Source organism: Malaclemys terrapin, chromosome 12 (assembly GCF_027887155.1).
Source record: "Malaclemys terrapin pileata isolate rMalTer1 chromosome 12, rMalTer1.hap1, whole genome shotgun sequence".
NCBI classification, from domain to species: Eukaryota; Metazoa; Chordata; order Testudines; family Emydidae; genus Malaclemys; species Malaclemys terrapin.
Genome location: NC_071516.1, coordinates 42,218,063 through 42,290,151, shown reverse-complemented (window position 1 = coordinate 42,290,151; position 72,089 = coordinate 42,218,063). Strand labels below are relative to the sequence as shown.

Here is a 72,089-nt window from a genome sequence, read left to right as displayed (position 1 = left end):
TCCCACATTTTTATCAATCTAAATAGACAAGATAGACAAACATTGAGAGGGGAAACAGGTGCAGAGAGAGGAAGTGACTGGCCCAAGCAGATCTGTGACAGAACCAGAACCCAGGAGTAGAACCTAGGTCTTCTGGATTCTACTTACTAGACTAGACTCTGCTTCAAGCCTGTCATACAACAGGCAATTCATAGCTCAAAGGAAATAATTTCATTAGCTTTTCTGAGAGTTGGATTAGGCCCTATCTGGATAAAGCATAAGAATGTATCTAAGGATGCTGCTGGAAAACTGTGTCCATTGCTGGTGTTCACAATTCAAGAAGGATGTTGATAAATTGGATAAGGCCCTGAAAATGATTAAAGGGTCGGAAAATATGCCTTATAGAGATAGACTCGAGGAGCTCAGACTATTCAGTTTAAGCAAGAGAAAGTTAAGGGATGAGTTGGTTACAGTCTATAAGTATCTACACGGACAACACATATTTAATAATGGGCTATTCCATCTAGTAGAGAAAGGTCTAACATGATCCAGTGGCTGGAAGTTGAAGCTAGACAAATTCAGCCTGGAAATAAGGTGTAAGATTTAATAAAGTAATTAACCACTGTAGCAATTGTAAAAGGTCATGGTGGATTCTCCATCAAGGGCAATTTTTAAATCAAGATGGGATTTTTTTCTAAAAGATCTGTCCCCTAGGAATTATTGTGGGGAAGTTCTATGGCCTGTGCTCTACAGGATGACTAGGTGATCACAATAGCCCCTTCTGACCTCGGAATCTCTGACTCCATTAATGTATATGGAACCTCTTTTGTATCCCATGCGGGGTTAGGGAGTGAGGTTGTGCTTCAGTCAGGAACAGGCATTTCTTTGGCTTTTAGTGTTTCTTATACCTTCCCCTACCCTATCCCCTTCACCCCTTCTGACTGGTTGCTTGATCTTATCTAGGAAGAGGAGTTGAGGCAGGACTGTCCTTCAAGTGTAAGCTCATATATTGAACTCCCACTCTACCCAACAACACTTCAACTCTATCTCTTATCTCTTTTCAACTCATCTTCTTGTGGGCAGATGTAACACACAGTGTCTTTATTCTTTGTTCACCAGGATATAAGTGCTTTAAGGATATAAAAATATCAAAAGTCAAATGGGCAAAAAGACCCAAAATATAGGCAGATATACAGGCCTGAATATTACATTATCATCACTAATACTCCTAACACCTGCTTTCTTCACTGTAACCTCCAGGGTCACATTTCAGTACCTAACTCCCTTAGGCCCTTTAGGAAGGATGTCTTAAGGTTAAGGCCCTGGAGTAACACATAATCGTTATAACCGATCTAACTTTGACACTTTTTTCCTAATGTAGATACAGGGTAAAATCATATCACTTGATTTATCTTGTGGAGTTGTGGCAGGGCTAAAAATCAAGTGAAAATTTTGGTTTACCTAGCATGCCTTAGCTCAAACTATACTCAATGCCAGTTCAAGTTCAGTCTAAATCCCTAGTGTTTGGACTCTTTGCACGTTGATTTTCAAATGTAATGCTACTCAACCCCAAAGCTTACATTGCTTTAAGTAAAAATAAATCAAGGTTGGATATCAACATAATGAGCCAGGTCCTCAGCGGGTGTAAATTGAAATAGTTCAGTTGAAGCCAACTGAGATACATCTGTTTATCGCACCTAACATTTTGGCCTTATAAACTGTGTTTGCATGAGTGCTTTTATCTAGACCAGGGATAAGCAACCTTTGGCACGCGGCCCATCAGGGACATCCGCTCGCAGGCCGGGACGGTTTGTTTACCCGCAGCGTAGCTTCCTAGCCATTCGGTCCCTAGTCTGTAACAATGCATGGGATTCTTCCGACCTAAGTGGAGGACTCTGCACTTGTCCTTGTTGAACCTCATCAGGTTTCTTTTAGCCCAATCCTCTAATTTGTTGAGGTCCCTCTGTATCCTATCCCTACCCTCCAGCATATCTACCACTCCTCCCAGTTTAGTGGCATCTGTTGGGGGGATTTAGAAACTACAGACTTTCCCCCTTCCCCTCTCTTCTGGATGGATATACAGGCCCCTGGGCCAATTGTGTCTCTCATTAAGTTGTTGGGTTGGTATTGACCACTGCATTTAGGGCTATGGGTATAAGAGTCTGAGCATTCAGGGCCGTAGAGGGGAGACCCCAGTGAATGAGTCAAGCAAAGTTGAGCAATACACCTGAAACCATGTAGACAAACTGGACACATGGTGCAATAGGCAAGAGCTAGCCCAGGGATGATGGCATTTCAAATACACAATTCAATTACTGATTCATTGCAGCATGATAGTCTCATAGCAATTTTCAATTTAAATAATAGAGAAATAAATAAAATCTTTCTTTCCTCAAGCCATGACAATAAAATCAACACTTTAGCACAACTCAATTGGTGATGCTTTCGCATATCATCTAGATATTCCTCTCCTTAGTGCGTGGACAATGGACAGTCTTTGAAGAAATGGTGTATTGTCCTTGGTTTAGTGATGGAGTTTCTGTTGTGGAGAGTTGTTGAAAACAAGAAAAGAGTTTGCCCTCTGACCGAATCTCTCTAACTAGAGTCAATGCTTGGGGAAGAGTTGTTCTCCGAAAACCAGACATTGGTATCTGGACTGCTATTTCTGAAAGAGGGGTTCCCTTCATACCATTTATGACCACCTCTGTTCCAGGACTGGCATAAATAAACTTCAGTAAGACTTCACCCAGACTCCACATCACTGATTTTTCCTCCAACAGGAAATGAAATTGCAACTACCCAATATTTGATACTGCTCAGCAGATGGACAGACAATAAAGTCAGTCTCACTTAGTTCTTTACGCCACTTTTCTTTCTATCCATGGAATAGTCTACTCCTAACTCCCTAGAGAGGGCTTTGAGTTCTGGCATAGAAGTGATTCATGCTAGCCGTCTCCTTGTCTCTTGAACATGCCTCTGATTTCTGGCCTAGTCCCCGGCTCTTCTTTCTTTCCCTCACAACCAGCTTTTAACACTGTCAGGAAAGGCTGTTTAGAACATGGCCTGACTCACCATTGTGCTGCTCTAGGTTTACACTGGACATATCCACTGGGCATCAGTCCATTTTCAAACAGTGTCAGAGCTCCCTTGCATGGCCTGTTACTCCCTTGCACCACCAGATTTCAGTGGGTGATCTGAACTGGGAACTGGCTTGCCTCATCTTGACATTATTTAGTAAGAAATAATCAAGGATAGGATTTTCAAAAGACGGGGATTATGGTGCCTAAATCTATTGTGCCCAAAGCCCATTGAACATCAATGGCAGTAGGCACCTAACCCCCCTGGGATCCTTTGAAAACCCCAGCATAATATTAATAATAATAATTAATAAATCCTGGAGGGATTCGAACAAGGATCTGTTATATCTGTGGTGACTGCCCTGACCAGTGTTGGGATGTCTTTCAGACCATCCCATTGAGGCAGGTCCATTTTGTATTAAATAAATAATTCAATATGCATCGGGCTAGAGAAAGCATGTGACCCACTTTACAGTCCACTGCTTGGGGCACTCACCTGAGGGGCTCTACCCTGGCTGCCTAGTGATGTCAGTGTGGAATTCCAGGTGCTGGGCTTGACCTATTAGGCTTTGTTTCTGAACAATACTGCCAGAGCTTAACCAGCCAAGGAATTCAATCTGGGCCGTTTTTGCAACGAAGGAAATGGGGCTGCTTGTAGCGCATTCTTCATAAGCAGCCCTTCATTTTAGGTAAGATTTTCAGAAGTCCCTACAGGACATTTTAAAGGTATTTTTTGGATTTTAGCATCTAAGCACCTCAAACTCATTGATTTCAGTGGGTGTTGGGTGCCCAGGTGTTTCTGAAAATCCCACTAGATGCATATAATACCTTTAAAAATCTGGGCCTGAATAATTTAGGAGCAAGCCCCATGTCCTAAAAGTGACTTCAGGCCAGATTTCCCAAGGTATTTAGGGACCTAAAGATGCAGATAGGGGCATGCTGGGATTCACTAAAATGCCTAAGTGAGCTACACTCCTAAAATTTAGGCAGGTTTGAAAATGTAACTGCTGTATACAAGCATCTAAACTGCAGCTTGGTGTCTAATGGGATTTTCAAAAGCATTAACCTGCCAAACTCTGATTGATTTAAATGGGACTTAGGCACCTGTGTCACACTTAAGCTCCGAGAATGTTACCAGAACTATGCATATCTTTAGGCGCCCAAATACCTTGGGATATCTGGCTCTGAGTCACCTTTGAAAATGGGGCAGAGGCACTTTTGAAATTTTTGTGCTAGGAAACTTTCCCAGAATCACATGTGGAGCCTGGCATAGAGACAGGAACTGATGCCCTGTGTCCTGAAACCCAGGGCAAGGTCCTGGCTCCTGGATAACCCTTACTAATCACAAAACCTTCGACCACCTGAGCCAAAGAACAATTTCAATGGTAATGAATAAAAGGGGGAAATCCTCACAGAGGATGCTGGATACAAAGAGACCTATTGGCCTATCCAGTAGTCCATCCCTCCAACCATAAACATTAAAGATGTGGAAAGGCTGTGACAGCGCTGTCTAGTAGTCAGAGCACTGGATGGGGACTGAGGAGGCCTGGGTCCTATCCTGGATCTGCTTCTTGCCTGATAAGGGATCTTGAGCAAGTTACTCTGTGCCTCAGTTTCCCTACCTGTGAAATGGGGATAATGATACTGCCTCAGGGACCTGTTGAAGGATTGGCCTTTTTGGAGCCTACAACGTCCCTGCACATCTCATACATCACATAAACATGCACTGAATAAGTGAATGGAAAAGAGCTTGTTTGCACATCAAAACCCATTGTAGAGGGGCCTCCCTCTATGGCCATCTATCAGCTAGGATATATTGAAGGCACCTATCAAAATGTATGCAACTAGTGGTTGAACATGACCTTGGGCGACATTCTCATTTATACTGAGGTCAAGGGACACTAAAGTAGGAGCAAATCCTATTTATGGCATAAAGAGACCTTTGTGTAAATGACAGTCAGGCCCCCCCTTATACATTGACTTCACCTCTCAGCTTCGTGTCTTGGTGTCTTGCATATTTCATTTCTAAAATATCTGTCTGTTTGTCTCGTTTCCCTTCATATCACCTAACAAGAAAAGTTAACATGCTGCATTGACCAGTGGATCTCCCACATGCCTTGAGACCAGGAGACCTGTCTTCTGTTGCTGTCTCCGCCACTGATCTGCTGGCTGACCTTGGACAAGTCACTTCCCCTTCCCAGGCCTCAGTTTCCCCATCTGTGAAATTGGCACTCACAGACATGTAATGAGTACTTTGAAAATGTATGGAATAGAATTGCTCACTGTGTAAGTACACCTAGTAAAGCAATGGATGTGTATTTCTCATTCACTCAGGCTCCTGACACACTCAGGGCATGACAAAGAAGGAGGTTTCCCATGGGGATTGCCCTCCGCATTCACACTGTTTTAACAACCACATGGGGTTAATTCCCCCAGGAGGTCAATTAAAAAGTGATCACAATCTGCAGTTTGGGAGGACACCAGTCTAGCAGCAGGAGACTGTATGAGTCTGAGTTCCCCTATCAACCCTGTAAGAATCCACACCAGGAAGCGTTGGGGTTCTGTGTAATCCACATAAGCAAGAGCAGCCCAGGCTAACAGCAAAAATGAGGTGTCTTTGCTGAGCAAAGGAGAGTGCGTGAGACAGTGAGGACAGCGGGTGCCCTTGAGGGAGATGTCGCCACTGAATGCGGAGGATTAAAGGTAAATCAGATCATTCCGATTGACCTCCTGAGGTCTCCTCCAACCCTAATCTTCTATGATTCTACAATTCTATGATTCCTGGGACAAGTGCTGCGGGGTTCAGTTAGAAAGGAAAAGTCGGAATGTTGGGAAGCAGAGCGGCCGGAGAGGTCTCTCAGGCCCGCCCTGTAACCGTGCACTTACTGCTCTGTGTCACTGCCTGTTCCCTCCTTGACACGTCTCATCACAGCTCCTAATGCCACTGATCTGAGACACTGCAGAGTGTGGCTGGGGGGGACAGCGTCATGGCACCAATGTCCCTTCAGTCCCCCCCGTCCCTGACAGACACAGACACATCAACTGGGCTGCAGGGATAAGCTGGGGGCAGAATTGTCCTGATTTTTGCTTTCCCTTCCCCTCCCCTAAGACAGGCCTTGTGTCTCCTTCTGACATCTCCTCTGCCTTCATCTCTCCTGCCCCAGCCCTTTCACACACTCCTCCCCAGACTTTTCCAAATGGAGGAGTGGAGATTTTCCAACCTCTCCTAGGCCCAGTCCTGTAAGGTCTGGGTGGTCTCCTGCGCCAAACTCTGGGAGAGCTCAGGGCTCTTCCCACCCTGTACTGGGGTGATGATGAGTGGAAAACCTTTCAGATCAGGGAACAGGGCAGCCCCCCCCTCCCCCCGTGTGCCTGACTTTCTGCTCCATCCCACTTCTCATTCTGCTCCTGAGACATCTCCTCATGGCTCCTAACATGGCTAAGCCAAGACACTGGCTGGGAGGACCGAGTTACAGCTGCTCTATATTGCTCAGGTTTCACCTGCAGTTCCATGCCAACAGGCAGCCACACGTCTGCAGGGTACGAATGGGGGCAGAATGTGTCTGAGGGTTTCTACGTGAGTCACGGGGTTCATAAGAGTGTGAGGAATCTGTGTGTGCATGTCTGCCTGGGGTGTCCCTTGTGCAATGGGGCAGGGTGAGTTTCCCGGTTGTGCAGGTGACCACTATCAGCCCCCCATCACAGCTGCTAGCATGAGGTGACGGCACACACACACCACTCTGCCATTCAGGCTCCTGTGCAGCTCCTATTCTATTCTGTTCTGTGCTCATCACCATAGCATCTGCGTGCTTTGCAGTCGTGCATTACCTGACTACACATTGTCATTGGCTGTTTGTTCTCTCTCCCTCTCCCCAATGAGAGAAGCATGTGCAGGGCAGTGTCTCAGGGTTTGTTTGTTTTTTATTGGGTTGGCTTTGGTTTTATTAGTGAAGGCCACTCCTGCTGTGTGTTTATGCTGGAGAAGGCAGGCCAAAGATGTGCACCTTGCACTTAGAGAGACAGTGGTGAGGTTTGTGATGGGCCTTCGTTCCTGGGTGAGTTCATTCCACACACCTGGAGAAGCTTCTGTCTCATAAGAATGACTAGGCTGGGTCCATCTAGCCCAGTATCCTGTCTTCTGACAGTGGCCAATGCCAGGTGCTTCCAAGGGAATGAACAGAACAGGGCAATTATAATTATCAAATGATCCATCGCCTGTTGTCCGGCCCCAGCTTCTGGCAAACTGATGCTTTGGGACACCAAGAGCACAGGTTGCATCCCTGACCATCTTGGTTAATGGACGGACCTAGCCTTCATGAACTTATCTCTTTCTTTTTTAAACCCCATTATAATTTTGGTCTTTGCAACATCCTCTGGCAATGAGTTTCACAGTTTGATTGAGCATTGTGTGAAGAAGCACTTGCACACAGATCGACCGCAGTCTTTGTCCCAGAGCGTTAGACAGTTTTTTAAGTGTCTAGGGCCCAGTCCACAGAGTGCTTTGTAGCTAAGGACCAAGCCCTTGAACTCGAGTTGCAGTTCTTTGGGAAGCCAGTGTAGAGAGTGGAGGAGGTGTGAGGTGCTCCTGTTAGCCTGTGTTGCTGAGGAAACACACAGCAGTGTTTTGTGCTAGTTGGAGCTTTCTAAGTGCAGAAGGTTTCATGCCCAAGGGTGTCACATTGTTGTAGTCCAGCTGAGAGGTGCCAATGGTGCAATGAGTGAGGCCAGGTGATGGTCAGCCAGGATAGGAGGGAGCCTTCTAGGCAACCAGAGATGGTAGAAAGCATTATTCTCGAATGGCTTCTCACCACCAGGGCTGAGGGTGGTTCTTCTTTCCCAATCTGTTGAATGGATCAGACGATAAGAAAACAATTAGCTGCATGGAATGACTCCATGGAACTGAGCTCTGAGGCTGGGATTTTCAAAGGAGCCAAAGAGAGTTATGTGCCCAAATACCCCTTGATTTTTCAATACTGCCTGGTTCCTTCAGATGTGTCTGAAAATTCCAGTTTAGCCAGATAGGAGTCAAATGAGAGGATCGTAACAGACGTTAATCAATAATGAATGAGGCAGAGAAACATACTAGAATGCTCCTGTCCAGACCTGTTCATACAACAATCAAGAATGACACAATGAATTTACCAGGCATTATGTTTAAAATTAATACATGAAATACATTTTTCTCACCGCAATGTATATTTTACTCATTGAACTCATTATCTCAGGATATGAATGAAGAATTTAGAAGAATAAATTAGATAGATAGATAGATAGATTTGTCCAGGGTACTAAGAACTTCAATTCATAAATGCCAAGGCCAGAAGGGACCACTGTGATCAGCTAGTCTGATCATCTAGGCCAGTGGTTTTTAACCTGTGGTCTGCATATTCCCGGGGGTCCGCAGACTATGTCTAAGGTTTCCAAAGGGGTCCACACCTCCATTTGAAATTATTTAGGGGTCTGCAAATGAAAACCACTGCTCTAGGCCATAGAACTCCCCCAAAGTAATTCCTGTGTGATCTTGGCGGACCGGGGATAATTTTCCTGCTCCATTACAAACGCCTGTGTGACCTTGCCAACTCACTTATGGCCAGTTTCAAAGGTATTTAGCCACCTAACATGGCAGATACGCAACTAATATGAATTTCAAAATCATCTAAGCTGTTTAGGCATCTAATTCCCATTGACCTCTGTCATAAACATACAGCTAAGGTTAGCATAAAATCCCTCTTTACCTGTAAAGGGTTAAGAAGCTAAGGTAACCTACCTGACACCTGACCAAAAGGACCAATAAGGGGACAAGAATCTTTCAAATCTGGGGGGAGAGGCTTTGTCTGTCTATTCTGTGTGGCTTTTGCCAGAGACAGATCAAAGAAACAAGCAATCTTACTCCTATAGAGTTAGTAAGTATTTAGCAAAGAAATGCTTTAGATTATCTTTTGCTTTGGCTTGTGAATTTATCTGTGCTGGGGGGAATGTGTATCCCTGTTTTTTTTTTCTTTTTGTAACTTTAAGGTTTTGCCTAGAGGGAAACCCTCTGTGTTTTGAATCTGATTGCCTGTGAGATTATCTTCCATTCTAATCTTACAGAGGTACTCCTTTCACCTTTTTTTCTTTCTAATAAAGTTCTGTTTTTTTAAAAAATCTGTTTGGGTTTTTTAGTATCCTAAAAACGCAAGGCTGGTCTGTGCTCATCTTGTTTATTCTCAAGCCTGCCCAGGAAAGTGGGTGAAGGGCTTGGGGGGATATTTTGGGGAAATAGGACTCCAAGTGGTCCTTTCCCTGATTCTTTGTTTGAATCACTCGATGGTGGCAGTGTTTACCTAATCCAAGGTACAAGGGAGAATTTGTGCCTTGGGGAAGTTTTAACCTAAGCTGGTAAAAATAAGCTTAGGGGGTCTTTCATGCAGGTCCCCACATCTGTACCCTAAAGTTCAGAGTGGGGAGGGAACCCTGACATGGTGGCAGTGGTGGATCATTTTGAACCAGAGATCATTTTGAATCAGAAGCACAAACCTTAGGATTTTTTTTTCTTCTTTTAGCTGCTTGGGGAAAGCAGGAGCTGAGGGCAGACAGAGATCTTATCTCTCTTTGCCTGGAGACAAAGGTATCATGTTCTTCTAACAAACTGATTTTTTTTAAGCTGTGAGCAGCTGGAGATTTTTGTCTCTGCCTGAGGGCAGGGTAGTTAACTTCCTACAATGGATTTTACAAGCAGTTTTTTTTTCTTCTTTCTTACTCTCAGGTAAGCTAGGCAAGCAGGAGCTAGGATGGCGAAACGCAATGTCCAACAGAAACTAGAATTAGCTAAATTTGAAGCTGAAGAGAGACAAAAAGAATATGACAAACAGATAGCTTTAAATCACTTGAAGATGGAGATGGAGGCGAAACGCTTAGAAGCGGAGGCAGAGAAGTACTGCTTGGAGGCAGAGGCAAAATGCTTGGAGATGTAGTTAGAGCTGAAGCACTTAGATCTGGAAAGAGCTAAGCTGAGTCCACTGGATAATCCTAACAATCCTTCCCCAAAAATCCACAAATGGGAGAGACTATATCCGCAGTATGATGAATACAGTGATATTGCTGAATATTTCATCACCTTTGAGAGACTGCACACTCCATGCAATTCCTGACAATCACAAGATGACCACATTGGTAGCAAAATTGACTGGAAGAGCTCTGGACAAATTCAACAAGATGCCTATTGAGGAGGCATCTGACTATGGTAAATTTAAGGATTTGGTTTTGAAACAATTTCAAGTTACACCCGAAACTTCCAGAGTAAAATTTAGAGCCCTTAAGAGAGGGCCTGGACTAAATAATGTGTCTTATTGAAACCAGATGAAGGATCTGTTAGATAAACGATTAACGGCAGGGGTGTAACTAGCTTTAAAGAAATGTGTGATTTGATTACTCAGGAACAATTCCTGAATATGACCAATGATCCAATGATAATATAAAACGGTGTTTATGGGATAAGAAAATGGACTCACCAAAAAGTCTTGCTTGTTATGCTGATCAATACAAGCAGTCCCAGACCACCAGAGAGGTGGGACAAATTGGAACAAAACGGGTGGAGGGAGCAGAGAGGAACAACCCTGGTTGCAGTTTGAGTGGAGACCAGAAGGGACACCCTCAGACCACACCCTACCACCGGGGGCAGCCCAAGGCCCCAACTCCACCCCAAGGAAAACCCCAGACACCTTAGCATTCCACCACACCATTCTCCAGCAACCCACCTCGCCCCAGTGACCAGTCAGCTGGGCGATGTTTTAAATGTAAAGAGCTGGGGCATGTAAAAGCCAACTGCTCCAAGAACCCCAACAGATTACAGTTCATAGCACCAGGGTCACACCAAAGATCCTCAGGCCCAGATGCCTCCCAGATACCCTCACAGTGAAGGTTACAGTGTGGAGGGACACTGGAGCACAAGTGTCGGCTATCCACCAATTCTTAGTGGACCCCAACTTAATCTACCAAGAGGCCCCGGCGATGATTCAACCCTTCATGTCAAACTCCTTTGACTTGCCTACAGCCAAGTTGCCTGTCCAGTACAAGGGCTGGTCAGGATTGTGGACTTTTGCAGTCTATGATGACTATCCCATTCCCATGCTGCTGGGAGAAGACATGGCCAGTCATGTGAAGCTAGCCAAGAGGGTGGGAATGGTCACCCGCAGCCAGGCTAAGCAAGCAGTCACACCTAGCTCTGTCCCTGAGCCTTCTACAAGGGCCCAGTCTGTGTTACCAGAGACCCAGACTGAGGTGGTGGATCCGGACTCCATGTCAATGTCTGCGGCAGCAGTAGTGGATCCAGTCGCAGAGACCCAGACAGAGCCAGTCCCAGAACCGGAAAAGGCGGAGCAACCAGCACCAGAACCATTGCCTGCACTGAATCCAGCACTTGCAACCCTGTCTACAGCTCCAACGCCAGAGGGCACCTCCAAACCCACACTGGCAGCAGCAGATAAACCTATGCAAGAGGCTCAGCGGGAGTCTGAAATACAACATAGAGCACCAGCGGAGAGCGGTTCACAGTCCTCGGAAACAGCCCCATCACCTGCATCGCTTCCAGAGGGACCAAACTGAAGTCCACAATCCAATGAGGAACTCATGTCTCCAGCATCAAGGGAACAGTTCCAGGCCGAGCAGGAAGCAGATGACAGCCTCCAGGAAGCTTGGGCAGCGGCACGGAGCAACCCACCACCTCTCAGCTCTTCTAACCAATCCCAGTTGGTTGTAGAAAAACGACTTTTATACAAGGAGACTTTTTCTGGTGGACACCAGTAAGGCTGGCATCCTCAAGGACAGTTGGTAGTTCCAACTAAGTACCAGGTAAAGCTCTTGAGCTTAGCCCATGATCATCCTAGTGGCCATGCTGGGGTGAACAGGACCAAAGACCATTGGGGGAAGTCATTCCACTGGGAGGAAATGGGAAAGGATGTTTCTACCTTATTCTCTTGTGAGGTGTGCCAAAGAGTGGGAAAACCCCAAGACCAGGTCAAAGCCCCTCTCCAGCCACTCCCCATAATTGAGGTTCCATTTCAGCAAATGGCTGTGGATATTCTGGGTCCTTTTCCGAAAAAGAAACCCAGAGGAAAGCAGTACATATTGACTTTCATGGATTTTGCCACCCGATGGCTGGAAGCAGTAGCTCTAAGCAACACCAGGACTAAAAGTGTGTGCCAGGAGTTAACAGACATTTTCGCCAGGGTAGGTTGGCCCTCTGACATCCTTACAGATTCGGGAACTAATTTCCTGGCAGAAACCATGGAAAGCCTTTGAGAAGCTCATGGGATGAACCACTTGGTTGCCACCCCTTACCACCATCAAACAAATGGGCTGGTGGAGAAGTTTAAAGGAACTTTGGGGGCCATGATACGTAAATTTTTAAATGAGCACTCCAGTGATTGGGACCTAGTGTTGCAGCAGTTGCTCTTTGCCTACAGAGCTGTACCACATCCCAGTTTAGGGTTTTCACCATTTGAGCTTGTGTATGGCCATGAGGTTAAGGGGCCATTACAGTTGGTGAAGCAGCAATGGGAGGGGTTTACGCCTTCTCCAGGAACTAACATTCTGGGCTTTGTAAACAACCTACAAAACAACCTCCGAACCTCTTTAGCCCTTGCTAGAGAAAACCTAAAAGATGCTCAGGAAGAGCAAAAAGCCTGGTATGATAAACATGCCAGAGAGCGTTCCTTCAAAGTAGGGGACCAGGTCATGGTCTTGAAGGCATTCCAGGCCGATAAGATGGAAGCGTTGTAGGAAGGGCCATTCACGGTCCAAGAGCGCCTGGGAGCTATTAATTATCTCATAGCATCCCCCACCTCAAACCTAAAGCCTAAGGTGTACCATATTAATTCTCTAAATCCCTTTTATTCCAGGGAATTAAAGGTTTGTCAGTTTACAGCCCAGGGAGGCAATTACACTGAGTGGCCTGAAGGTGTCTACTATGAAGGAAAAAGTGATGGTGGTGTGGAAGAGGTGAACTTCTCCATGACCCTTGGGCGTATGCAGTGACAGCAGATGAAGGAGCTGTGCACTAGCTATGCGCCGATGTTCTCAGCCACCCCAGGATGGACCGAATGGGCACACCATTCCATTGACACAGGTAATGCTCACCCAATTAGAGCCCAACCTTACCATGTGTCTCCTCAAGCTAAAACTGCTATAGAAGGGGAGATCCAGGACATGCTACAGATGGGTGTAATCCACCCCTCTAACAGTGCATGGGCATCTCCAGTGGTTCTAGTTCCCAAACCAGATGGGGAGATAAATTTTTGCATGGATTACCATAAGCTAAATGCTGTAACTCACCCAGACAATTATCCAGTGCCACGCACAGATGAACTATTGGAGAAACTGGGACATGCCCAGTTCATCTCTACCTTAGACTTAACCAAGGGGTACTGGCAAGTACTGCTAGATGAATTCACCAAGGAAAGGTCAGCCTTCATCACCCATGCAGGGATGTATGAATAATGTGCTCCCTTTTGGGCTGCGAAATGCACCGCAACCTTCCAAAAACTTGTAGATGCTCTCCTAGCGGGATTGGGAGAATATGCAGTCACCTACCTTGACAATGTGGCCATTTTTTCTGATTCATGGGCAGAACACCTGGAGCATCTATAAAAAGTCTTCAAGTGCATAAGGGAGGCAGGCCTAACCGTTAGTCCTGTGGTTTAGCAAGCATGAGAGGTAGCATTGAGGTTGCCCCTAGATCATGTTAATCGCATGATCCGTGAGAAATGTGGAGATAATACTAACAGCTACATGTTTCCTCTGCTTCTGTGTTCTGACTCTCCACATTTTACAAGGCACTGTTCTTGATGTTCTGGATTGCTAGATCCTACATATCTTTATATATGGGAAGTTCAAGATGGTCTTCATGCATATATATATATATGGGGGCGGTGAGTGAGTGTTATCTTGTAAAGACGACAAGAAGTCTAGAATTCATGGCTAGAGCTGGATGATTTCTTTTCAACAAATAGAACATTTTTCAAAAATGCATTTTTCAGAGCACAGAAAGTATTCATGAAATCAGATCCAATTCAGTTAATAGTTTTGTCTGAAAAAATGGCATTTTCTTCACACACAAAAATTAAAACCATTTCTTTCCACCATTTCAGAAAGAAACATTTCAACTGTTTGGAATGTTTCCTGTGGAAATTTAGCTATTTTTTTAAAAAGGTGACACCAGTGGGCACAGAGACCAAGGTGTGTGTAGGTTGCTTGAGCTCTGAAGTGGTCCCTGGGGAATCCCCAAACATTGTTCCCTAAAACCCACCATCCACAAAACCCACCATCCAACCCCAAGAAATATTGTTCCCATCTACTGAAACCCCCAAGATGTCCTCTAGCACTGCACTTTCCTCTTTGAATCTGAAAGCACTGAAAAAACAGAGGAGATCTGCCTACCCCACATTTACAATCAAAATGGCACCTGAGCCGGATGGAATGTAGCTGATGGCAGTACTGCAACTGGTGGCTGTAGATTCTGTTGAAATTAAATGTACAGACCCTACAGACCACCATGAGTGAGATTCTGAGTGTGCTACAAGCTCTATTTAGACAGATGAGTGAAGCAGAACACAGAATTTCTGAAGTGGAAGAGGATTTCAAGAGAAAAAACATTACATGGTATGAAGAACTTTAATGATAGCAAGACTATTAAGACCAAGCAAATTGATCTAGAAAGCCTCTTGCAATGATGTACAATCAGGACTGTGGGTGTAAACAGAGAAAGGTAAACATTCTGAATTTGTCCCTAATCTTCTAAGTTGTTGGATCTGCCGGTAGAGTTTGCTTTGACATGGAAAGGGCACACTGGGTCCTTGCCCCCCAGCCAGATCCAGGATGTTGGCCTAGAGCACTGACTGTGAAGTTCCTGAAGTGTATCACTCAGGAGCTTATACTGGAGAAATCTGAGGTGGTGGTAGTAGTGGGGGAGGAAGAAGCTGTTATGGGGAGAACCAGCAATTAAAATACAGCTCTTTCCAGATTATTCCTGTGATGTGGTTGCCATGAACAGGTAACCAACCAAAACAATTGGCCAGGAAGGGGTCAGTCCTGGGGCCAGTTTTTTTTAACATCTTTATTAATGTTCTGGATGATGGGATGGATTGCACCCTCATCAAGTTTGCAGATGACACTAAACTGGGGGGAGAAGTAGATACTCTGGAGGCAAGGGTAGGGTTCAGAGTGACCTAGACAAATTAGAGGATTGGGCCAAAAGAAATCTGATGAGGTTCAACAAGGACAAGTGCAGAGTTCTGCACTTAGGATGGAAGAATCCCATGCACCACTACAGGCTGGGAACCGACTGGCTAAGCAGCAGTTCTGCAGAAAAGGACCCGGGGATTACAGTGGATGAGAAGCTGGATATGAGTCAGCAGTGTGCCCTCTTTGCCAAGAAGGCTAACGGCATATTGGGCTGCATTAGTAGGAGCATTGCCAGCAGATTGAGGGAAGTGATTGTTCCCCACTATTCGGCACTGGTGAGGCCACATATGGAGTATTGCATCCAGTTTTGGGCCCCCCACTACATAATGGATGTGGAAAAATTGGAGAGAGTCCACCAGACGGCAACAAAAATAATTAGGCGACTGGGGCACATGACTTACGAGGAGAGGCTGAGGGAATTGGGCTTGTTTAGTCTGCAGAAGAGAAGAGTGAGGGGGGATTTGATAGCAGCCTGCAACTACCTGAAGCGGGGTTCCAAAGAGGATGGATCTAGACTGTCCGCAGTGGTGGCAGATGACAGAACAAGGAGCAATGGTCTCAAGTTGCAGTGGGGAAGGTCTAGATTGGAAATTAGGAAGCACTATTTCACTAGGAGGGTGGTGAAGCACTGGAATGGGTTACGTAGGGAGGTGGTGGAATCTCCATCCTTAGAGGTTTTTAAGGCCTGGCTTGACAACACCCTGTCTGGGATGATTTAGTTGGTGTTGGTCCTGCTTTGAGCATGGGGTTGGATTAGATGACCTCCTGAGGTCTCTTCCAACCCTAATCTTCTATGATTCTATGAAGCATTTTATTAAATCCCAGCAATGCTCCATATTAAGAATGGCAAGAAGACAGTATCATTCAGTTCCCTTCAGGAAGCAGAAAAATACTTCACAAATCTGCAAACTCCTCCCTGCAAGAGAGAATGAGCCAACCATGTGAAATTTATGTAGCTCTCACTGAGAACTCTGGAAAGCTCTCACCCAAAGGTTCAGCCATTACCTGGAAATCCAGAAGATACCGTCCAGCTGGAAAGAGTCCAATACCATCTTGCTGCATAATAAAGGCAATCGAGAAAATCTAAAGAATTATCGCCTGATCTGCCTGCTTTCGCATGTCTATAAGTTGTTCACCAAAATAATAACAAATTGATTGTCACGAAACCTGGATGAACAGCAACCTAGAGAGCAGGCTGGTTTTCAAAGAAATTACAGCATGATAGACCACATTTTCACTCTAAACCAACTACTAGAGCGTTGAAGGGAATACAAGTTGCCTTTGTGCATTGCCTTCATGGACTACGAGTTGGCGTTTGATAGCATGGAGACTAATGATGTTCTTGAAGCTCTTTCAGAACAGGGCATCAGCGCAAAATATATCACATTATTAAAGGAAGCAAACTCTTGATGCGGCATGGATATATCACTGTTCGATACTCCCCTCCGAATCCCCATCGAGAAAGGTGTGAAACGAGGAGACAGAGTTTCACCAAAATTATTCACAGCCTGTCTTGAATTGGTCTTTCGACAAGCAGACCTGAAAGGCGGGATTAATATCAACAGCGAGTGGCTAAACCATCTCAGGTTCGCAGATGATATAATGCTGATAGCTGAAAATACAGTCCAGCTTGAGAGAATACTTAAAGAACTGAACTTGAAAAGTAGTCAAGTAGGATTAAAAATGAACCAGTTGGAAACTAAATATATGAGATTGGATGTTCTGCCAAGAACGCAAATAACTCTTGTAGGAGCGCAGATCCAAGAGGCCGACAAATACGTTTATTTGGGCCAGGAAGTCAACATGCGCCACGATCAGAAAAGCGAACTGTCGTGAAAAAAAAAGCTGGATGGTGCACATTCAACGACATCAGGGACATCCTCCAAGAAAAGATCAGCAAAACTACTCATGCGAATCTTTTTAACTCGACCGTGTTTCCACCGATGCTATATGGCAGCAAAACATGGTCGCTGACAAAGACTGAAGAACATCAACTGTCTGTCACACAGAGGGTAATGCAAGGAGCATTTTTGGGCATTTCGCTCCGCGATCGCATCCCCAATAAAATAATTAGGCAGCAGTCTGGAGTCTGAGATGTTGTTGTCGAAAGCAGGCTCAGCAAAATGCGGTGGGCAGGACATGTGGCCCGACTCAGTGACAACAGATGGACTGCAGCTATATCTGAGTGGTATCCGTGAGAAGTGAAACAGCCACGTGGTTGGCCTCCAAAGAGGTGAGATGATTTATTAACAAGAAGATATGGACAAGCATGGCGAAGGATGGCCAGAGCGAGAGAAGATTGGAAGACGTGTTGTGATCGTCTCACTCTTAACTGATGAAGGACCGACAGTCTATGCAGTCTACGCTCACTGAGATCCGATACTGGTGCTCTAAACAAGTTGATGGGTGCTAGTTGATATTGATGTTAGTTTCTTTTCTTTTTTCTCTCTCTCATTGGGGTGGGAGGGTTAAAGGGTTATTATCACATTACTTCTCATTGCCTTAACTCATGGGATAAGCACATCAATGTAAAATCTGTCATTTGATTAATAATTACACATATATTTTATCTTTGCTTTGTTAGATGGTGTTTCTTTATGAACTAATGTATTAAGTTACTATTGGTAATAGGTAATCATTATAGTTGTAATGTTTGGGGGCCAGTGGGCTGTGAGATTCACCAAGTTTCGCCTGATCTGGCTGCCCCCTCTGGGTGTCAAGTGTGTATTTTTGTACAGTTTAAACAGATTCTCCTTTTATATTGTATGGTACTAATATGCATTTCTCACTCCACTATCTTTTCTGTTTTGTTTTTCTCACTTATTTAATTCTTTTTTCTGTCCCTCTCCTTCCCACTCTTGTAGAATATACCCCACCCCTATATAATATAACTTTTCCTGCTTAGGTATGTAAGAACTGTATGCTGCCCAGGAAAAAATGAAATTTCTCATTTATTCACAAAGCAACTTTATATTTTGTCTGGTACATTTTAACAACGATGGCTCCGATAATTAAATGTGTCTCCTGGAACATAAAGAGTTTCAGTAACCTTATACACATACTCAGTGCTTAAAGAAGAGAATGTTGTCTTTCCCATGGTCCATGAGGGACATCTCACAGAACTTGAAGCTTGTAAATTGAACAGAGATTGGGAAGGCCTCTCCATTTTTAGCTGTTTTAGTTCTAAAGCGAGAGGCGTTGCTATACTAACGGATTAAAAAAATGTGAATGTTAATATTCCGAGCACGGTGTCTGACAGTAAGGGCAGATTGACTATTCTCAAGGCTGAAATTGACAATTCTATAGTCATCTTTGCCAACCTCTGTGTGCCAAACCAGAATGATCCCAATTTTTTCATAATTGTTTTATGAGTATAAATGACCATGGGACACCATCCGAATATTATAGTGGGAGACTTTAACAAAACTGTTGACCCAGTCTTTGATAAATCTTCTCCATCTCCATATAAAAATGTGAATGCTCGCCAGGCACGTCTTATGTAAGGGGACTGTTGCCCCCTTACTAACATTCAGTGGGGGTGTTTTGGTTGCTAGCTCCCAGCACTAAAAGGGGAAGGGTAGATGGGAAATCAGGAGCCTGAGACTGACAGTCCCCAGGCACAATGGGGAGAGGCCAATGCTCCAGGTCAGCCTGATTGACAGGGCGGGCAGGCTAATCAGAGAGTCAGGAGGCCGGGGGGGTCCCGTTCTCCCTGTGAACTGGAATGGCCTGAGTCAGACAGAGTGAGGCCGAGCTAAGTAGAGAGCAGGGGCCCGAGCTAAGCTGCTGGGAGCAGAGCTGCAGCCCCAAAGCCAGAGCACAGCCCAGAGAGAGCAGAGCTGCCCTGGGAGCAGAGCTGCAGCAACCAGATCCAGAGGGGCCAGACAAGCAGCCAGGAAGCAGATCAGAGCTGGGAGCAGAGTCACAGAAGCAGCCTGCAGAGCAGACCTGTCCTGGGAGCAGAGGAACAGATTGTGACCTGCCCTGACGTTCCAGAGACACTGGTTGTGATGTTCCCTGCCACAGAGCGATGATGTGTTTTCCTTTAACCTTTCCCATTTTTCCTTATTCTTTTTTTTTAATTAATTGTTAATTAAACAACTTGTATTTGCTTTAAATTGTATGGAATAATCAGTGGGTCAGAGAGGTGCCCAGTGCAAAGAGAGTACCCCGGAGTGGGGACACCCTAGCCCCTGTCCTAGGTGACCACAGCAGGGTTGCGGGTCGAGACCCCCAGGAATCCTGGGCCTAGCCTTGTCGGGATTTACGAGGACTCTGCTAGACAGGAGAGTGGAAGGGGAGTCCTCAAGGGCAGGGAGGCCTCTAGGTAAAGGAAGTGGGAGTGAGGACTCAGATCCTTTCGCTAGCCCACTTCACCGGGGTAGTGCAGAAGCCAGGAAAGTTCCCCACAATAGTGGGACCATTCCCCCGCTTACACTTACATACCTGGCTGATTTAGGTAATCCAACAGCCAGATACTATAGGGTTATTTCTGCAGATCATTCAACATAGTCAAGATTTGACTATTTCTTAGTGTCACAAGACTTGATCAGTTCTGTCACCGATAGTGGCATTATTATTGTTATTATATCTAACCATGCTTATATGCGTATGTCTTGTATGTACCTGCAAGTAAAACGTGGAACTTAAATACCTCTCTGCTGTTTGACACATCATTGGTTAACTCTATCCAGCAGGAGATAGAACTTTTTAAAAAAGCAAATGCCGCCTCCCCAGAGTTCATCAGTGTCCCACTTTGAGGAGTCATTAAAGCCTTCATCAGAGGCCTCATAAATGCTGACCGCTGTTGGAAATGTAAACGCTTTTGGTGTTTCATGAGCTCATATGTTTTAAGAATTTCTTGTCTGAGGTGGGTGAAATGGCCAATTTTATACCGGATGCAAAACTGAAGCCCTCCCCCCAAAATTCCATGTTTGGACATATTCCCGATACATGGAGATTACCTGGTAACAAGGCAGCATGGTTCCAATGAGCAGCTTTGGTAGCTAAAAATTAATCCAGCAAAAATGAAAAATATTCTCCCCACCAAGTACTGATGCCTGGCTCAGTGAGATGGCTGCCCTCACAGCTGGCAAACGAGTGGTATTCCGCACTAGGGAATGGCCGGAAAAGTCAGCAATTTGCACTGACTTCTTAAAGGTCTATGATTAAAGTAGACCCTCAAGATAGATACGTTGCTTCCCCTCCCTTTATCCTAACCCTCTTCTTTTACATTATGTGTTATGAGAAATCTGAGATATTGGAATATTTCTTATATTGGGAAAAAATAATAACAATTATAAATAAAAAAAGGAAATTTTAAAATGAACAACTGATACTTGTGTGATGGGTTGGATCACAGAAACCCCCTTGGGGCTGCCAACTGATGTGGCAAGACTACTTCTGTCCCTGCTTTTTTGTCCTTGCAGCTTGGGACTTCAGTGCCCTGCCTGGTTTGAGCCAGACCTCTAGCCTGCTGCAAACCCAGATCCAGGTCTGAACCACATCCCCTAACAGCTGTAGGCTTACCTGAAAGCAGCGTAAGAAGTGTTCCTGTCTCCAACACTCAGATGCCCAACTCCCAATGGGGTCCAAACCCCAAATAAATCTGTTTTACCCTGTATAAAGCTTATGCAGGGTAAACTCATAAGTTGTTCACCCTCTATAACACTGATAGAGGGATATGCACAGCTGTCCCCCCCACCCCCCAGTATTAATACATACTCTGGGTTAAATAATAAGTCAAAAGTGATTTTATTAAATACAGAAAGTAGGATTTAAGTGGTTCCAAGTAGTAACAGACAGAACAAAGTGAATTACCAAGTAAAATAAAATAAAACCGGCAAATATATGCCTAATACAATGAGAAAGCTGAATACAGATAAAACCTCACCCTCAGAGGAGTTCCAGTAAGCTTCCTTTTACAGACTAGTCTCCTTCTAGTCTAGGTCCAGCAATCACTCACATCCCCTGTAGTTAATGTCCTTTGATCCAGTTTCTTTAAGGTATCCTTGGGGGTGGAGAGGCTATCTTTTGAGCCAGCTGAAGACAAAATAGAGGGGTCTCCCAAGGGTTTAAATAGACTTTCTCTTGTGGGTGGATACCCCTCCCTCCCCCTGTGTAGAATTCCAGCTACAAGATGGAGTTTTGGAGTCACATAGAATGGGCAAGTCACATGTCTATGCATGACTCAGAATTTACAGGTAGCAGCCATGGTTCACATGCTACCTTGAACGCCCTCATGTAGACTTCTTATGTGGATTGGAGCCTTCCAAGGTCCATTGTCCATTAAGTGCTTCTTGATTGGGCACTTAACTTGCAAATTATGCAGTCAATATTCATAACTTTGAATACAACAATGACACATGCATACAAATATGATGAATATATTCAGTAGACCATAACCTTTACATAGATATGTTACATAGCATATGTCGAATAAACCATATTCCAGTTATGTCATATGTACATTCATAAGCATTATGGGATGCAACATCACAACTTGTTGTTATGAAAATGTCAAACAGCCCAGTTCTGACGTTCTCAAACTTTTTTTGTTCCAGTTTTTTTTTTCCTGCATGAAATTGACCTGACTTTTTAAAAACTGGTTTAATTAAAGGGGCATTTTCAGATGGACAACAGTTTCAACAAAGTTTTCCCACCCATCTCCACTGCTGGGCCATGTTGACAAGACAATCCCTGACCGTACTGACAGTCTAAGACAAGAGACAACAGTTGGCTACAACAGACAAACAGACAGAGGAAGGACAAGGTAAAATGAGATAGGACTGGCCAGCATGAAAAGCAGTGACCACAGCACATCATCTGCCTAATTAGTGATCTCAGGGCCTGATTTTGCCACGTGCTGAGTAGTGATAACCCTGAGGACATCAAAACTTTACCACATAAGATGTTTAGAAGGCCCTCCTGAAGTCCTTACTTAGAGTCCCAGGTCTGCAAACCTTTCCTTGGCATCTAAATCCCTTAGGCTCCTTTGAATATTTCAGATGCAGCCCTTAGTTGTCCCATTGAAGCCAATGAGGTCTAGTATTAGCTCATTAAACACTGATGAGATGTTGAAGGATTGGCCTTTTTGGAGCCTACAACATGCCAGCACATCTGATAACATCACATAAACATGCACTGAACTAATAAGTGAATGGAAAAAAGAGCTTGTTTGCACATCAAAACCCATTGTAGAGGGGCCTGTCTCCACAGCCATCTATCAGCTAATATATTTTGAAGGCACCAATCAACAGAACACCAAAATGTCACCTAGATACTACAACTCCATGTATGCAACTAGTGGTCAAACATATCATTCTGATTTATACTGAGGTCACTTTAAATGACTCAGGGAGTGTCAAGGGATACTAAAGTGGGAGCGAATCCTATTTATGGCATAAAAGAGGCCTTTGTGTAAATGAGAATCAGGCCCCTTATGCATTGACTTCACTTCTCATCTTGATGTTTAGTGTATTTCATATCTGAAATGCCTATCCGTTTGTCTCTTGTTTCACCTAACAAGAAAAGTTAACTTGCTGCATTGACCAGTGGCTCTGCCATGTGTCTTGATCAAGGAGACATGGCTTCTCTGCCACTGATCTGCTGGCTGACCTTGGGCAATTCACCTCCCCTTCCCAAGCCTCAGTTTCCCCATCTGTGAATTTGCATTCATGGACATATAATGAGTACTTTGAAAATGTATGGAATAAAATTATTGTACACTGTGTAATTACAAGTAGTAAGGTGATGGATATGTATTTTTCAGTCACCCGGGCTCCTGACACACACAGGGCATGACAAAGAGGGAGGTTTCCCAGGGGGATTGCCCTCCGCATTCACACTGTTTTAGCAAGCGACGTGGGGTTAATTCCCCCAGGAGGTCAATTAAAAAGTGATCACAATCAGCAGTCTAGGAGGAGACCCGTCTAGCAGCAGGAGACCGTGTGAGGCTGCATTCCCCTATAAACCCTGTAAGAATCCACCCCAGGAAGTGCTGAGGTTCTGTGTAATCTGCACAGGAGCCTGCATCAAGCAAGAGCAGCCCAGGCCAGCAGCAAAAATGAGGTGTCTTTGCTGAGCAAAGGAGAGTGAGTCAGACAGTGAGGACAGCGGGTGCCCTTGAGGAGAAGTTGCCACTGGATGCTGAGGATTAAAGGTAAATCGGATCATTCCAATTTACTTCCTGAGGTCTCCTCCAACCCTAATCTTCTGTGATTCTATGATTCCTGGGACAAGTGCTGGGGGGTTCAGTTAGGAAGGAAAAGTCGGCATGTTGGGAAGCAGAGCGGCCGGAGAGATCTCTCAGGCCCGCCCTGTAACCGTGCACTTACTGCTCTGTGGCACTGCCTGTTCCCTCCTTGACATGTCTCATCACAGCTCCTAATGCCACTGAGCTGAGACGCTGCAGAGTGTGGCTGGGGGGGACAGCGTCACGGCTGCGGTACTGCAGCAGGGACACAGCACCGACGTCCCCTTCAGTCCCTGAGAGACACAGACACATCAGCTGGGCTGCTGGGTGGAACTGGGGGCAGAATTGTCCTGATTTTTTGGTTTCCCTTCCCCTCCCCTCATATAGGCCCAGTTTCCCCCTCTGACATTTCCTCTGCCTTCATCCCTCCTGGCCCAGCCCTTTCACACAAGCCTCCCCAGATGTTTTCAAATGGAGGAGTGGAGATTTTCCATCCTCTTTTGGGCCCAGTCCTTAAGGTCTAGGTGGCCTCCTATGACAAGTCCTGGGAGAGCTCCGGGCTCTTCCCACCCTATACAGGAGTGGAGCACTGGGGTGATGATAAGTGGAAAGCTTTTCAGATCAGAGTACAAGGCAGGCCCCCCATATGCCTGACACTCACTGTGGCTATTCCCCCCCCCATTTCACATTCTCCCCCTGATATATCTCCTCATGGCTCCTAACATGGCTGAGGTGAGACAGTGTTTGGGTGGACTGAGTTACATCTGCTCTATTGCTGCCCAGAATTCACCTGTAATTCTATGCCAACAGGCGCACTCACGTTAGCTGGGCTGCAGGGTGCAACTGGGGACAGAATGTGTGTGAGGGTTTCTAGCTGACTCGTGGGGTTCATAAGATTGTGAGTGTTCTGTGTGTGTTTCTTTTTGGGGTGTCCCTTGTGCATGAGGCACAGTGTGTAGGGGATAGATAGATAGATAGATAGATAGATAGATAGATTTACCCAAGGCATTAACTTAGAACTTCATCAATTCATAGATTCATAGATTCATAGATTCTAGGACTGGAAGGGACCTCGAGAGGTCATCGAGTCCAGTCCCCTGCCCGCATGGCAGGACCAAATACTGCCTAGACCATCCCTAATAGACATTTATCTAACCTACTCTTAAATATCTCCAGAGACGGAGATTCCACAACCTCCCTAGGCAATTTGTTCCAGTGTTTAACCACCCTGACAGTTAGGAACTTTTTCCTAATGTCCAATCTAGACCTCCCTTGCTGCAGTTTAAACCCATTGTTTCTGGTTCTATCCTTAGAGGCTAAGGTGAACAAGTTCTCTCCCTCCTCCTTATGACACCCTTTTAGATACCTGAAAACTGCTATCATGTCCCCTCTCAGTCTTCTCTTTTCCAAACTAAACAAACCCAGTTCTTTCAGCCTTCCTTCATAGGTCATGTTCTCAAGACCTTTAATCATTCTTGTTGCTCTTCTTTGGACCCTTTCCAGTTTCTCCACATCTTTTTTAAAATGCGGCGCCCAGAACTGGACACAATACTCCAGCTGAGGCCTAACCAGAGCAGAGTAGAGCGGAAGAATGACTTCTCGTGTCTTGCTCACAACACACCTGTTAATGCATCCCAGAATCATGTTTGCTTTTTTTGCAACAGCATCACACTGTTGACTCATATTTAGCTTGTGGTCCACTATAACCCCTAGATCCCTTTCTGCCGTACTCCTTCCTAGACAGTCTTTTCCCATTCTGTATGTGTGAAATTGATTTTTCCTTCCTAAGTGGAGCACTTTGCATTTGTCTTTGTTAAACTTCATCCTGTTTAACTCAGACCATTTCTCCAATTTGTCCAGATCATTTTGAATTATGACCCTGTCCTCCAAAGTAGTTGCAATCCCTCCCAGTTTGGTATCATCCGCAAACTTAATAAGCGTACTTTCTATGCCAATATCTAAGTCGTTGATGAAGATATTGAACAGAGCCGGTCCCAAAACAGACCCCTGCGGTACCCCACTTGTTACGCCTTTCCAGCAGGATTGGGAACCATTAATAACAACTCTCTGAGTACGATTATCCAGCCAGTTATGCACCCACCTTATAGTAGCCCCATCTAATTTGTATTTGCCTAGTTTATCGATAAGAATATCATGCGAGACCGTATCAAATGCCTTACTAAAGTCTAGGTATACCACATCCACCGCTTCACCCTTATCCACAAGGCTCGTTATCCTATCAAAGAAAGCTATCAGATTGGTTTGACATGATTTGTTCTTCACAAATCCATGCTGGCTATTCCCTATCACCTTACCACCTTCCAAGTGTTGGCAGACGATTTCCTTAATTACTTGCTCCATTATCTTCCCTGGCACAGAAGTTAAACTAACTGGTCTGTAGTTACCTGGGTTGTTTTTATTTCCCTTTTTATAGATGGGCACTATATTTGCCCTTTTCCAGTCTTCTGGAATCTCTCCCGTCTCCCATGACTTTCCAAATATAATAGCTAGAGGCTCAGATACCTCCTCTATTAGCTCCTTGAGTATTCTAGGATGCATTTCATCAGGCCCGGGTGACTTGCAGGCATCTAACTTTTCTAAGTGATGTTTAACTTGTTCTTTTTTTATTTTATCCGCTAAACCTACCCCCTTCCCATTAGCATTCACTATGTTAGGCATTCCTTCAGACTTCTCGGTGAAGACCGAAACAAAGAAGTCATTAAGCATCTCTGCCATTTCCAAGTTTCCTGTTACTGTTTCTCCCTCTTCACTAAGCAGTGGGCCTACCCTGTCTTTGGTCTTCCTCTTGCTTCTAATGTATTGATAAAAAGTCTTCTTGTTTCCTTTTATTCCCGTAGCTAGTTTGAGCTCATTTTGTGCCTTTGCCTTTCTAATCTTGCCCCTGCATTCCTGTGTTGTTTGCCTATATTCATCCTTTGTAATCTGTCCTAGTTTCCATTTTTTATATGACTCCTTTTTATTTTTTAGATCGTGCAAGATCTCGTGGTTAAGCCAAGGTGGTCTTTTGCCACATTTTCTATCTTTCCTAACCAGCGGAATAGCTTGCTTTTGGGCCCTTAATAGTGTCCCTTTGAAAAACTGCCAACTCTCCTCAGTTGTTTTTCCCCTCAGTCTTGATTCCCATGGGACCTTACCTATCAGCTCTCTGAGCTTCCCAAAATCTGCCTTCCTGAAATCCATTGTCTCTATTTTGCTGTTCTCCCTTCTACCCTTCCTTAGAATTGCAAAGTCTATGATTTCATGATCACTTTCACCCAGGCTGCCTTCTACTTTCACATTCTCAACGAGTTCCTCCCTATTTGTTAAAATCAAGTCTAGAACAGCTTCCCCCCTAGTAGCTTTTTCAACCTTCTGAAATAAAAAGTTGTCTCCAATGCAGTCCAAGAATTTGTTGGATAGTCTGTTCCCCGCTGTGTTATTTTCCCAACATATATCCGGATAGTTGAAGTCCCCCATCACCACCAAATCTTGGGCTTTGGATGATTTTGTTAGTTGCTTGAAAAAAGCCTCATCCACCTCTTCCACCTGGTTAGGTGGCCTGTAGTAGACGCCTAGCATGACATCTCCCTTGTTTTTTGCCCCTTTAAGCCTAACCCAGAGACTCTCAACACTTCCGTCTCCTATGTCCATCTCTACCTCAGTCCAAGTGTGTACATTTTTAATATATAAGGCAACACCTCCTCCCTTTTTCCCCTGTCTATCCTTCCTGAGCAAGCTGTACCCATCCACACCAACATTCCAATCATGTGTATTATCCCACCAAGTTTCAGTGATGCCAACAATGTCATAGTTGTATTTATTTATTAGCACTTCCAGTTCTTCCTGCTTATTCCCCATACTTCTCGCATTTGTATATAGGCATCTAAGATACTGGTTTGATCTTTCCTCCAGGCCAAGGCCAGAAGGGACCATTGTGATCAGTTACTCTGAACATCTAGGCCAGTGGTTTTCAATCTGAGGTTCATGGACCCCAAGGGGTCACCAGACTATGTCTAAGGGGTCTGTGAAAGGTTGTTGTTACCACAGAAAGTGGTTTTTAACCTGTGTTCTGCAGATCCCTGGGGGATCCACAGATTATGGGTATGTCTACACTTCGAAATTAGGTTGATTTTATAGAAGTCAATTTTTTAGAATTCGATTTTATACAGTCTATTGTGTATGTCCACACTAAGCACATTAAGTCAGCGGAGTGCATCCTCACTACCGCGGCTAGCATCAACTTACAGAGCGGTGCACTGTGGTTGGCGATCCCACAGTTCCCACAGTCTCCACTGCCCATTGGTATGCTGGGTTAAGCTCCCAATGCTTGATGGGGCAAAAACTTTGTTGTGGGTGGTCTTGTGTACATGTTGTTAGCCCCCCCCCGCCCGCTCCTTCCCTCCTTCCATGAAAGCAATGGCAGACAATTGTTTTGCGCCTTTTTTCCAGGGTCCCAACCGCCGGACCCACTCAGCCCACTGCCTGCCTGGATGATCAGAACCCCAGGCAGGCAGTGGGCTGAGTGGGGCCGGCTCAGCCCACTGCCGGTCTAGGGCTCCGTCCGCCAGCTCCTGCCAGCCGGGTTCCCGCTCAGCCATGCTCAGCTGGCAGACCTTGGTGAGGTCGATCAGGGGTGCCTGGACAGACATGGCTATCCTCTTCTTAGAGCACTGAATGGGAGTGACTCCAGGTCATTCTCTTCTTTAAGTTTCATCTCATGGAGATTCAGTCCTGCCTGGAATATCATGCGAGCTGGAGGCTTCTGCCTTAGGCTACTCTCCCAGCCGGCAGCACCGAGTGGTCGCACCTATCTCAGCCTACCACTTGCTCCCATGGCTCATGAAGCCTGGACAGTAGTAAGGAGCAGTTCAACTTGTGGAATGACAAATCCAGAACGAAGGATTGCACTCTGTGGCCCACATTAAGATTATTTCAGAGTCCTAGATAGCATTTAATCCCTATAAAAGGCTTCATGAAAATTTCCCCCGCCCCTAACAAAATGTTAATTTATCAGAGCAGCTGAAAGGGTAAGGAACTCGGGACTACAACTTAGAGAGAGCTTCCACATCATTTAATTCATAATTGATATAATTCAAAGTAAAAATTCACAGTGCGGTCTGTTCTAAGACTAAAAATGCAGGAAGGAGTCAGAAAAAGGAACAGTGACCTGTTTCCGCTTGGTTTTGAACTAGGGACATTTTGCACGTTATGTGAACATGAACATCACTATGCTACAGGGCTTTTCTTTTCATGCCACAGACTTTGCTGAAAGCAGAGAATGTTTTCTCTTGCTACAGAAACTACCTAATGCAATGTCTATATCTATGGCCTTCCTGCTCACAAAGCGCTCATGCCCCCACCCAAGGCTGGCACAGCACGGAGTGCATGTGACACAGTGACCTGTCTTGGGCAGGATCGCTAGCTAGGCATGAAAATTTTGCCGTTAAGCAAACACAGCAATGCTTTCCTGGCCTCTGTCACTGAATCAGGGCCGGCTCCAGCATTTCTGCCACCCCAAGCAAAAAAAAAAAAAAAAAAAAAGTCGCGATTGGCAGCGGCAATTGGGGAAAAAAAAAGCCGCGATCGGCGGCGGCAGGTCCTTTGCTCCTAGAGGGAGTGAGGGATCTGCCGCCCTCGAATTGCCGCAAGTGCCGCCCCTCTCCCTTGGCCGCCCCAAGCACCTGCTTGTTAATTTTCTATGGGACCCTGATCATTGTCTATATACTCCCAGACGTTGCTGCACTGAGAGACTTGAACAAAGTGCTCTCTGTCTTTTACACCGTCCTGACTCCCCTGGCCAACCCCCTCATCTACAGCCTGAGAAACAGAGAGGTCAAGGAAGCCATGAGGAAAGTCATCCAAACTATGCAGCACTCACAAAAATTCGGTTGATTTGACTGATAGAGGAGTCAGCCTGTGTGGTTTAGCCAGCAAGTGAGGTAGCATCAAGGTTTCCCCTAGATCATATTAATCGCATGATCTGTTAGTCATGTGGGGATAACAGCTACATGTTTCCTCTGCTTCCGTGGTCTGACTCTCCACATTTTACAAGGAACTGACCTGGAATTCCTGTGGATGGGTTCAGCTCCTTAATATACTTTGGCTTTTCTTGACAATCTGGATTGTTAGATCTGGGAACGTATCTGGGAAGATAATGATGGTCTTCAGGTATATATATATATATATATATATATTTATATATGTGTGCGTGTGTGTGTGTGTGTGTGTGTGACCTTGCAAAGATCCGAAGGAGTCTAGAATTCATGGCTAGAGCGGGGTGATTTCATTTCAACACAGAATTTTTTTCAAAAATACATTTTTCAGATCACAGAAGGTATTCATGAATTCAGACTGAATTCATTTAATAGTTTTCTCTCAAAAAATGGCATTTTCTTTAAAAAAAATAAAACCGTTTCTGTCTATCATTTCAGACAGAAACATTTCAACTATTCGTTTAGAATGTTTCCTTTGGAAATCTATCTTAGTTTTAAAAAAGGTTGAAAAGGAGACACCAGTGGGCACTGAGACTGAGGTGAATGTAGGTTGCTTGAGCCCTGACATGGCCTTGGGGAATCCCCAAACTTTGTCCCCTAAAACCCACCATCCAATCCCAAGAAATATTGTTCCTATCTACTGAAACCCCCAAGATGCTCTGCACCTTCCTCTCCAAATCCAAAAGCAATGAAAAAACAGAGGAGATCTGCCTACCTCACTTCTACAAACAAAATGGCACCTGAGCCTAGTGGAATGTAGCTGATGGCTGTTCTGCAACTGGTGGCCACAGATTCTGTTGAAATTAAATCTACAGACCCTACAGACCACCATGACTGAGATTCAGAGTGTGCTACAAGCTCTATCCAGATGGATAGGTGAAGCAGAACCCAGAATTTCTGAAGTGGAAGAGGATTTCAAAGAGCTGTAATATAACATTTGGGGGCCCGGGTGCAGTGAGGATCGTAAAGTTTCACCTGATCTGGCTGCCCCATCTGGGTATCAAGTGTGTATTTTTGGACTAAAAGAACAGGAGTACTTGTGGCACCTTAGAGACTAACAAATTTATTAGAGCATAAGCTTTTGTGGACTACAGCCCACTTCTTCGGATGCATATAGAGTGAAACATATATTGAGGAGATATATACACACACATACAGAGAGCATAAACAGGTGGGAGTTGTCTTACCAACTCTGAGAGGCCAATTAAATAGGAGAAAAAAAACTTTTGAAGTGATAATCAAGATAGCCCAGTACAGACAGTTTGATAAGAAGTGTGAGAATACTTACAAGGGGAGATAGATTCAATGTTTGTAATGGCTCAGCCATTCCCAGTCCTTATCCAATCCTGAGTTGATTGTGTCTAGTTTGCATATCAATTCCAGCTCAGCAGTCTCTCGTTGGAGTCTGTAGGAATCATAATACTCAAAAACCAGTGGGAGAACACTTTAACCTGTCTGGTCATTCAATGACAGACCTGCGGGTGACTATCTTACAACAGAAAAACTTCAAAAACAGACTCCAACCAGAGACTGCTGAGCTGGAATTGATATGCAAACTAGACACAATCAACTCAGGATTGGATAAGGACTGGGAATGGCTGAGCCATTACAAACATTGAATCTATCTCCCCTTGTAAGTATTCTCACACTTCTTATCAAACTGTCTGTACTGGGCTAGCTTGATTATCACTTCAAAAAATTTTTTCTCTTACTTAATTGGCCTCTCAGAGTTGGTAAGACAACTCCCACCTGTTTATGCTCTCTGTAGGTGTGTATATATATATATCTCCTCAATATATGTTTCACTCTATATGCATCCGAAGAAGTGGGCTGTAGTCCACGAAAGCTTATGCTCTAATAAATTTGTTAGTCTCTAAGCTGCCACAAGTACTCTTGTTCTTTTTGCGGATACAGACTAACACGGCTGTTACTCTGAAACCTATTTTTGGACTATTTCAACAGAGTCTCCTTTTTGACTGTATGGTACTGATGTGTATTTCTCGCTCCACTATCTTTTCTGATTTTTTTATAACCATATGAAAAGAAAAAATACATACTCAATGCTTACAAGAGAATATTGGCATTGCCTTGCTCCAGGACAGACAGCTGATAGTACTTGAAGCTTGTAAATTGAACAGAGATTGGGAAGGCCTCTCTGTTTTTAGCTCTTTTAATTCTAAAGCAAGGGGAGTTTCTATACTAATGGATTAAAAAATAGAATGTTAATATTCTGAGCATAGTGTCCTCAAGGCTGAAATTGGCAATTCTATATCATCTTTGCCAACCTCTGTGTGACAAACCAGGATGATTCCAATTTTTTTCATAATTGTTTTGCGTATAAATGACCATAGGCCACCATCCAAATATTCTAGCTGGAGAATTTAATGAAACTCTTGACCTGGGCCTTGAGAAATCTTCTCCATCTCTATATAAAAATGTGAATGCTCGCCAGGCACTTCATACATACCTGGTTGATTTGGGTTTACAGATGTTTGAAGACTGGGTAATCCAACATAGTAATCCACTAGGGGTTTTTTTTCCCCTGCAGCTCACTCAATTCAGTCAAGATTGGACTATTTCTTATAATCAAAAGACTTGATCAATTCTGGCACTGATTGTATCATTATTAATTAATTATTAATTATTATTAATATCTTAATTATTATTAATAATTATTATTCTATCTGACCATTCTTCTATATGTATGTCTTGTACATGCCCCCAACTAAAATGTGGAGGTTAAATACCTCTCTGCTGTTTGACATATCATTTATTAACTCTCTCCAGCAGGAGTTAGAATGTCTTCCCGCCTCAACTTCATCAGCCGCCCCACTTCGGGGAATCTTTCAAACCCTCATTAGAGGCCTCGTAACTGCTGACCACTGTTGGAAATATAAGTCCTTTGGTGCTACATTAGCTCGTATGGTTTGAAAATGCCGCTACTTCAAGAATTCCTGGTCGGAGGTGGGACAAGGGACCAATTTGATATTGGATGCTAAGCCTTCCCCCTTAAGTTTCATTCTTGGACATGTTCCCGATACATGGAGATTACCTGGTAACAAGGCAGTGTGGTTCCACAGTGAAGCTTTGGTTGCTAAAAAATTAATCCTGCAAAACTGGAAAAGTTTCTCCCCACCAAGTACTGCTGCCTGGCTCAGTGAGTTGGCTGCCCTCGCAGCTAGCGAACGAGTGGTCTTCTGCAGAAAAGGAATGGCTGGAAAATTCAAAGCAGTTTGGGCTGATTTTTTAAAGGTCTGTGATTAACATACACCCTGAAGATAAATATGTTCCTTCCCCTCCCTTTATCCTAACCCTCTTGATTTACATTATGTGTTATGATGAATCTGATATTTTTGAATATTTCTTATATTGGGAAAAGTTAGTAAAAATGATAAATAAAAAGAAGGAAATTTTGAAATGAACAATTGATAGTTTTTGTTCTGAAAATGTCAGACTAGCTCATTCTGACATTCTTGAAATGTTTTTCTAGTTTTCTTACATGAAATGGATATGATGTTTTAAAAACGGTTTAATGAAAATGGCATTTTCTGATGGAAAGCATTAGTTTTCCACCCAGCTGTAGTGTTAGGCCATGTAGAGACAAATGATGAAAAGACAGTCTGTGCCGTGAAATGCTCACTAAGTAAGACAAGAGAACAGGTGGATACAACAGACAGACTGAGGGAGGACAAGGTAAAATGAGACAGGACTGTTCAGCATGAAAAGAAGTGACGACAGCACATCATCTGTCTCATTAGTGACCTCAGGGTGGGATCTTGCCATGGGCTGAGCAGTGATAACTCTGAGGACATCAGCATTGTGCCAGATGAGACATTTAGAAAGCCCTCCTAAAGTCCTTTCTTACATCCTGCAAACACCTCCTTGTGCAGGTAGCCTGGGATTGCCAAAAAAAAGCTTAAAGGAGTTAGGCACCCATCTTCCTCTGAAAGTCAATAGTACTTGGCCTCTAAATCCCTTAGGCTCTTTTGAATATCTTAGATGCAGCTGTTAGTTGTCCCACTGAAGCCAGTGAGCATGCTCACATGAATCAAGGATAGTAGGACTCGAAGATTCATAGGGTATGTCTACACTACGGGATTAATCCGAATTTATATAATTCGAATTTTGGAAATAGATTGTATAAAGTCGAATGTATGCGGCCACACTAAGCACATTAATTCGGCGGTGTGCGTCCATGTACCGGGGCTAGCGTCGATTTCCGTAGCGTTGCACTGTGGGTAGTTATCCCTTAGCTATCCCATAGTTCCCACAGTCTCCCCTGCCCATTGGAATTCAGGGTTGAGATTCCAGTGCCTGATGGGGCAAAAAAACATTGTCGCAGGTGGTTCTGGGTACAGCCTCACCCCTCCCTCCATGAAAGCAACGGCAGACAACCATTTCGCGCCTTTTTTCCTGGGTGAACACTGCAGACTCCATACCATGGCAAGCATGGAGCCCGCTCAGCTCAAGACAGCAGTAATGAACATTGTAAAAACCTCGCGCATTATCGTGCAGTTTATGCTGAACCAGATCCTGCAAAACCAGGCGGCGAAGAGTAGGATACGGCAGCGCGGCGACGAGAGTGATGAGGACATGGACATGGACACAGAATTCTCTCAAACCACGTGCCCCGGTGCTTTGGAGATCATGTTGTTAATGGGGCAGGTTCTATCCGTGGAACGCAGATTCTGGGCCTGGGAAACAAGCACAGACTGGTGGGACCGCATAGTGTTGCAGGTGTGGGACGATTCTCAGTGGCTGCGAAACTTTCGCATGCGTAAGGGCACTTTCATGGAACTTTGTCACTTGCTTTCCCTTGCCCTGAAGCACCAGAATACCAGGATGAGAGCAGCCCTCACAGTTGAGAAGTGAGTGGTGATAGCCCTGTGGAAGCTTGCAATGCCAGACAGCTACCGTCAGTCGGGAATCAATTTGGAGTGAGCAAATCTACTGTGGGTGCTGCTGTGATGCAAGTAGCCAAAGCAATCACTGAGCTGCTGCTACGAAAGGTAGTGACTCTGGGAAATGTGCAGGTCATAGTGGATGGCTTTGCTGCAATGGGATTCCCTAACGGTGGTGGGGCGATAGATAGAACCCATATCCCTATCTTGGCACTGGAACACCAGGGTACCCAGTACATAAACTGCAAGGGGTACTTTTCAGTGGTGCTGCAAGCACTTGTGGATCACAAGGAACATTTCACCAGCATCAATGTGGGCTGGCCGGGAAGGGTTCATGACGCTCGTGTCTTCAGGAACACTAATCTGTTTAAACGGCTGCAGCAAGGGACTTACTTCCCGGACCAGAAAATAACCGTTGGGGATGTTGAAATGCCAATAGTTATTCTTGGGGACCCAGCCTACCCCTTAATGCCATGGCTCATGAAGCCATACACAGGCAGCCTGGACAGGAGTCGGGAGCTGTTCAACTTCAGGCTGAGCAAGTGCAGAATGGTGGTAGAATGTGCATTTGACCGTTTAAAAGGTCGCTGGAGATCATTACTGACTCGCTCAGACCTCAGCCAAACCAATATCCCCATTGTTATTGCTGCTTGCTGTGTGCTCCACAATCTCTGTGAAAGTAAGGGGAAGACCTTTATGGCGGGGTGGGAGGCTGAGGCAAATCGCCTGGCTGCTGATTACGCACAGCCAGACACCAGGGCGATTAGATGAGCACACCAGGAAGCGCTGCGCATCAGAGAAACTTTGAAAACCAGTTTCATGACTGGCCAGGCTACAGTGTGAAATTTCTGTTTGTTTCTCCTTCATGAAAACCCGCCCCCTTTATTGACTCATTCTCTGTAAGGAACCCACCCTCCCCCTTCCCCCAGCTTGCTTTCAAAGGAAATAAAGTCACTATAATTTAAAAATCATTTATTCTTTATTAATTGATTATAAAAAGAGGGAGAGAACCTGGGTGGGGTTTGGGAGAAGGATCGGCGGGAAGGAAAAGGCCACTAAAAAAAGGTTAAAAAAATTACAGCCTTTTGCTTGGGCTGTCCACTGGGGTGGAATGGGAGGGTGTATGGAGCCTTCCCCCGCCGCGTTCTTACATGTCTGGGTGAGGAGGCTATGGAACATGGTGAGGGGGGAAGGGAGTTATACAGGGCTGTAGCGGCACTCTGTTATCCTGCTGCCGTTCCTGAAGCTCCACCAGACGCTGGAGCATATCTGTTTGCTCACGCAGCAGCCCCAGCGTTGCATCCTGCCTCCTCTGATTTTCCTGCCACCACCTCTCATCTCGAGCGTCTGTCCTCTCCTCACGTTGGTCCCTCATGTCCTCACATTGGTCCCTCCTGTCCTCACGTTCACTGGCTTCTTTCCTATACTTTGAAACCGTGTCCTTCCACTCATTCAGATGAGCTCTTTCACTGCGGGTGGATTCCATGATTTCCGTGAACATCTCATCTCGTGTCTTCTTTTTCCGACGCCTTATCTGAGATAGCCTTCGGGACGGAGGAGGGAGGCTTGAAAAATTTGCAGCTGCTGGAGGGAGGGAAAAAAGGAGAGAATTTTTTAAAAAGATACATTTTGCAGAACAATGCTTATACTCTTTCACGGTGACCAACACTATTCACATTACATAGCACATGTGATTTCTGTGCAAGGTCGCATTTTGCTTCTTAATATTGAGTGCCTGTGGCTTTGCTGCTAGAGATCACAGACGCAGGTCTGGGCAACAGAATTCGGCTTGCATGCGGCCATGGTAAGCCATTGTCTTTCGGCTTCTGCGCTCTCCTTTCCCACATACCAAGCAAAGCCCGTTGAGTGCTGCAGTTTTCCTGTTAACCTTCAGCAGCAGAAAACAAACTAACCCCTCCCCCCATCCAATTCTCTGGTTGATCGCTTTATCCCTCCCCCCACCGCGTGGCTGGTATCAGGGAAGATCCCTGCAGGAACCAAACTAACACCCCCAACCCCACCATGAATTCTCTGGGATGATCGCTTTACCCCTCCCCCCACCGCGTGGCTGGTATCAGGGAAGATCCCTGCTAGCCAAACGCGGAAAGCTCAGGGCCAATTCCCCGCCCCCTGCGCTTGGCTAACTGCAGGGAAGGATTTCTTTTCAGCCACAGGCAAACAGCCCAGTAGGAAGGGCCATCTCTGTCCCCTTAATTAAGTTCCTGTATTTCAACCAGGTTACCATGAGCGATATCACTCTCCTGAGGTTTACACAGCGAGATAAAGAATGGATGTTGCTTGAATGCCAGCAAACACCGGGACCATACGCTGCCAGACTTTGTCATGCAATGATAACAGATTACTTGCTGCAAGCATGGCGTGGTCAAGTGTCCTACCGTGAAGGACGGAATAAAGCTGCACTGCCCAGAAACCTTGTGGCAAGGCTTTTGGAGTACCTCCAGGAGAGCTTCATGGAGATGTCCCTGGAGGATTTCTGCTCCATCCCCAGACACGTTAACAGACTTTTCCAGTAGCTGTACTGGCCACGAATGCATCCCAAGTCCTCAGGGCAAAGTAATCATTAAAAAACGCTTGCTTTTAAAACAAGTTTTATATTTTAAAAGGTAAACTCACCTGAGGTCCCTTCCATGGGGTCATGGTCTTGGATACTGGCTTGGGAGGGTTGGGAGGGTACTTCAGTCAGGCTGAGAAAAAGATCCTGGCTGTTGGGGAGAATGGAGTGCTGTGTGCTCTCCGCAAGCTCATCCTCCTCCTCCTCTTCCCCATCCACAGAATCCTCAGGTGTAGCTGATGAGATTACCCCCGCCTCGGAATCCACGGCCAGAGGTGGGGTAGTGGTTGTGGCCCCCCCTAGAACTGCATTCAGCTCAGCGTAGAAGCGGCATGTCCGCAGCGCTGACCCTGAGTGACCGTTTGCCTCCTTTGTTTTTTGATAGGTTTGTCTGAGCTCCTTGACTTTCACACGGCACTGATCTGAGTCCCTATTGTGGCCTCTCTCCATCATGCCCTTGGAGATTTTTTCAAAAGTTTTGGCATTTCGTCTTTTCAAACGAAGTTCTGCTAGCACTGAATCCTCTCCCCATATAGTGATCAGATCCAGTACCTCCCGTACGGTCCACGCTGGTGCTCTTTTTTGATTATTGGCCTGCATGTTTACCTATGCTGATGAGCTATCTGCAGTCACCTGTGCTCTCCACGCTGGGCAAACAGGAAATAAAATTCAAATGTTCGCGGGGCTTTTCCTGTCTACCTGTCCAGTCCATCCGAGTTCAGACTGCTGTCCAGAGCGGTCACAATGGTGCACTGTGGGATTGCTACCAGAGGCCAATACCATTGAATTGTGGCCACACAAACCCTAATTCGAAATGACAATATTGATTTTGGCGCTACTCCGCTCGTCAGGGTGGAGTACAGAAATCAATTTTAAGAGCCCTTTATTTCGAAATAAATGGCTTCATTGTGTGGACGGGTGCAGGGTTAATTCGATTTAACGCTGCTAAATCCAAATTAGTCATAGTGTAGACCAGGCCATAGATTTCAAGGCCAGGAGGGACCATCAGACCATTTAGTCTGATCTGCAGAACACTATCCAGAGAGCTCCACCCACTGACTTCTGCAGCCAGTCCTATCATTTGGGTTTCACCTATAGCGTATCATTTAGCAAGTCACTATACAAGATGTCAAGGAATGGAGAATCTACCACATTGCTCGGGGAATCTGTGGGTGAGGCCCTTAGTCCTTTAAAAGCCCACTGAGGTTGCTGTGTAACCAAAGTTGGGTTAACAGAAGCTCCATGGATGTGGGGCCTGGGTTCAGAGGGGTTTCATTGACCCAGCTATCTGGGATCCAATGATCTATGGAGGGTGCCTACGGGGTCTGCTAAGGGTTTGGGGGGAACCACACACAGGGAATAGAAGCAGAAAGTGATGTGAAGAATGGGATTTAGTTTGAATTAGCCCATATCTGTCTTTCTCCACCAGCATCACCATTATTCTTTTTTTCTCCATGTGCTGCACCTTTACGTTTCAAGGAATCCGTCATTTTGTGAGTGGCAGCTGCAATTTTCTCTCCGGTTCTGAGACATATACCCTGTGCTTGCCTCTCCTAGACATTCTGGGTGGCACTTTCCAAACCTGGTAAAGGATTTTGGCATCGTCTCCTAGGCAGTATTAACATTTCTTCCCAAGAGCACATCAGAGACTGGGATTTTCAAAAGGTGCAAGGGATTTAGGTGCCCAACTCCCATAGAAATTCAATTAACCCTCCTTAGTGGTTGGGGCACTAGCCTAGGGGAAAGCTAGGTTCAAGACCCTGCTCCACCAAAGACTTCCTATGTATTGGGCAAGTCACTTAGGCCCAGACCCACAAAAGGATTTAGACACCTACCTGCCATGTCAGGCCCCTAAGCCTGACCTTTAGAAGCCACTGAGATCTCAGAACCCCTGATCAGCTGCCAACTAACTCTGGAGGCACCTAAAAGCCACTAGACACCAAAATTTTCCCCACTAATGTCCCCAAAGCGCCTAAGTTTCAGCCACGGGGCTTGTGACTTGCTACCTGAGTCCCAGTGACTGGCGCCCATCTCACAGCAAAGCCACAGCAGGATACCCTAGCTCGGCATTGTCCTGTCTTCCTTGCCTGGGTGGCATAATCAGAGCATGCCCAAGGCCACACAAAACAGCTGGGGAGGGAAAGGGAATTAAACTGGGGTCTCCCATGTCACACGTCACAGGGAAGCACCCTAGCCATTGGGATAGGGGTGCGCTTCCCTCTTCATTCCGCCCCACCTCCCAGAATTCCTTGCAAAATGGCTTTGGTGCCTAACTCCAGGAGAGGGGTCACAGCTGAGAACAACAAGCAGAGGGAAGTGCCTCCCTCTGGCCCAGCCCCTGAGAGGGGAGGGACTTAGGCCCCACCTTCCTTCTCGGCATCTCCCATTGGCTCGCTTAGGTGGCTCCCTGCTTAGTGTGCTTCCTTTGTGGATCCCATTCTTAGGTGTCGAAACTCTCACTATACTCTTACTGGGGCTGCAGATGCCACTGGGTGATGAGGTATCTAAAACACTCACCATTGCCCAAGTCCCTTGGTGGATCTGTGCCTGAGTCTCTCTGTGCCTCAGTTTCCCATTGGTGCAATGGGAATAATACCTCTCTGTGGCATTATGAGCATAAACACTGCACACTGGGAGACGTTCCGATGCTACAGTAATGTGGCCCATAAAAGTACTTTAGAGTGCTACATTAGTAACATTGAAAATTTTATCCTTAATGCACGGTTTTGAATGGCATTTCCAAGGGATTTCTAAAAAGAATACACATATATCAATTGTTACATGTAACAGAAAGAATTCTCCACAGCACCACCAGCAGATTTTGAACCCACAACTGCCTAATCCACTTCAGAGCCCTCTACCACTTGAACTAGTAGAGGAAGTTAGCATTTTACTGGTAGCTGTTAAACTCCAGTACTTCACTTGCTACCTATAGTAGTAGCTTATTATACCCATTGGCCCAGTGCCTACAGAGAAATGGGTTTGATATGCAGGAATTGCCTAATTTTACAGACAGCATATGCACACACATAGATTTGGCAGGGTCCATCTGAGAGGCAGGACTGTTGAACAAGACTGGAGGCTCCCTTACTAAAGATCTGTTTTCTTTCCCAGCTCTGTCCAACGTGACTTTGTGAAACCTCTCAGCTGTGCAAGGTCTATGAAAGGGCTTACTATTGACAGAAGTCAGCGGAGACTTGGCTGCATGCGAAGTGCAACTGGGAATGTTGAGTGACAAGTTTTGGACATGTTCTTCTGGTGTGCAAATGGTGATGCTCTGTGGCTGATAACTCACCCAAACCTGGATGGATTTTGACTGGGACCATGGGCAGCGGGTATAAGAGGCCAGGAGAGGCTAAGCCTCCCCAAACAGCCGGCCCACCACCTTTGAAGTGTCCCACTGCTGAAAGGGTGCCCTGACTGTGGCCCCGCCCACGCACCGCCCCAAGGCCCTGCTCCTGTTCATTCTCCTTCCCCATGAGATACCACCTTCCCTCTGCCTCTTCCCATCCCCGCTCCACCCAGAGGGAGCCTGGGGGTGGGGGAGAAGAGGCACGCATGAGCAGTCTGCAGCTGGCAGGTGGGTGGGCGGGTGTTGCCGGGGAGGGAGCAAAGAGGTGTGCATGCGGTAGGTGTGGGGGACTTCGGGGGAATAGGTGGGTGGGGGGACTGAGCGGGGCTGGGGGTGGAGCATGGGTGGGGCTTCAGGGGGAGGAGGCCGAGCAGAGTTGGGAATCAGGGTGGGGCCATGTACCGGGTGTGCCCAGCCTCCCAAAATGGAGGACTCATGCGCCGCCTATGACTGGGACCATTACAGACCTCACACTGACTCCAAGCCTGCCCATCTGCCAAGCTTCAACTTCCCAGATGTAAGTGGGGGAATGGTCCCACTATTGTGGGGAACTTTAATGGCTTCTGCATTACCCCAGTGAAATGGACTAGCGGAAGGATCTGAGTCCTCGCTCCCACTTCCTTTACCCAGAGGCCTCCCTGCCCTTGAGGACTCCCCTTCCACTCTCCTGTCTGGCTGAGTCCTGGTAACCCCAACAAGGCTGGGCCCAGGATTCCTGGGGGGCTCGACCCCCAACCCTGCTGTGGTCACCTAGGACAGGGGCAAGGGTACTCTCTCTGCACTGGACACTTCCCTGACCCACTGATCATTACATACAATTTAAAGCAAATACAAGTTATTTAATCAACTTTTTAAAGATGGAGGCGATCAGGTAAGTGGAAAGAAAAGTGAAGGCAGAGGGGACATTCCAGGGAGAGGGGGCCATATGAGGAGAGATTAATAAGACTGGGACTTTTCAGCTTGGAAAAGAGACAACTAAAAGTGATATGATAGAGGTCTATAAAATCATTTGTAGTCTGGAGAAAGTAAATAAGGAAGTGTTATTTACTCCTTCTCATAACACAAGAACTAGGCATCACCCAATGAAATTAATAAGCAGCAGGTTTAAAACGAACACGCAACAAACAGTCAACATATGGAACTCTTTGACAGAGGACGTTGTGAAGGCCAAGACTATAGCAGGGTTAAAAAAAGAACTAGATAAGTTCATGGCCATTCTTACATTCTTATGTTGGAGCCAACAAACCATCAGCAGAGAGTGGGGAAAGTCCAGTCAAAACTGTGGAAAGTTCTCCAAATGCCCAGAGGTCCTGGCTTTTGAGGGCTTTGAGAACCCCACCCTACTTGTCCCTGAAGATGACTGAGATGACCTCACAACCTAACCCCAATTGGTTACGAATACATAGGTTTAAAGTCTCACCGCACTATACACTAGTAGAGAACCTGAGCAGTCAGCTATCGACACTTCTCTGCTTCTTTATTACACATTCAACATCATGGTGTTTGGGTTACTTGAGAGCCAGGTGGTTCTTTCCCCTCAGTAGTCTCCTCAGAGCTGCCTTCACCTCCTTGTTTTTCAGGCTGTAGATGAGGGGGTTAAACATGGGGGTTAAGATACTGTAGTGGATGGACACCAGGCCATCTAGCACCACCAAGGAGGCCGAATTGGGTCTGAAATACCTAAACAAGCCTGTCCCGTAGCATAAACCCACCACAATGAGGTGGGAGCTGCAGATAGAGAAGCCTATACACTTGCCTTCCACAGAGCGTATCCTCAGGATGATGGTGAGGGTATAAATGTAGGAGCCCAGGGTAAGAGAGAACAAGACCAGACCTATCATCAGAGCAAAGCGTCTTAGAGCAGGACAGGGCCACCAGGGAGGGGAGCTCACAACTGAAATGGTTGATTGCATTAGGCCCACAGAAATGTAAGTCCAACAGAGGGAGCGTGTTGATGAGGGCATACAAAGATCCAATCAGCCATGCACTGGCCACCAGCTGACTGCAGATGTGTTTGCTCATTGTCCTGCTATAACGCAACGGGTTGCAGATGGCAGCGTATCGGTCATAAGCCATCGCTGAGAGAATGAAAACCTCACTACACCCTGACAGGAGGAGGAAGAACATCTGGGCAAAGCAGCAGCTGACAGAAATGGTTTTCGGCTCTGATAAGAGGGTCTCCAGCATCTTAGGCACCGTTACTGAGGAGAAGCAGATATCTGAGAAGGATAAATGGGAAATGAGGAAATACATGGGGGTATCCAGGTGGGGATCAGCCCTTCTCACCAACATGATGGCCACATTGCACCCTAGGGTGGTCAGGTAAATAACTAGGAACACCAGGAAGAGGAAAGTCTGGAGCTGCAGGTCACTGGAAAGTCCCAGGAGAACAAACTCGATCACCGTTGTCTGGTTTGCCATGGACATTTATTCAGACAAAACTGTGACCTGTAAGAACAGAAAGAAATCATAGAATCATAGGACTGGAAGGGACCTCGAGAGGTCGTCTAGTCCATTCCCCTGCACTCATGACTGGACTAATTATTGTCTAGACCAGTGTTTCCCAAATTTGGGACGCTGCTTGTTTAGGGAAAGCCCCTGGCGGGCCAGGCCGGTTTGTTTACCTGCTGCGTCCGCAGGTTCAGCTGAGCACGGCTCCCACTGTAGGGAGGCTGCCTGGAGCAGTGAACCATGGCCAGTGGGAGCCATGCTCGGCTGAACCTGCAGACGCAGAGGGTAAACAAACCAGCCTGGCCCGCCAGGGGCTTTCCCTAAACAAGTGGTGTCCCAAGTTTGAGAAACACTGGTCTAGACCATCCCTGACAGGTGTTTGTCTAACCTGCTCTTAAACATCTTCCATGATGGAGATTCCACAACCTCCCTAGGCAATTTATTCCAGTGCTTAACCACCCTGACAGTTTTTCCTAATGTCCACCCTAAACCTCACTTGCTGCAATTTAAGCCTATTGCTTCTTGTCCTATCCTCAGAGGTTAAGAAGAACAATTCTTCTCCCTCCTCCTTGTAGAAACTTTTTATGTACTTGAAAACCGTTATCATGTCCCCTCTCAGTCTCCTCTTCTCCAGACTAAACAAACCTGATTTTTTCAATCTTCCCTCTTAGGTCATGTTTTTTAGACCTTTAATCATTTTTGTTGCTTTTCTCTGGACTTTCTCCAATTTGTCCACATCTTTCCTGAAATGTGGCACCCAGAACTGGACACAATACTCCCATTAAGGCCTAATCAGCATAGAGTAGAGCAGGAGAATTACTTCTCATGTCTGCTTACAACACTCCTGCTAATACATTCCAGAATGATATTTGCTTTTTTTGCAACAGTGTTATACTGTAGACTCATATTTAGCTTGTGAATCATTGGGAAGCACTTTTTAATACCAACACCCTCTTCTCCAAACTTCTACCTCCCCAAGCCTGCAGCATTTCCCTGTGGCAATATTGCCAAAGGGATTTAGACACCTAAAGATGCAGATGGGTACCTTGGGCCACATTTTGAAAGCTCCTAGTTGGAGTTCAGTGGGAAGTAGGCAACTAGACACTTTTGAAAATCCAATTAAGTGGCTGGACACCTCTAAAAATGAGGCCCCCAGCTCCCATTGAAATCAAAGGCTCCTGTCCTGCAGGGTGATGCCCTGGGCGTTGCTACCTGATGCTCAGGGTCACAGCACTGCTCGCTAAACATTTGGCCTGCCCACTGCTGGGCCGTGAAGATGGAGGGGCAGGCTAAACCTGAACGGTGCTGTGAAAAAATGATAAAAGGTGGAAAGAATTTCATGCAGCTCTACCTATCTGTGTCTTTAGACACATCTCTGTCTATATACCTTTGAAAATCTGGTGCTTGGTGTACGAAAGTCCCTGCATGGGGCATGACTAGGAATGGAACCCATGACCTCTGGATATAAAACCATGGGCTGCTAACTCTTTAGCTCTAGAAGCAGATGTATGGGACATAGGCTAAAGTGGACAACCTCTGTCCAGTCATACAATCATAGATGATTAGGGTTGGAAGAGACCTCAGGAAGTCATCTAGTCCAACGCACTGCTCAAAGCAGGACCAACACCAACTAAATCATCCCAGCCAGGGCTTTGGAAAGCTGAGCCTTAAAAATGTCCAAGGATGGAGATTCCACCACCTTCCTAGATAACCCATTCCAGTGCTTCACCACCCTCCTAGTGAAATAGTGTTTCCTAATATCCAATCTAGTCCTCCCCCACTTCAACTTGAGACCATTGCTTCTTGTTGTGTCATTTGCCACTACTGAGAACAGCCGAGCTCCATCTTCTTTGGAACACCCCTTCAGGTAGTTGCAGGCTGCTATCAAATCCTTCCCCTTCACTCTTCTCTTCTGCAGACTAAATAATCCCAGTTCCCTCAGCCTCTTCTCATAAATCATGTGCCCCAGGCCCCTAATAATTTTTGTTGCCCTCCACTGGACTCTCTCCAATTTGTCCACATCCCTTCTGTAGCAGGGGGCCCAAAACTGGACGCAATACTACAGATGTGGCCTCACCAATGTGAAATAGAGGGGAATAATCACTTCCCTCCATCTGCTGGCAATGCCCCTACTTATACAGCCCAAAAAGCCGTTAGCCTTCTTGGCAACAAGGGCACACTGCTGACTCATATCCAGCTTCTCGCCTACTGTAATCCCCAGGTCCTTTTCTGCAGAACTGCTGCTTAGCCATTTGGTCCCCAGCCTGTAGCAGTGCATGGGATTCTTCCATCCTAAGTGCAGGTCTCTGCACTTGTCCTTGTTGAACCTCATCAGATTTCTTTTATACCAATCCTCCAATTTGTCTAGGTCACTCTAGACCCTGTCCTTACCCTCCAGTGAATCTACCTCTCCGCATAGCTTAGTATCATCCTTGAACTTGCTAAGGATGCAATCCATCCCATCATCCAGATAATTAATGAAGATGTTGAACAAAACTGGCCACTAGAAAGTGCCAGTCACCTTATTATACTGTGCCTTACGGCAAGATGGAGATATGCTATTATGAAAGAGTCAAGGTAACAAGAAGATTCTTTTCATGGCAAGGGTGTTTCAGCTCTGAGAAATGACTGAAAAATTCCATCATGGGCTATGAAAGCCAAGTTAGTTTCCTTCCGGCTCATACATCATCACCCGTGATACTATTTCTGTGTTTGGAAATTCATAGCCATTCTGCTGCTGATGCGATCCCCCTCCACGTCTGGCCTGCAAGGCTTCTTCGCTGGGGGTGTCTTTCTGTGCTGGGCCTGCTGCCCAGGGTCCCCCTCACTCTCCCCAGCTGCTCACTGCAGCTGGCTCTGGATGGCTCCAGCCCCAGCTCCAGCCCAAGCTCCACCCTGTCTCAGCTCCAGCTCCACTCTGCCTCAGTACGGCTGCTGTTGCTGCTCTGCCTCCAGCTCCCTGGGCTCCTTCTCTGGCCCCTCTGGCTCTGGTTGCTGCAGCTCTGCTCCCAGCACAGGGTCTGCTCTGTGGGCTCCTTCTGTAACTCTGCTCCCAGTTCTGACCTACTCCCTGGGCTGCTTTTCTGGCCCCTCTGGCTGACATGGCTCTGTTCCCCCGCACAGCTCGGGCCCCCTGCTCTCTCCTTAGCTTGACCTCACTCTGTCTGAGACAAGCATTTCCAGCTCACACAGAGGACAGGACCCCTTGGCCTCCTGAGTCCCTGATTAGCCTGCCCGCCCTGTCATTCAGGCTGACCTGGAGCTTTGGCCTCTCCCCATTGCCCATGGGGACTGTCAGTCTCAGGGTCCTGATTTCTCATCGACCCCTCCCCTTTCCTTTAGTACTGGGAGCTTGTCAACCAAAACACCCCACTGAGTTTTAGTAAGGGGGCAACAGTCCCCTTACACATACATACCCATCTCTCTGTCTAGCTAGCTATCCGCAACACTGGTCCAGTAATGCTGGAACAGTTTTTGTACTGGGGGTGCTGAGCTGCACCCCTCTTACCCTGTCCATGCCCCTCACCGGCCCTTAGAGCTGGGGCTGGGAGCAGGGCAAGGCAGGGGAGGCTGGGGCCACAGCTAGGGGCGGGTGCGGAGCCCCAAGCGTGGGGTTGGCAGTCGGGCAGGACCCCTGGGGCTGGTAGCGGAGCCTCCGGGGCCCCAGCTGGGTGGGACCCCAAGCCAGTGGCCAGGACCCCGCATGAGGGCCAGCAGCCTGGACCTTGGGGTCAGCTGCTGGGTGGGACCCTGCATGTGGGCCAGCGTCCAGGACCCTGGGGCCAGCAGCGGAGCCCCAAAACGTGGGGCCAGTGGTTGGGACCCCACATGTGGGCCAATGGCCAGGACCCTGGGACTGGCAGCCGAGCCTCCGGGGCCGACAGTGGAGCCCCCGGGGCCAGCAGCTGAGCTGGATCACGGGCCGCAGCAGACCCCCGGGCAGCAGCGAGGCCAGTGACTGGGATCCCGTGCAGCAGGGGCCAGTGGCCAGGACCCGGGGCACAGGGCCGGCGGCCAGGATGCCAGGCACAAAACCTGAGGGTGCTGCAGTACCCCCCGGACCCTTACTTCCCACACCTATGCACTGGTCTGCGGAATGGAAGCACAAGGAATCCCAGTATTAATCTGCCAAGTTGAAAATTGTCCACTTATCCCATTCTTTGTTTCTTGCCTCTTAAGGTACTTTTGATCCATGACAGAATTGTACCCTTCACACCATGATGACTTAGTCTCCTTCAAATTAAATATAATGTGCATTAGCCGCCATCTTCATAAAGAAAAAATCCACAAAACAAAATTAATATGTCCCCTAAAAGTGATATCAGTATATAATCCAAAATTTCTATTTATTTCTTATTTTGTAAAGTACCAATATTCACATAATGTAGGATTCCCTCTCTACTTCTTCCCTTTTGTAAGATTGCAATTTATTTTAAATGTTACAACAATAGAAAGAACATAAGAATGGCCATACTGAGTCAGACCAAAGGTCCATCTAGGCCAATATCCTGTCTTATGTTAGTGGCCAATGCCAGGGGCCCCAGAAGGAATGAACAGTACAGGTAATCACCAAGTGAACCATTGCCTGTCACCCATTCCCAGCTTCTGGCAAACAGAGGCTAGGGACACCATTTATAAGACATTTTCCATGCTAGTTTATGCTCCCAATACTTCTGTTAGTCTTAAAGGTGCCACAGGACCCTCTGTTGCTTTTACAGATTCAGACTAAGATGGCTACCCCTCTGATATATTACAGTGTGTGTGTGTGTTGATCATCTAGTCCAACACCCTACTCAAAGCAGGACCAACCCCAACTAAATCATCCCAGCCAGGGCTTTGTCAAGCTGGGCCTTAAAAACCTCTATGGATAGAAATTCCATCCCCTCCCTAGGTAACTCGTTCCAGTGCTTCACCATCCTCCTACTGAAACAGTTTTTCCTAACATCCAACCTAGACCTCCAAGCTGCTACTCTGCTGGTTCAGAATGTAATGACCAATACTTATTTATTTATTTATAAATTAATTTTGTAGTAGTGGTCATAAATTTGAGTTTAACTTCATGTACCAAAAGATGGCTATCCAAAGTTTGTAAACCTTTGAAAAACCTTAAAACACACACAAAAAAATAATTCACATAAAAATGCCATTCCTCTTCAGTTTGTTTTTAATACGTATTTTTCTGTATTTCGTAACAATTTGAAAAATTCATAAAACAGAGATTTTTATTTTAGTTTGGCATACTCCTGTTTTGAAATTCAGTGCTATGGATGGGGAATTGTGAGTCAGTTATCCTGTATTTTTTTTAATTAATTGTATTTTTTTAGGTGCACCCCTAAAAATCAACATTTCAAATTAAATCTAAAAATTTTTACGCTCCACTAAATATGTGGGCTGTAAATTTCTGCAATAGTGATAGGGCCAGATTTTCAAAAAAGCTCAGGGCCAGATTTTTAAAGGTATTTAGTCAGCTAAAGATGTAGATAAATATCTAACTCCTATTGATTTCAATGGGTGTTAGGTGCTTTATTGCTCTTTGAAAATCCCTCTATGTGTCTAAGTAACTTTTAAAATATGGCCATTGGCCCTTAGCTCCCACTTAGGCATCTACACGAAGTGATCAAATTTTCAAAAGTGTTTAACCTCCAGCAGGTCCCCTCTCCTGCCCCTTCTTAGCAACAGGAGATGCTGGAATCTGTTTCTCGGCCTTGGAGAATCTAGACAAATCATTTAGATAACTACATGGGATCTGGACTCATTTGAGCACCTGACCAGCAGTGATCTTCAGATTGGAACCGGCCAGAAATGTTTTCATGAAAGATTTTTTCATTAGAAAATAGCAATGCATCAAAACCAGAATGTTTTGCTGGAAATAGTTGGTTTCAATGAATTGCCCAACTAAAATAATTCTGGAGGAAAATGAAAAACAAATAAAGATTTTTTTGTTTAGAAATTTAAGCAAATTATACTAAAATATAAAATTAAAACAGTCAAAAACTGAAATGACACGTATTGAAATTATCGAAATGAAACATTTTGATGGACCTGAACAGCAGTTCAGGGGGATTTTCAGTCTGTGAACATTTATGAGATTTTGACTTTTCATCCTGATTTGGAACGGGAAAACATTTTGAAATCTCAAAAAATTTCACAGTATAGGAAAACTGTTTCCCACTCAGCTCTGCTTCAGGTGTAAGTCATGAGCCCTACTGGCTTCAACTAGAAACAGGGGTGCTCAGAATCCACACAAAAAAAGGCTTTGAAGTGGCCCAGATTTGTCATTGACTTATCTAAATTCAAGTCTAAGTCCCCCTCTCTACCCATTGGAACAAAGATCCTTGTTTGAAGATTCACTGGCAGTACATTTTTCTCCTTTTCATCTTGTGAGTATGAAACTCACGTCTATACGTGTTTACAGCAGCAGGTTCCTATTGTCCCACAATCTGCCAAAGAAACTGACAGAAGCAAATCTGAGCTCTGATTTCTCCTCTTGCTGATGGTGTAATCCCTACAAGTGGTTGGAAAATTTCTGATAGAACGTTTCTCCATTGGAAAATTTTGTTTTATCAAAATCTAAATGTTTTGTTGGAATGCCGTCAATTTCCACATCACTGTGTTTCAGAAAAGAAAGAAACAAGATATGCAGAATTATAGAATATCAGGCTTGGAGGGAACATCAGGAAGTCATCTAGTCCAACCCCCTGCTTGAAGCAGGACCAGTCCTGAACTCTTTTTTTTTTTTTTTTGCCTCAGAACTGTAAATGGCCCTCTCAAAGATTAAACTCCCAACCATGGGTTTAGCAGGCTAACACTCAAACCACTGAGCTATGCCTGCCCCATGTAGATGATGTTTTGATATTATTGGAACAAAAGGTTGTTATTTTTTATTTTGAAACAACTTTACAGTTCATAGAATCATAGACTATCAGGGTTGGAAGGGACCTTGGGAGGTCATCTAGTCCAACCCCCTGCTCAAAGCAGGACCAATCCCCAACTAAGTTAAAACCAGAAACAAAATCTTTGGATTTAATTGGATTGAAATGTTTTCACTGATCCAAAATGAAAGGTTCTTTTTCAGAATTTCATTTCAAGGGAAATTTAAAAAAAAATGTTTCCATCCTAAACAAATTTTGAAATGTTGAAATTTCCCATGGAGTGGGAATTTCTAGTTTCAACCTCTAATAGCCCCCCTGGCTTTGATTGATGAATTTCTGATTCACACCAGGGCAAGTGAGAGGACAGTCAGATCAGGACATTTGGATGCATTTAAAAAAATAAACCTTATATTTTCAAAGATGAAAATCTGCAAGCAGGTGTCTGGGGAATATTTTCCTGGTTAAAACCTCGATTATTTCACAGTCATTTAGCAATCCAAAATGTGGATCTCTTTGTGTTTAGCTCCTGAAACACCCGGCAGCTTCCAGGATTCTACTGTCAGGTACAGCTCTGAGTCCCTGGGATAATCTAATGATCAATTAGGCCCTGGGTCTGCAGTGGGGTCTGGTACCATGTATCCTTGCAATCACGCAGATCTGTATTCATTGTAGTAGATCTGCTGAGAGGACCGGGATCTGCCACTCCTGGAAACAATGGAGCAGGTAACACTGGAGGGCAGTGCATGCTAAAGCAGGAGAATTCCCTGTTCAGCTCTCCTGGGAAAGCAGACCCACAGTAAGGGGTTCAGGGTAGGCAGACTGGGAAGAAGGGGCTCAGAGGAACTGAATGAATCACTGTGCCATGGAATGAAGGGATCAGGGAACCTATGACTGATGGACAGAAAAAGGAAAGAGAAAAACAGCCTGGCTGATTATAAGAGGGAAAAGAGCTGCGGGAACCCTGAATAAATAGACAGAACAATGCTTTAGCCCACATCCTCAGCTGGTGTGAATAGCCCTATTAACTGTACCAGCTGGGCATCTGGCCCCATTGACTCCAGTGGAGCTGAGGCTGATTCACACCCGCTGGGGATCTGAACAGTTGACTGCTATGGCTGATTTACCCAGCTGGGGATCTGGCCCATTATTCCCACGTGTGCAAATTTTTCTCCATATCACTGGATGATCTGATTTGTGTTTCAGTTTCTTGGTTCCAAACACTGACATTATTCAGTTAGGGCCAGATATTTAAAAGGAGTTAGGTGCCTAGTGGGATTTTCAAATGCATCCAGGTGTCTGACACTCAATGGGTTTTAGGTGCCTAGATGTTTTGAAAATCCTACTAGATGCCTAAATAACTTTAAAAATCTGACCCTTGGTGCATTTCTGGTCAGTTTTTTCTCTGCCGCGAACATACTGTCATCACTTACACTAGTGCAGAGGGAGTGGGAAATGCTGCTGGATCCCAATACAGGCACTCTGAGGTGGGTTTAATGTGCACATATGGCATCAAACCACACAGAATCAGGTACCACCTCTTCAAAAGGAAAACAACAGGTAGACCAGGTGTAAAACAGAATGAAACTCACTTGCAATCCATGTGCCCATTGCACATAAAGTGCAGCGTATCCCTCCCTCATGTCTGGGTCACAAATGCAAGAATAAATATATGAAATCTTCCATCTCCTAATTAATCCACAAAAAAAGGTAACTGACAGAAAGCAGGATGAAGTGTGTCTCTGATTCCTTTGGGAGCCAATCCCTGATGTTACCCCGGCTTAACAACCCAATACTCATTATAGGTCAGAAATTTATTAACATTTTACTTTCCACACAGCTGACACCACTACATAAAGTTCAACAAGTCATCTGAGTTTACATGATTTTATTTATTGATGTATGTTTAAATGATGTGACTTTAGCTGCATTATAGGTCTGGCAATAGCAACACTGGTAGTAGGCTGTTTAACACTTCCCACTCCAACTCCTGTTTGCAATTGCTTAGAAATGTGCCAAAATTCTCCTACTTTGCCTCTGCTTTGGCTCCATTTTTCAGCTGTTTCCAAGAAGCAGGGTGGTGACAAATGGGTGGAAATTTGCCGCCTTTGACAATGACCAGGGACCAACATTTGAACAGCTCTAATACTTCAAAGGATTCAAATAGGAAATTGTAATGTGAGGTGGTCTAGAACTCAAAGGTGGCCAGAAAAGTGTGTCTTGATTTGGCTGAGTTCTAAGCAATGGAAAATCACCGTTTATAATAGCTCAACCAATTTCATTCAACATTTGTCACTTACTGTCCTTAACATTCCAGCTGGGGTTTGTCAGAGGAAGCTAGGAGAGTAAAATAAGCTCGATGCTTTGAAAATATCAACTCCCAACCATGCTCCTAGGCCAGTGATACCCAAACTGTGGGGCATGTGTGGAGGAATGTTTGGGGGTTGTGGTGGTGCCCAGGCCAGCCCCATGAGAGGCGGGGAGGGAGCAGCCCCCAACTCTGCTACGGCCCTACCTCCAACTGTGGCCCTGGCTCCTGACCCTGTGCCCGGCTCCGCCCCCTACCTTGGACCCAAACCGCAGCCCCACCCTGGCCATGGCCCCAGTTGCCAGCCCTTACCACGACCCAGCCATGGCTCCACTTCCACACCCATCCAAATCCCCATCCCTGGCCCCAGACCTGCCCCCACCTGCAGTCCCAGCCTCAGCCCTATCACCCCTATCCACGCTCCACCCCCCCAGGAGTTACAGCCCTTGCTCCTGGGGGGGGGGTGTCTGGACAGGAGTCAGGGGAAAAGTCCCCTGAAAAGTTTGGGGACCTCTGACCTTCCTGCATTGTTCTGAAGTAGACACATGGTAATCTGTTTTGTCTTCTGGGTACAGTTCTATCCTTTCCCTCACCAGATTACTCTCTGGCCTAGGGGAAGGTGCACTGGATTGGGAGCCAGGAGGCTATTCTCACTCCTCTGAATGACTGCTATTAGGAAATCTGTGCGCTCCAAACCCCTTATTAGTGAGCAAGACCTCAGACCTCTGTCCCAGAAGAGCGACAAGTATCAGCCATTCCATTTCACAGGTGACATTTTACGGAAGTGAATGGAACCACACTGATTTACAGCATGTGGCGATCTGCTCCAGAGGACCCCAGAATGGACAGTGACTGGTATGGAGATCTGTAGTGGATGGAGATGAGGAGACCTTGCTAGAGCTGACTGAAAATTTCCCGACAGACCTGACGTGCTCCCTGGGAACAGGTGAATTCTGTAACAGCATTTGATGTAACCAGGCCGGGAAGCTGACCGGCTAACCTGCCCACCATTCAGCCAGCTTAGCAATTGGAAGGCCAGTTGCCAGGTGACCAGGACTGCACAGGTCCCAGGCAGCCTTCTGGTCACTCAGCGTTACTGGCTCTGCTGTAGCCCACTTGCTGGGCAGACATTCCCCAACTCCCTGGGCAGCCGTCACCTCAACTCCTTGAACAACCAACACCTCAGCAGCTAGCTCACTGGACAGGCAGCTTCCCATCTCCCTGGGAAGCCCAGAAAGTCAAGCGGCCCCATGAGCCTGTGAAAAATTTTTAAGGTTTCACTTTTTGTCCCCGGGCTGTCAACTTGGGATGAAAATTTGTTCCAACACCCACAGGAAGGAAATTCTGTTCTCCAGGCAGCTCTATGCCCCGCCCTAGTTCATTGCAGAAGCTGGAAAGTGTGTAGCTAATGGTGCACAGGCCTAACGGAAGAGAAGGGATGGTCTAGTGGCCTCAGGCCAAGAAAAATTGGCTTCTAGTCCTGGTTCTGTTACAGATTTCTGAAGCAATGTTTTGAGAGTCACTTCCGTCAGGACTTTTGTGATCAGCCACCAACTTGATAGGTCTGCAGCATGATTTTCAGAAGTGTTGAGTGCTCACAACAGCAGCAGAGGTCACTGGGAGAGCCCAGTCCACCTCAGAAATCATTCCCAAGGAGTCTCAATTCAGTCACTAAGGCGACCAAAACCAATAAGGACTTCGGCCAATTGTGCCCCCAGCAGTGTGTTTATTAGACAAGTCACATTTTCTGAGGACTAGAGGTCACTGGGAATTTTTCAATGAAAGTTTTTTTTTCCCCAGTGGAAAATTTCAATTTGTTGAAATGGAAATTCTGGAGGGGAAGTTTTGGTTTTGATGAATGTTTCATTGGTCTACAATGGGATCTGAACGAAAAAAGAGAGCCCACTCCAAGAGCAGACTGGGATAGGACACTAACCTGGGGAGTGTATAGTCAGTCTACCAATCATGCTGGTGGGAGTTGTTCCACTTTGTATAAATAATTCCATATTTAAAGCTCTACAGCTTGGTGCTTCAGGGGATGTGGGTGAGCTGAGTTTGAATCCCTGCTCTCCCTGTTTTGAAGCAGGAAACCTACAGCTGAGCCCCCACTGACTTTGGGGGAAGTGTGGCCTTGGGGCAGAGAGTGCTTGGGGACACAGCCTGCGTTAGGGGAGGATTAGCTTCCCCTGGCCTATTATACCCGTCGACTATGACCCTAATGACCAGGCTATTCTGGGGTGGGTGGGTATTGCTCTTGTTCTTTGTGAAAAATTTTAGTAGACCTTAGATTCATCCTGAGGCAGAACAGACTGGGAAATCTGTTTCCCAGTCAGTGCTAGCAAGGAACCATTTTGTGCCACATATTTCTCTTCAGGGCGGTTTGGATATCGCTGTTCCTCAGGCTGTAGATAAAAGGGTTCAACATGGCAGGCAAAACAGTGTAAAACAGGGAGAGAAGTTTACCACCATCTGGAAATCCACTGGACCTGGGTCGTAAATAAAGGAGGATGCCAGAACCATAGAATAAAGCCACAACGATGAGGTGGGAGGAGCAGGTGGAGAAGGTTTTCCTCTTGCCCTCAGCTGATGGCATCATAAGGATGGTGGCGATAATCCGGATATAGGACAACAGGATCAGGGCAAAAGGCACCATTCCAAAGAAAGTGACCATGATGTAAGTTAATGTTTCATTCATGGAGGTGTCAGCACAGGCCAGCAACAGCAGAGGGGCCGGGTCACAGAAGAAATGGTTGATCTCTTTGGAGCTACAGAAGGGTAAGGTGAACACCAAACCGGTCTGCACTACCTGGGCCGGGATGCCGATTGTCCAGGAAGTGGCTGCCAGCAGGACACACACCTTCTTGTTCATAATCATGGGATAACACAGGGGGTTGCATATTGCCACATAGCGATCATACGCCATCGTGGCCAGAAAGGAAGACTCCGTGCTCCCAAAGCAAAGGAAGAAGCACATTTGCATGGCACAGCCAGCAAAGGAGATGCGTTTGTCCCCTGAGATGAGGCTCACCAGCATTTTGGGGACAGTGACCGAGGTGTAACCGACCTCTAAGGCAGACAAATTAGAGAGGAAAAAGTACATGGAGGTGTGAAGGGTGGGATCCACCAAAGTTACAAGGATAATGAGGAGGTTTCCCACCACAGTGACCAGATAAATGGCTAACAGTGCCACAAAGAGTAAAACCTGCCTCTCTGGAGAGGTAGAAAATCCCATGAGAAGAAACTCAGTCACCACTGTTCGATTCAGGTTCATCATTACTTCATAAGTATTCAACTGGAAGACAAACAGAGACAGGTATTACGTGGTGTATCCACCATCTCCAGGTCTTCTATCAACCAAGATTGGATGCCTTACTTTAAAGGTCTGTGGCTCTAGGGAAGCCCAGCAGCCACACAGCCCTGAAAATGAGGTCCCATTCCCTTCCGCAGAAAATATCAAAAATGGTTTTAATTTGGAATGAAACCCAATTTCAAAATATTGAAATATTTCATGAAACAGAATCACTTTTCTCTCTCAACTCGACTCATAACTAGAGCCGGCCAAAGTATTTATTCTGAATTGCAGTCATTATAAGTGGGCTTGAATGAAAAGGAAATAAAGGACTATGCATCAGATTCTACCTCTCGGGTCAATAATACCTTAGTCACCAATGAGTGCCACTGATTTCAAAAGAGAGATTCTGTTACCCTTTCTCTCAGGCTGGGATTTTCAAAGGAACCTAAGGGTACATCTACACTACAGGGGGGAGTCGATTTAAGATACGCAAATTCGACGTATCACAGCCGACTTACCCCGCTGTGAGGACAGCGGCAAAATCGACTTCTGCGGCTTTCTGTCGACGGCGCTTACTCCCACCTCCGCTGGTGGAGTAAGAGCGCCGATTCGGGGATCGATTGTCGCGTCCCGACGGGACGCGATAAATCAATCCCCGAGAGGTCGATTTCTACCCGCCGATTCAGGCGGGTAGTGTAGACCTAGCCTAAGAGATTTATGCTTCTTAATTTCAATGAGATTTGGGCACCTCATTCCTTTATGCACTTGAAAATTCCAGACTCACTGCTGATTTCAATATGACCATTCAAGCAGTGAGGTACTAACTCAATATGTATAAGAATGTTGACCTGTGCGACCAAGATTACTTGAGACAAAAATCCAATTCACTTGGATCATGATTTTCTTGAGTCTAATGCTGGAATATCATAAATATTTCACACAGAATGTATTCACACTCCATTCCTCAGGCCCTGATTTTATAATCAGATTCATGTGAATTAACCTGTAGCCCATGTGTAGAGAACTGAAATCAATGTTTTCTCCCTTTCCCCTATATTTTAGCTGACTTCTTTATTTAGATTAAAAGTTCTTTGGAACAGAGACTTCCTTTTATTCTGTTTATCCAGTACCTAGCCCTATAGGGTCCATTCTTGGTTGGTCCCTAGGGAGTAGCATAATAAACATGGTAACTACTACTAACAAGAATGTTACTCTGCATGGGCATAAGGGAACATCTGCATGAATCTTGTTTCAGAAGCAGGGTTATAGCTACAGCCAGATGCTTTGATTGATGGAAATCATCATGAAACAAATGACCAGTTAATAATAATTGTCACAGTTCAGGGCTAGCAGCACCTCTGACCTTTTTCAGCGTCTCCCTGAATGCACCATGTTATAGGGTACATCTACACTACCCGCCAGATCGGCGGGTAGCGATCTATCTATCAGGGATCGATTTATCGCATGTAGTGTATATGCGAAAAATCGATCCCCAATCGCTCTCCCATAGACTGCTGAACTCTGGCTCGGCGAGAAGCAGAAGCAAAGTCGACGGGGGAGCGGCGGTCGTCAATCCCGCACTGCGAGGATGCAAAGTAAGTGATTCTAAGTTGATCTAAGATATGTCGACTTCAGCTACGCTATTCTTGTAGCTGAAGTTGCGTATCTTAGATCGATCCCCCTTCCTCCCCGCCCCAGTGTAGACCAGGCCCTAGTGACAGGCATCTTGCCTTCACCTCTCTTGAGTGGAATCCTACAGTTCTCCCACTGTCAGAGAAGGCTACAGCCCGTTGGGTACCAACTGTGTTTACTCCACAGGCCCAGCCAGATTTGGCTACCCTGCAAGGATTCCCTTTGGGATCCGGGTCTAGTGGTGAATCCAGTGACCACAAAACAGTCTTTTCAAAACAAAGTATTGTTTAATCTCAGCAGCAGGAATCAAAGCATAATGATTAAACAACAGAAGGCCTACATGCACCTGTCTCACTTAAAGCTTATTCAAATACCCATGGTTCTAGGACTGGGGTTCAGACTGCTTTCCCCTTCTCCCTGTGTCTGTCTCTGCCAAGCTCCGAGGTTCTGGTTTTCATCGACTGCAAAGTTGTTTGATTCAGTTTTCCACTTGAATCTGTCCCTCCACCCCCATATCAAGCTGGAAGTTCAGACTCAGTCACAGGTAAACGTCAAAGGAATTGACACCTAAATTGTCCTGATAAGTATTGGTGAATGGTGCAATCTGAAAATTATACTTTTCTTCCTGCCTACCTGCTGTCCACTTGCGTGAGAGTTAACCTCTTTGTACCAATATAGCAATAATAAATAAAATAATATAGACATCTTCCATGTCCCTCACAATGATAATAACTTTATTTACCACCAAAAACTTTGGCAAATATCAACAATGAAAAATCTTATCTTTATATATAAAAGAAATGAAAAAAAAAAAGCTTTTATTGAATTGATAGCAATAGATTAACAATTACAGCAATCACATAGAGTTTGCCCATTTGTTTTATTTAATGATTAACTAGACAGCTAGTCATTATGTCTTAGGGAATTTTCTTTTTCATGTTTTTTCGCCACATTTTTTGTATTGATAATAAAAAATAAACAAATATTATAATTTTCATCCTTTTAAATAATTTTACAGTAATTATCCAAAACACGGCAGCTTATAATAGGGATTCATAGATTCATAGATTCTAGGACTGGAAGGGACCTCGAGAGGTCATCGAGTCCAGTCCCTGCCCTCATGGCAGGCCAAATACTGTCTAGACTATCCCTGAAAGACATTTATCTAACTTACTCTTAAATATCTCCAGAGATGGAGATTCCACAACCTCCCTAGGCAATTTATTCCAGTGTTTAACCACCCTGACAGTTAGGAACTTTTTCCTAATGTCCAACCTAAACCTCCCTTGCTGCAGTTTAAGCCCATTGCTTCTTGTTCTATCCTTAGAGGCTAAGATGAACAAGTTTTCTCCCTCCTTCTTATGACATCCTTTTAGATACCTGAAAACTGCTATCATGTCCCCTCTCAGTCTTCTCTTTTCCAAACTAAACAAACCCAATTCTTTCAGCCTTCCTTCATAGGTCATGTTCTCTAGACCAGTGTTTCCCAAACTTGGGACGCCGCTTGTTCAGGGAAAGCCACTGGCGGGCCGGGCTGGTTTGTTTACCTGCGCATCTGCAGTTTCGGCACATCGCGGCTCCCACTGGCCATGGTTCGCCGCTCCAGGCAGACGTGAACCATGGCCAGTGGGAGCCGCGATCAGCTGAACCTGCGGACGCAGTAAACAAACGGGCCCAGCCCACCAGGGGATTTCCCTGAACAAGCGGTGTCCCAAGTTTGGGAAACACTGCTCTAGACCTTTAATCATTCTTGTTGCTCTTCTCTGGACCCTCTCCAATTTATCCACATCTTTCTTGAAATGCGGTGCCCAGAACTGGACACAATACTCCAGTTGAGGCCTAACCAGCGCAGAGTAGAGCGGAGGAATGACTTCTCATGTCTTGCTCACAACACACCTGTTAATACATCCCAGAATCATGTTTGCTTTTTTTGCAACAGCATCACACTGTTGACTCATATTTAGCTCGTGGTCCACTATAACCCCTAGATCCCTTTCTGCCGTACTCCTTCCTAGACAGTCTCTTCCCATTCCATATGTGTGGAACTGATTGTTCCTTCCTAAGTGGAGCACTTTGCATTTGTCTTTATTAAACTTCATCCTGTTTATCTCAGACCATTTCTCCAATTTGTCCAGATCATTTTGAATTATAACCCTTGTGTCGTTGCAGTCTATATGGTTTTATAAAAATATGCTAATGAGTGAATATAATGTAACTGGAATATGCTTCATGCAAAAGGTCTCTTGTAAGGTATCATTACAAAGCTTATAAACTACTGAGTGTGATCATCCTATTTATATAAAGGTAACACTCTTGTATCTGAAACTAGAAATATAAAATATAACTCTGAGGGTCTATTGTAATTATGCAAAGTGTGGGCCATTAATGGTGGTTTGGAATCTTGATGACTCCCATTAGCCAGGACAATTGACTGAATGGCTCTGTTGCAGGCAGGTCCTCCTGTGAGTCAGATTGGAAGGAATGAAGGCTTGGGGTCTTACAGTGACATGTGATCATGTCACCTGAACTGAAATCCATCTTTAACCTGGTGCTTTTCCAGTAAGGAGGGGTAGGAACCCCCCAAAAATAAAAAATTCCCACCTTATGCAAAAAATATATAAGTAGTGAAACAAAAAAAATGGAAGGGAACCATCATGAAGAATCCCCTAGCTACCACCTGAGCTGGAACAAGAGCTGTACCAGGGGAAAGAATTGTGCCCAGGCCTGGAAGGTGTCCAGTCTGAGAAAAAAACTTACTAAATCATCTCTAAGGGTGAGATTATCTGTATTTAGTTTGATTAGAAATAGATTTGCGCATTTTATTTTATTTTGCTTGGTAACTTACTTTGTTCTATCTGTTACTACTTGAAACCACTTAAATCCTACTTTCTGTATTTAATAAAATCGCTTTTTACTTATTATTTAACCCAGAGTATGTATTAATACCTGGGGGAGCAAACAGCCATGCATATCTCTCTATCAGTGTTATAGAGGGCGAACAATTTATGAGTTTATCCTGCATAAACTTTATACAGGGTAAAACAAATGTATTTGGGTTTAGATCCCATTGTAAGTTGGGCACCTAAGATATAGAGACAAGCACACTTCTGTTAGCTGATTTCAGGTAAACCTGCAGCTTTGGGGCAAGTAATTCAGACCCTGGGTCTTTGTTGGAGCAGACAGAAGTGTCTGGCTCAGCAAGACAGGGTGCTAAAGTCCTAAGCTGGCAGGAAAAGCAGGGGTAAAAGTTGTCTGGGCACATCAGGTGGCAGCTTCCAGGGGGTTTCTGTAATCTAACCTGTCACAACCCTATCCTCCAAATCAGTTGCAATCCCTCCCAGTTTGGTATCATCTGCAAACTTAATAAGCGTACTTTCTATGCCAATATCTAAGTCGTTGATAAAAATATTGAACAGAGCCAGTCCCAAAACAGACCCCTGCGGAACCCCACTTGTTATACCTTTCCAGCAGGATTGGGAACCATTTATAACTACTCTCTGAGTATGGTTATCCAGCCAGTTATGCACCCATCTTATAGTAGCCCCATCTAAGTTGTATTTGCCTAGTTTATTGATAAGAAACCGTATCAAATGCCTTACTAAAGTCTAGGTATATCACATCCACTGCTTCTCCCTTATCCACAAGACTCATTATCCTATCAAAGAAAGCTATCAGATTGGTCTGACATGATTTGTTCTTTACAAATCTATGCTGGCTATTCCCTATCACCTTACTACCTTCCAAGTGTTTGCAGATGATTTCCTTAATTACTTGCTCTATTTTCTTCCCTGGCACATAAGTTAAACTAATTGGTCTGTAGTTTCCTGGGTTGTTTTTATTTCCCTTTTTATAGATGGGCACTATATTTGCTCCTTTCCAGTCTTCTGGAATCTCTCCTGTCTCCAATGATTTTCCAAAGATAATAGCTAGAGGCTCAGATACCTTCTCTATTAGCTCCTTGAGTATTCTAGGATACATTTCATCAGGCCCTGGTGACTTGCAGGCATCTAACTTTTCTAAGTGATTTTTAACTTTTTTTTTTTTTAATTTTATCTTCTAAACCTACCCCCTTCCCATTAGCATTCACTATGTTAGGCATTCTTTCAGACTTCTTGGTGAAGACCGAAATAAAGAAGTCATTAAGCATCGCCGCCATTTCCAAGTTTCCTATTCCTGTTTCTCCCTCCTCACTGAGCAGTGGGCCTACCCTGTCCTTGGTCTTGCTCTTGCTTCTAATGTATTGATAAAAAGTCTTCTTGTTTCCCTTTATTCCTGTAGCTAGTTTGAGCTCATTTGATGATACTGAAATACTTTTGGCTACTGCTATTAACAAAGTATTTAACCCTAATTCCTAATACTGTATCTTTAGCTTTCCATGCCTCCTTTTCACCTTTCCCATGTTATTGATGCTTATATATATATCATGACCACAGCAGTCTCTGGAATCTCTGCTGGGGAGGAGACCTCTGTTGACTAGAGCTGGGTGAAAATTTTCCATAAAAAAAGGATGATTCAATTAAATAAAAAAGAGACTGTACCAATGTTGTTGTATTTTGATTGAAAATTATCAAAATGTTTAATATAATATAATATAATATAATTAATATAATATAATAATTGTTGAAATGATAAAGTCAGAATAAAGGGCTTCATACTTTAAAAAATGAAACATATCAACTTGATTGAAATAAAATGTCTTGGTAAGGTTGTTTCAATATTTCCAAACTGAGGGGATTTTTGGCATGTTAGTTGCATGGGAAATTTCAGAAATATGAGTTTTTCTTCCAGATCTGGATGAATGAAAGTTTCAAAATGTAGAATTTCCTGTGGAATAGAAATTCCAAGATTTGACCTGCTCTCCTATCAACTTTATAACAGTCTGCACACAGAGCCATCCTCCATTTCAAATTAAACAAGCCATGTCAACAATAGGTAGCATTTTCTGTTCATTTATCTGGAGCCAGATCAAAAACATTCCCAAGGAGGAGTGGGTTACAATATATATGTTTACCCAAAGGTCCTGACCCCCTTCTTGGTTATTCACAGCACAAGAAGTAATAGCACTAGCACTGTAGCATATAGAGGCCTCAATCACCAACCAGTTCCCTGTTGTGCTGGGTGTTTCACATACATGTATTAAAGAGACAGCACCTGCCCCAGAGAACTTATGAGCAGGATGCAACAGGTGGAAAAGAAAAGAAAAGAAAAGAAAAGAAAAGAAAAGAAAAGTTCAGTAACAATGGGTAAAGATAGGAAGAGGTCTGTATCTCCCTCACCTTTTTCCTTTGCATCCCCTCCCAGATACACCAGGTCTTTCACTAGCTAACACACACTAGTTTTATGGGAAACACATAAAATATTCCCAACCTGTCAATCTCTCCTATTCCTTTCTTCCAACTCCTGGATGGACCCAGGTCTACATGGCCACACCACACACCCCTCGTCAGATCCCTCCCCATTAATTACACTTCTTTCCAGACCCCCTTTATTCCCTTCTCTCACTAGCACCTTTGCACCTTCTCCCAGGCTGCCAGGCTGAGATTTTCAAAGCTGCCTGACAGTTTGGGCACCCCATTCCCATTACACTTCACTGGAAATGGTACCCAAATCCATGAGCTGCTTTCCCTGAACCAATTCTGCACAAACATCTCTCTCCTTCTTCATTTCAATCTTCAGAACAACACCTTATTCAAGAATCCCTCCAATAATACTTCCAGTCCCAAAAGAAAGAAAGAAAGAAAGAAAGAAAGAAACTAGGATGCCTGTGCTACTATCCAAGCAACGCTCATTGCCCAGTTGTGTGTGTTCTGTCACACTCCATCCATCCATTGCCTGTTGTTATCTGCCCTAGCATGTTGACTTGTCATGATCAGCTGAGTCAATAGGCTCTTAGAAGCAAAGACCATGTCTTTACTTCCATTGTAAATCACCATGAACCCCACCTAGCTCTCAATACATGGCTTAAAAAACAATGTGAGACAATATCATTATTAGTTCTCTAATAAAATCAAGAAAGTCTCTCACCTGCCTTGAGAACAAAGGGCCATTTCTTCAGTGGCTCATCAGGCAGCTATAAGTATGAGCCAAAGAACATGTCTAGGGATACGAGCCCCTGTGGGTGATCTCACTGATCTCTGCAAACAACTGCGGCCACCCCAGGGCATTGTCCGCCTTGAACACCAGTGTGAATAGTGAGGATTCGTGAAGCTTAACATAACCAACTAATATTTCAGCACTCAAGTGAGTAACTCTTCCTCTAGCAGTTAGTCCCAGAGTTCTCCTGCCTGCTTCAGCATGGATCACACATTGCCCAAAAGAATAAGGGTTGCAGGATTGGGTCCTTAAGGGTGTGACAGGTTGGATCACAGAAACCCCCTTGGGGCTGCCACCTGATGTGCTAAGACTACCCGTGAGCCTGTTTCCCCTGGCAGCTTAGGACTTCAGTGCCCTGCCTGGTTTGAGCCAGACACGCTTATCTGCTGCAAACCCAGACCCAGGTCTGAACCACATCCCCCAACAGCTGCAGGCTTAACTGAAAACAGCTTAAGAAGTGTTCCTGTCTCTAACACTCAGATGCCCAGCACAAAGTGGGGTCCAAACCCCAAATAAATCCGTTTTACCCTATATAAAGCTTATAGAGGGTAAACTCATAAATTGTTCGCCCTCTATAATACTGATAGAGAGATATGCACAGCTGTTTGCCCCCCTCCACCCTGGGAATTAATACATACTCTGTGTTAATTAATAAGTAAAAAGTGATTTTATTAAATACAAAAAGTAGGATTTAAGTGGTTCCAAGTAATAACAAACAGAACAAAGTGAATTACCAAGCAAAATAAAATAAAACATGCAAGTCTAAACCTAATACAGTAAGAAGCTGAATACAGATAAAATCTCACCTTCAGAGATGTTCCAATAAGCCTCTTTTACAGATTAGCCTCCTTCTAGTCTGGGTCCAGCAATCACTCACACCCCCATGATTACTGTCCTTTGTTCCAGTTTTTTTTCAGGTATCCTTTGGGAGGTGGAGAGGCTATTTCTTGAGCCAGCTGAAGCCAAAACTGAGGGGTCTCCTAGGGGTTTAAATAGACTTTATCTTGTGGGTGGACACCCCTCCCTCCCCCTGTGTAGAATCCAGTTACAAAATGGAGTTTTGGAGTCACGGGGGCAAGTCACATGTCCATACATGACTGAGTTCCTTACCAGCCAAACCACATTCCTGGGAAAGCTCAGATGTGGATTGGCGTCTCCAAGTTCATTGTTGGCTTAAGTGTTTCTTGATTGGGCACTTACTTTGTACATTCCTTTCTCAAGAAGCTGACCAAATGCTTTTCTAAGGCTACTTAAAATCAAGCAAGTACACAGCCAAGTAACTTTGAGTACAAAAACGACACATGCATACAAATAGGATGAATATATTCAGTAGATCATAACATTTACAGAGATATGTTACGTGGCATATGTAGCATAAAACATATTCCAGTCATGTCATATTTACATTCATAAGCATATTTCCATAAAGCATTATGGGGTGCAATGTCACAAAGGGAATGTCTATATTGTAGATGGGAGTTAGCTTGGTTCCAGCTAGGGCACTAAAACTAGCAGTGTGGACATTGCAGAGACGCAGCTGTGTTTGAGAGCCAGATCTGCTGCCTGAGACACAATGTCTACAATGCTAGTCTTAGCTCACCTGTGGCTAGTGCAAGTCTGTCTGCTCAGGCTGGGGGGCTCACAGCCACCTGCAGTGTAGACCTAGCCCTAAGGGTCTTCTTCAATCCACTGGGTCGTCCACTGAGTTTTGCTTGCAAAAGTGGCATCCTCCTGAAGCCCTTACTCACACAGCTAGTAGTTACTCATGCAAGTGCTCATAGCAAAGCCAGCATGGTCACTAAAGTGAGTCATGGTTACTTATGTAAGGGTGGCAGGATCAGGCCCACAGAGCGCAGAATCGGGCCCAGGTCAATTACACAGAATGAATTTGGAGCCGAACCCTGGATCTGAAGCCAGCAGGAGCTGCGTGTGATCAGCACCTCTCAGGAATGAGCGAACAAAGCTTGTGTTGAGTCTATGCATAAACTACCCCCTGAATTAATGTAATCTGGAGCTCTGTACTGGGCCAATTTGTCACCCACAAAGGGCCACATTAAATAGTTTGAAAACTGTGTGATTCATGCAAGACTTTTCTATCCAGTTGGTCAAGTTCCCATGGGCTGTGAGTGCCAGCACTTAGGAAACAGTGCGTTCTCAGACTGGCTGCCTTTCTGGAAGATGCTTTAGTTAAATGCAAGTTATTGGGATCAGTACAGGGGTAACCAAGTGAAATTATCCATCCTTTGCTATTTAAGAGGTCAGGCTAACTGATCTAATGGGTCTTTCTGGCCATCAAATCTATTAATCTATGAAAAAGCAGGAACAACTGAAATCTTAGGCGATTATTTCCAAAAGTGGTTTTCGGCTTTGGGCCTAAATTCCAGCGTTGATGACCATTCCCAGATCATACTAAAGCCAATGGGAGCTGCAGCTTCTCAAAAGTTCCAAAAATAATTCAAGCCTGATGGCCAAAACTGTGCAGCCTGTCCACTAATTTGGGGTGCCTCCATTTTTTGGTGCCCAGTTTGTGAGAACGGAGGCCATGGGCGGTGGGTATAATAGGCATGGGGAGGCTCTGCCACCCCCGGCGCTGCTGTAGCCACGTCTGTCGGACCACAGTTCCTGGGTTTGGTGATAAAGCTTTTGTTTTATTATGCCCTTTGCAGGTTCCGGAGTGGCTGAGGAGGCACATACCACCTCCTCAGCCGCCCTGGAACCTGCATGAGGCATATCAAAAGCATCTTCTAACAGACGCTTTGGCTTTTCCCCTGGGAGGGTTGGGTCCCAGGAGGGAAGGCACGGCATGGCTTCCACCAGCCTGGGGCTCCTCGTGGGAGGGGGGTGCTCAGGGCTTTGGCCAGCCCAGGGCTCCTCCAGAATATGGACCCTGGACTTCAGAAAAGCACACTTTGACTCTCTAAGGGAACTGATGGGCAGGATCCCCTGGGAGAATAACATGACGGGGAAAGGAGTCCAGGAGAGCTGGCTGTATTTTAAAGAATCCTTATTGAGGTTGCAGGAACTAACCATCCCTATGTGTAGAAAGAATAGTAAATATGGCAGGTGACCAGCTTGGCTTCACAGTGAAATCCTTGCTGATCTTAAACACAAAACAGAAACTTACAAGAAATGGAAGATTGGACAAATGACCAGGGAGGAGTATAAAAATATTGCTCAGGCATGCAGGAATGAAATCAGGAAGGCCAAATCACACTTGGAGTTGCAGCTAGCAAGGGATGTTAAGAGTAACAAGAAGCGTTTCTTCGGGTATGTTAGCAACAAGAAGAAGATCAAGGAAAGTGTGGGCCCCTTACTGAATGCGGGAGGCAACCTAGTGACAGAGGATGTGGAAAAAACTAATGTACTCAATGCTTTTTTTGCCTCTGTCTTCACAAACAAGGTCAGCTCCCAGACTGCTGCACTGAGCAGCACAGCACACGGAGGAGGTGACCAGCCCTCTATGGAGAAAGAAGTGGTTCGGGACTATTTAGAAAAACTGGACGAGCACAAGTCCATGGGGCCAGATGTGCTGCATCTGAGGGTGCTAAAAGAGTTGGCGGATGTGACTGCAGAGCCATTGGCCATTATCTTTGAAAACTCATGGCAATTGGGGGAGGTCCCAGATGACTGGAAAAAGGCTAATGTAGTGTCCATCTTTAAAAAAGAGAAGGAGGATCCAGGGAACTACAGACCAGTCAGCCTCACCTCAGTCCCTGGAAAAATCATGAAGCAGGTCCTCAAGGAATCAATTCTGAAGCACTTAGAGGAGAGGAAAGTGATCAGGAACAGTCAGCATGGATTCACCAAGGGCAAATCATCCCTGGCTCACCTAATTGCCTTCTATGATGAGATAACTGGGTCTGTGGTTGAGGGGTAAGCAGTGGACTTTAGCAAATCTTTTGATACAGTCTCTTACAGTATTCTTGCCGGCAAGTTAAAGAAGTATGGGCTGGATGAATGGACTATAAGGTGGATAGAAAGCTGGCTAGATCGTTAGGCTCAACAGGTAGTGATCAATGGCTCCATGTCTGGTTGGCAGCCGGTATCAAGCAGAGTGCCCCAAGGGTCGGTCCTGGGGCCGGTTTTGTTCAATATCTTCATTAATGATCTGGAAGATGGCATTGACTGCACCCTCAGCAAGTTTGCAGATGACACTAAACTGGGAGGAGTGGTATATACGCTGGAGGGTAGGGATAGGATACAGAGGGACCTAGACAAATTAGAGGATTGGGCCAAAAGAAATCTGATGAGGTTCAACAAGGACAAGTGAAGAGTCCTCCACTTAGGACGGAAGACTCCCATGCACTGCTACAGACTAGGGACCAAATGGCTAGGCAGCAGTTCTGCAGAAAAGGACCTAGGGGTTACAGTGGACAAGAAGCTGGATATGAGTCAACAGTGTGCCCTTGTTGCCAAGAAAGGTAACTGCATTTGGGATCTATAAGTAGGGGCATTGCCAGCAGATCGAGGGACATGATAATTCCCCTCTATTTGACATTGGTGAGGCCTGATCTGGAGTACTGTGTCTAGTTTTGGGCCCCACACTACAGGAAGGATGTGGAAAAATTGGAAAGAGTCCAGAGGAGGGAACAAAAATGATTAGGGGGCTGGAGCACATGACTTATGAGGAGAGGCTGAGGGAACTGGGATTGTTTAGTCTGTGGAAGAGAAGAATGAGGGGGGATCTGATAGATGATTTCAATTAGGAGGGTGGTGAAGCACTGGAATAGGTTACCTAGGGAGGTGATGGAATCTCCTTCCTTAGAGGTTTTTAAGGTCAGGCTTCACAAAGCACTGGCTGGGATGATTTAGTTGGGGATTGGTCCTGCTTTGAGCAGGGGGTTGAACTAGATGACCACCTGAGGTCCCTTCTAACCCTAATATTCTATGATTTTATGATTCTATGAGGCTGGGAGCGCTCAGAACTTCGGCCAGCATGGGGATCCTCCAGCCGAGGCCCGGAGCGCTCAGGAATTCAGCCAACTCGGGGCTCCTCCAGCCAAGGCGGGGGGTACTCAGGGCTTCGGCCAACCTGGGGGCGGAGTCGGGGTCTAGCATCCCCAAAGGGGGGCTCCACCCGCTATCAGAATTTGGTGCGTGACTGTCCTTTTGTTCTGCCTTTTGCAGTGCTTTGGTCCATGACAGGGCCTCTGTGCACTATGGCAACAATAATACTGTTGCCTCTTTCCGACCCAAGCAGCTAGTCATAGTTCGGGACCCTGGAGACGTTCCCAGCTGGAAGCAGAAGCCAATGAAGGATGGTGTTCACTCAGATGCAGTCTTGTTTATTTACAAGGGATGTACCAAGTCCTCCTTCTCCAAACACAGGAGGAGCTAGGAACAAAAGGAGCAGTTCCTCAGCTCATGGCCCCAAGCCTCTCTATCCAATGGATCCACAAGCTCTCTTCAGATTTTGCTGAGGTTCTTGTCTGGTCTCATTTTCTGTGTGTTCTCTCACAGACCCGGTCATGATACGCAGTAGAATCCTGAATGTCCACATGGTGCTACTTTCTGGGCAGAGCTTGTTGGCCTCTTGTCTCTTACAACTATCTTAAACGAAGGGCCCATTGACACATCAGTTTGAATGAGGTTTCACTCAACCTGTAACAAGTTTTCACCCAGCTCATAGCAATATAGTAAGAGTAACCGTACTTAGCAGGGGTGCTGTACTGCTGGATGTATCTTTTTGATGGATGTAAAATGAAGTCCTGGCCACTTGCTCTCATTAATACGCTCAGTAATGGACTAAATACAGCATATAAAGGATTATTTTTTAATGCTGGTCCCCCAAGGCATGTACTTAAGTTAAGAAAAATGATTATAATGCACAACATTGTAATGATTCCCTTTGGAAGAGATTTTCACTTCCTGTCTCCTATAAAAAGAATAGGAAAAGGGTAACATCATTTCTGGTGCTGCTTTTCCAGAATGACACATGTTCTGGCCAGTAGCTGGTCTCCTTCCAACCAAACTCTGGACCAGTTGAAAAAAGACTTGATGAACTAAAGACAGAGATGAATTGATACAATACCATCGGCCGCTATCTGCTTCATGACCCAAACAAGGGTGACAATCCTACATTCCTGGTGCAGGAGAAAGGTAACATTTATGGTATATGAAACTACAATAATTTCCTTCGCCCTTCAGGCTTCCATGGTGCACTGCAAACACATAGTGAGACAGAGGGTAAAATATTCAAAAGTACCTAAGTCCCTTCATCAGGAGGTTCCTAAGTGAATAAGGTGTTTTTGAAAATGGGACTTAGGAGCTTTAAAACATTTTAACCAGAACCCCTTACCACTCTATAGGTGATGGGATGGATCACTTGATGATTGCCTTTCTGTTCATTCCCTCTGAAGCACCTGGCATTGGCCAGTGTCAAAAGTACAGTGTCAGGATACTGGGCTAGATGGACCTTTGGTCTGACCCACTATGGCTTTTCTTATGTTCTTATGTTCTTATCTGTAAATGCAAAAAAAAATTAATTGGATAAGGCCAAGATTTTCAGACTTGACTCATGATTTTGTAAGCCTCCTTTTTTCAGTGCCCAACAGGAGACATTTTAAAAGGGCTTGATTTTCAGAAAGGGCTGAGCTCCCACCCTCTGAAAATCACTAGTCACTTGTTACTTGGCGTAAATTATTCAGTGAAGAACAGCAACATTTGCTGACAGGTTTCAGAGTGGTAGCCGTGTTAGTCTGTATTAGCAAAAACAAAACCAACGTCGTTTTTGTTTTAACATTTGCTGAAGAATTTTTGTGACCAAAGAGCGTCCAACCAGCTCTGTTTGTAACTGTGGTTGTTGCATTTGCTGTATATCGTTGAGAAGTCTTTTTCCAGTTTTCTGCTCTGTGTGGCTCTTTGAGGGAGTAGTGTGGCTAGGGATTGTAGTGTGGCCATGTGGATAGTCTTTAAAGAAGCATGGATGCCAGTGATAGGAAAAAAACCTACTGGGCTATTATTTGTCAAATAAATATTTGCCAGGATTTTAGGGGGCCCAGTCTGAGACACTTTAAAAGGGCCTGATTTCCAGAAAGAGCTGAGAACTTATTTTACATCTAAACAGAGAGGCCTGGTTGATTGTAGCTTTATATCTATATCTTTCTGCTTCCTTCTGTGAGAGGCAGAAAGAAGCAGAACGCAAGAGAGGCAGGGGTTAACATAGCCTTGGGGTAAAACCAAGAGACAGAGCTACTTTTGAGCACAGGATCCAATGGAAAGGCAGACTTGGATTGCTGAATGAGGAAAGTCCCCTCTGCACATTCTTTGTAAATAAACAGGATTCCCTACAAACATCTCTGACTTTTATCATTGATCTCTGCTACCTGTGCCGGCCAACGGACAATGGTGTTTAAATTTATTTCCCCATGTTGACTGCTGAAGCCTTCCTGCCCCACTTGTGCTAAAGATTTCCCCCTGGCCTAGTGAAGACCCTTCACATTGTAAACTGTCCAGGGAAAGGACTTGATTCATCGCTGTGTCTTGTACTTAATAAATAACAAAAGTGAGGCACAGAGAGGTTAAGGGACATACTCAAGGTCACCAGCAAGTCAGAGGCAAAGGCCAAAATCGAGCCTTTTGATAGGAGAGGCCTATCCTGGCACACAGTCCCATGCTTTTACCTTGACATAGTGTTACCAGTTATTATCCATGGTGTCCCGAATCCTCAGGGTTCACAGCAAAGGCTGTGCCTGGAGTTGGACCACAATTTGCTGAATGACCAGTTTTCCTCTCAGTTTGCTGATTCAACAAAATGCAAATGTTTCATGGGAACATACCGATTTTGGCACATTTTTATGACAAATCAGTGCGGTATTTTATTTCTGTAACTTCAAAGCATGTCAATTCGACTATCATCTCAAGTTTAATAGACTAGAATTGAACCAAGTAGAAATGATAAAGTAAAAAAGGAAGTGCTTTATCGTTATCCCAACACAGCACGTCAACATTTTGATAAGGTTCTTTAGCTGGCTCCAAAATGAAATTTGTCAGAATTTTGCTGGCAATGTTGCTGTTTCATTATGATCTGGGATGAAAGGCAATTTCAGAATGTCAGGATTACCCATGGAATGGAAATTCTGAGTTTTGACCGGGTCACATTGTTGAAAGAAGAGAAATAAATGAAGCACAGCTTCAAGATACTTCTTCTTATTCACAATGGGGGTGGAGGGCCAGTACTTTTGCTCTATCTTGCTAAACCCCATTGCTCTTCCAGACATAGGATAGAACCCAGGAGTCTTGATGCTAAGACTCCCTTCTCTAGCCCACTAGACCCCAGGCCTTTCTCAGAGCTAAGATACAACCCAGGAGTCCGGGCCTCCATTGCTCTAACCACTGGACCCCACTCCTCTCCTTCACTGCTGTAATCACTAGACAGCACTATTTCCCACAAGGACATATAGCTGCAGGCTTTTATGGATAGTTTTTTCATTGTCTCATAATTGTCTGCTGACTCTCTTTCCCTCAGACACTCCCTATGAAGGACACAGGCAGTGGAAACCTCACCACCATCTCCCACATCCTCCTCCTGGGATTTGGGAACCTCAAGGAACTTTGGATCCCACTCTTTACTGGCTTCCTAGCTGTCTATATCATATCCATGGCCGCCAACCTCCTCCTGGTGGTGCTGGTGGTGCTGGACCCCCATCTCCAGACCCCTATGTATTTCTTCCTCTCCAGCCTCTCCTGCCTGGTGATTGTCTCCACCTCCAACATCTCCTCTGTGATGCTCACTGGTCTCCAGACAGGCAATGTGATGATAGCTCTTGGCGGCTGCCTTGCGCAGCTTTATCTCTTCGGCGCCCTGGCCACCGTAGAGTACTTCCTGCTGGCAGCCATGTCTTATGACCGGTATTTGGCCGTGTGCTGCCCACTCCACTACCCTTCCCTCATGGACAGCAGGGTCTGCAGGCAACTGGTGGTTGGGTCCTGGGTGGGCAGGTTCCTGTTCATGAGGATTTTGTCACTGTTGCTTATAGCCTTGAGCTTCTGCGGGCCCTGCGAGATAGACCACTACTTCTGTGATTTCCAGCCCCTCCTGGAGCTCTCCTGCACCAACACCTCCATGGTCCAGACGGTCACGTTCTTCCTGTCCTTCATCCCAGCCTCCCCATTCCTCCTGACCGTCGCTTCTTATGTTTGCTGTGCTGTGCTGAGG

General features: G+C 45.3%; 3 protein-coding genes and 1 pseudogene across 3 annotated transcripts in view; 1 reads left to right on the top strand and 3 right to left on the bottom strand.

Annotated features, from left to right (window-relative positions):
- Positions 1–35,373: 35,373 nt before the first annotated feature.
- Positions 35,374–40,365, bottom strand: LOC128845924 (uncharacterized). Its single transcript, XM_054045015.1, has 2 exons — positions 36,998–40,365; positions 35,374–35,947 (listed from the first exon to the last, which is right to left on the bottom strand). Exons 1-2 carry the CDS (start codon positions 37,533–37,535, stop codon positions 35,532–35,534), a joined length of 954 nt encoding a protein of 317 aa, XP_053900990.1. The 5' UTR covers positions 37,536–40,365; the 3' UTR covers positions 35,374–35,531.
- Positions 40,366–41,045: 680 nt separating this feature from the next.
- LOC128845925 (olfactory receptor 5A1-like) lies at positions 41,046–63,942 on the bottom strand (annotated as a pseudogene).
- LOC128845926 (olfactory receptor 10A2-like) lies at positions 54,195–60,583 on the bottom strand (the record flags this gene model as incomplete). Its single annotated transcript, XM_054045016.1, has 2 exons — positions 54,195–55,207; positions 60,482–60,583. Coding segments are annotated over 2 exons (1,059 nt in total), but the record flags the coding sequence as incomplete, so codon positions are not given.
- A 7,466-nt stretch (positions 63,943–71,408) lies between the features above and the next one.
- LOC128846052 (olfactory receptor 2AP1-like) overlaps positions 71,409–72,089 on the top strand; it is a 1,155-nt gene continuing 474 nt past the window's right edge. Inside the window, exon 1 of the mRNA XM_054045134.1 lies at positions 71,409–72,013. Coding sequence (XP_053901109.1) covers positions 71,409–72,013 — 605 coding nt within the window. The remainder of the gene's footprint in view (positions 72,014–72,089) is intronic.

Excerpts from the sequence above, each read along its gene's own strand:
- LOC128845924 (XM_054045015.1), bottom strand. The coding sequence starts at position 37,535 with ATGCAGGCCAATAATCAAAAAAGAGCACCAGCGTGGACCGTACGGGAG. Across the intron at positions 35,948-36,997 it reads CCCCATGGAAGGGACCTCAG|CAGCTGCAAATTTTTCAAGC; the intron begins GTGAGTTTACCT and ends CCCTCCCTCCAG.